This window comes from Rosa rugosa, chromosome 2, assembly GCF_958449725.1.
Source record: "Rosa rugosa chromosome 2, drRosRugo1.1, whole genome shotgun sequence".
In the NCBI taxonomy this organism is placed as follows: domain Eukaryota; kingdom Viridiplantae; phylum Streptophyta; class Magnoliopsida; order Rosales; family Rosaceae; genus Rosa; species Rosa rugosa.
Window position 1 is genome coordinate 62,601,469 of NC_084821.1, and position 62,115 is coordinate 62,663,583.

Sequence of the window (62,115 nt, forward strand, 5' to 3'; positions counted from 1 at the left end):
ATCTTCATTAGAAGCCCTTAAAGAGTTAAGGGAAACCGCTAAACACTAGAAATCCGAGTTTGAGATGAATGATTTTGGGAGAACACGATTATGTCTCGGTTTGGAACTTGAGCATCGTGTTGATAGATGCTTAGGCATTTTGACAAGGTCAAGCCTTCAAGCACCCCCATGATCGTTCGTAGTCTTGATCTTGAAAATGATCCTCTTCGTCTGAAGGATGATGATGAAGGTGTGCTAGAGGCAGAAGTGCCTTACATAAGTACAATAGGCGCATTATTGTATTTAGCTCAATGCACAAGACCGGACATCTCATTTGCCATTAACTTGTTAGCTAGATATAGCTGTGCGCCAACGCGACGCCATTGGATTGGTGTAAAAGATATCTTTCAGTACTTGAGATGTACGATTGATATGGGCTTGTTCTATCTCTACAGAAAGATGATGGATTCGGACCCATCACATACCAGAAACGCCGCCAACGCTGGCCTGCGTTCTCTATCCCCACCCCAAAATGACATAAATGTTTTGGAAGGTTTTGCTGATATTGGGTATCTCTCTGACCCACACAAAGGTCATTCTCAATCTGGTTAAGTGTTCACCATGGGAAAAGATCGTGATATCTTGGAGGTCTACAGAATAGACCCTAGTCGCTATATCTTCGAACAATGCAGAGATTATTGCTCTTCACGAAGTAGTTCGTGAATGTATATGGATTGGATCCATAATTACGCATGTTCGAACAATTGTGGTTTAAAGTCTACCACAGATGAGCCTACAAACATTTAGGATAATGCTGCTTGTTTTGAACAAATGAGGCAAGGCTACATCAAAAGCGACAACAACAAGCTTAATCAGCAACAACAGACTCTCCTCAAGATCAAAATGAACTAGGTTCAATCTGAGGACAGTATGGCAGACTTGCTCACTAAGTCGTTGCCTAAATTCCACTTTCGAGAAACATGTTGGTAACATCGTTTGCGGAAGTTATCTGAACTCCCATGACCGTTGTCATAAGGGGGAGATGCAGACATCAGGGGGAGATGTCTACATGTATGGTCTCGAAACGTGAAGGGTGTGTTATACTCTTTTTCCCCTTCGACCGAGGTTATTTTTATCCCACTGGGTTTTTGTTACTCAGCAATGTTTTTAATGAGGCAACGAGAGAAGCACCGCGTTTGGGCAACACAAGGGGGAGTGTTCAAGTAAACCCTAATTTGTGTTTAGCCCAAACTCTAGGTTACTTGACCTAGTGGTAATAGGGTTAAATTAGAAGGATCTAGATTCCTATTCAATGTACGATTACTTTCCTTGTATGATTGAGATTCTATGCATTGTAATCCTCTATATAAAGAGGCCCCTATTATCAATGAGAATACACAGCAAATTCCTCTCAATTTCAGTTTCTCTAAAACACTATTATTATTAGGGGAAATGATCGTTTACCCAATTTCAGCTTAACAATTGCCCACTTGCACAACGAAGAGTTTAAAAACCCCATTTACCCAAAACACTCTAAGGGATTATTTCCCCTTTACCCAATTAATTCTTTTTTAATTCTTTTTATTAATTTTTGAGACTTTTTTGCCCTTTCCTTCTTTCTCACTTAGAGAGAGAAGTCATCCTCCACCCTGCTAAGCTCCGGTGACCAGTGGCAGCCGCGGACTCCTGTGACCGGATTCCGATGACCGGATTTCTGGAACCGGTAACCGAAATCCGGCGACCGATGACCGGAATCCGGAATCCGGCTATTATTGCCCCCCAGTAATCATATTATTGCCCCCCAATAATCATTTTATTGCCTCCCAAAAATCATATTATTGCCGTCCAGTGAATTGTATGAACTCCCAAAACCAAAATGAATACACTACAGGCACAATTGATCAATTTATAATCATATTGTTGCCTCCCAATAACCATATTATTGCCTTCCAATAATCATATTATTGCCTCCCACTAATCATATTATTGCCCCACTAATCATATTATTACCCTCCAATAATCATATTATTGCCCTCAAATGAACCAAAATGAATACATTACAGATACAAAAAAAAAAAAAAAAAAAATCTCAGTATACCAAAAAAAAAAAAAAAGCTCTGGGCACCCATCAGAGTGTGAGGCTGGATGGTTTTTTCGCCGGTGCTTCCCCAGCGGCGGTTTGGAGGTCGTTACTGGATTGCGAGGCGGAAGATGCGACCGGGTTGGGTTGGCGAACTAGCCGGTGGTCGGGGCATGGTTGTGTCTGGGGAGCGGAGTCGAATCGGGCTGGGATCACTGTGGCTGTCTGGAGGGGGAAGATCGAGTTGGTAGTTGGTTTGGATTGCTGCCTCGCTGTACTCATCGGCGGAATGGCTTGGAGGTGCAGGTTTGAGGGTTGTCGGCGATGTCGTATCTGTGGCGGCCTGGATCTCAACGGATCGGACTGATCCGATCTGGACTGGGGTTCACAGATCCAAGTTGTGGATCGATTTGCTTGGAGGAGGCGGAGCTTTTATTTGGGCGACGGGGATGGTGGAATGACTGCGTTGCCGGATTCGGTTTCCGGTGAAGAAATCGGTGAGGGGGGAGGAGAGAGAGAATAGATCGGGGAGGGGAGAGAGAGAGAGAGAGAGTGTGTGTGTGTAATTTAATAATTAAAATAAGGGCAATACTGTCAAACACTGTTAGTTTGGGTAAATGGGGTTAAAAAACACTAGGTGGAGTAAGTGGGCAATTTGTAGATTAAAATTGGGTAAGTGGTCACGACCCCTTTTTTATCCTTGTTAAATTAACACGTATCCTCTTATTATTGGCTATGGTTAGCGAAGTATCATCTAAAATTTAATAGAAAAACTCTCATATTATTTTTTATCAATCATTCAATCTGCACTCATCTACTGCTGTACATGCACCATACTGTCGAGCACAAAATTATCTTAGGCCTTTTTTTTTTTTTTTTGAGGGCAACGGAATTTCTCAAATTGCACAAAATACTAATGTGCCAACTAGTGTTGTCCTTCTTCTTCTTTTTAAAAACATTTTTCACTAGTGCTGTCTAATTTGTTCATTAATTATTTTAGATATCCTAAAATAAAGACGCATTTAACAATGATGTAATTCAAGTAACTTGAACCCAGGCCCCGATTTATTCATAACCCATGTGACCACCCTATGCAGAAGGGGTTTTCCCCAGGAAAGTCTACAAATTTGATCTGCCCCTGCACCCTATTGCCATGAGGCCTAGAAAGCAAAAAAAAACCCCAACCAGCCGCCCACCTCCAAACCAAAAACCCACATTAGAGCCCCGTTCACTGGCCCAAACCGTAACCTAGGCCCAACAACACCGAGCATGGAACAAGAGCCATGCATGCATCGCTATCAGCAGAATCAGGCTTGCGAGTTGCGACCACCATCAATAACACCAGAAACAACATCCCTGACGATGACAGCAGCAAAGCAACCTCTACTGGTACCATCACTGGTGATGGTACCAGATGTGACACCAAAAGCAAGGCAAACGAAAAGAGGGAAGCTAAAGCCACCCAAAGCTAGGAGGAGCCAATGAGAAACGCCCTCATGAGAACCCAAGGAGGAAGCAAAGACTCTGTTCCGGATCAAGATAGCCAAGCTGCCGCGAGAAAATCCTAGGAGAGAGCTCACAGAGAGAGGAAACATATTTTGTTGTATTTTGGCGGCTTTCATTTTTCTTGTAAATTTTTACAAATTTGATGTTGTAGTTAGTGAGAAAGTTTCTAAGGATAAATTAAAATTAGGGCTAAATACTAGTTAGTACCCTGTGGTTTAGATCCAAAATCATTTCAGTCCCTGGACTTCTAATTTCATCAAAAACACCCCTGCACTTTTCAATTTTGATCTAATAGGTCAAATTCGTTAATATTATTTCAAATAGTTGGATTATTTGTTGAAAAACTATTTATTTTTAATAGTAGGACTCACTCCTAAATTGACAATGCAGACCACCTCGACACCACATCATAAAACATAGGCCATATATGATTCACATTAACAAGTTAAATAACTCAATTGTCGGAAAACTAACGAATTGGACCTATTAGATCAAAATTGAAAGTGCAGGGGTGTTTTTGATGAAATTAGAAGTTCAGGGACTGAATTGATTTTGGACCTAAACCACAGGGTAGTAATTTGTATTTAGCCCTTAAAATTAATAATAACTACTATGATTGTTGTTCTGGTGTTCTATGCAGATGCAACTCTTTTCTGCATGTTGCAATCTGGATATCATCCAGATTAGCTATACTCTAATCTATACAATACAACATCTTGAATCCATAGCCTTCTTCATTCAGAGGAAATTACTAGTATAAAGACTGGTCTTCAAAATCGTCATCTTCTAAAGGGTGGAGTCTGTTCTGAGCCAGCCTGCCCATCACGGCCAGACCTGAAACAAATAACCAATATTTGATTATAGATATAATACAAAATCTCCCCAGAGATGGATTATATGCAGGAGTAAATGAGTTTTTTACCTTCAACTATTCTGAAGAAAGCTGACCACCACCCCTCCCTTGGAATATGGTGCTGATTTAGTGATATGTCTATATCTTTATCATGCTTTCCTTCCAGAACTCCCTGCAGTGTTATAACTGCATCTTTTGTTTTCATGAGGATATTGTCCTCGTCTCCAATATCTAACCTTTGGAGATCATTCTGTGAGGATGTGAGACTAACAGCCAAGGCAAATTGGGCAGCAGCTGCCCAGCGCGAAGAGGCTAACCATCTCCTCTGACTCTGGCCAACTAGTTGCTCGGCTTCGTCTATATTCACCTTATTCTGCTTGCCTTCAAATACCAGGCTGCGTAAGTACTGAGCATTAGAAGGTCCTGTACTCCTGACCATCTTGGAGAATGCGCTCTCTTCATTTAGCAGTAGTTCTTCTGGGGAACCATGTTCTAGGACCTAAAATGGAGATAAAAAGTTATGAGTGGATAGCTTTCTCTTGAAACCAAAGTAGACATTATCCTAGGGTTTCTACTTTCCACTTACTTCCGTAAACAATATATCCTGTAATCAGAAAATGCAGGAATTGCATCAAAGTGAGGGCATACCTGACCAGCATCAAGAACAAGAATTCTATCACAGTCGATAATGGTGTTCAATCTGTGAGCAATAACGAGCATGGTGCATGATTTGAATTCTTCACGTATGGTCTTTTGGATGAGAGCATCAGTTCTAACATCCACAGCTGCAGTTGCTTCATCAAGAACAAGAATCTTTGATCTCCGTAGCAATGCTCTAGCTAGACTTATTAGCTGCCTCTGTCCAACACTGAAATTCTCACCACCCTCGGAAACCTTGACGCAATAATGAAAAGTTAGGAATGACATATCAGTTTCTCAATTTAGATATATCAAGACATCGTACAGTCAAATAGCATCGTTTGGTTGTCTGCTATTCTCTGCATTCGAGTAAAGATCTAAGTACCGCGAGTTGCAGTTCCCTAAGCATAATCAGACTACAATTAACTATAAATATTAGGATTTACCTCAGCATCGAGACCGAAGGAATTCCTCCTAATGACATCCTTTAGATGTGCCCTTTCTAGGGCCTCCCAAAGGTCAGCATCATTATGCTCACTGAAAGGATCTAGATTAAACCGCACAGTTCCTACAAAAGATAGAATGACCATTAGAATCATGCATCTCATAAAGTCTAGCATGCATATCAGCTTTTAGTTGTACGCTGCAAAATCATGTTAGATCAATCAAAGTGCATACCTGAAAAAAGAACCGGTGATTGTGGTATGATGCTAAGAACTTTTCGTAAATCTGTCAGTCCAAACTTAGAAACATCGCAATCATCAATCAAAATGCTTCCTTTTTCTATTTCTACTATCCTAAACAATGCATTAATCATGCTAGATTTGCCAGCACCAGTTCTTCCAACTATTCCTAGCTTCTCACTTGCAGAAACTGTAAACGATAATCCGTGCAGTACAGGTGGAAGTCCAGGCCTATAACGGAGGACAACATCCTCAAACTTGATTGATCCTGATGATGGCCACCCATGTGGAGGACGGTTGTTTTCAATAACAGCTGGAGCCTCAGAAGGCAATTCTATATATGATCCAACCCGCTCAACGGCATTTAAACTATTTTCAGCCCTGCTAGCTTGTCTAAGAACACCACTCAACAGACTAGTGATATTCAAAGTATAAGTGAGAAGTAGACCCATTGTAGATGCAAATTGTACTTGGTTTTCTGCTCTTCCATTTTGCATGACAGCAAAGGTTGCAATCACCCAGATCATGATACCTCCTAGTGTTTCCAACCTTATTGTAAGCCAGCGGTTTGAACTAATATTCACAAGGGTGAATCTGATGTTATTATCCATAGACCTTCCACTGATGTTTGCCATCCGATCATAAGCTTTATAGACACGAATTGATGACAAACCATTTAATGCTTCTCCAAACTGTGCATAAACTGGAGATCTGGTAATGGAATCCATGCGTTTCACTTCGCGGGATGTGCTCTGTTAAAAGAAATTCAATATCATCTTATAATTTTTACAAAATTAATGCACATTTATGTGGTGAGGTAAATAAAAGACTGATACCACAAAAACCTACCTGATAGAATAGATAGGCTGCATAGAACAAAATTAGAAGTGGCATTATGGCCCAGAGGGATATTGTGCTCACAATGCCTATGAGCACAAAAGTTGAAAGGAGCTGCCACACTTGACCCAGAAACATGTTCATAAAGTTGGCTACATTGCGATCTATATCACCAAGATCCTTTGCAAACCTATTGATTATCCTTCCAGTTGGGTTAGTGTGAAAGAATACCATTGGAGCTTTTAGTATAGCATGTAGCAGGGCATCATGCAATTTTCTGGCCGCACGAAGACTTGAAGTGATAAGCCAAAAAGAGTTCGTCAGAGTCACCGTTACCTGAATCAAGAAATGTGGATTAAGCACCTTCAAACCATGTCACAGTCACAACTCACGACTACAATAATTTTCTTCTGTAATAGAACACAGGAAAATGCATCTGCTTATGGCTAATATAAACCACAGTACACTTTTCTGTGCATGGATTGTTAGATTCTGTAACTTAAAGATAATGGTAGAACTGTAGAAAAATAATATAATAGAATAACATATTTCAAAGAATGATCCAACATGCATGTACTAACTCTCGACATACCTGACCAATAGATAGAATTGCATATATAAGAATGTAGAATCCAGGTGCATAACTCTTTGACGTGCTTTGGTCTGTCCAAAAACTTAACCATGTGCTGCTTGAAACTCGAAGAACTTCTGTTAGTGTATAACAAGTAAATAGAACCATGACCACCCATAGGCCTCCTAATGCATGCTTATACCTGCCAACAATGAACAAAGAGATATTCATCAATTCATTATGATCATATAAGTCAAGTTTCCATGTAGAAAATAGGACTCATACTGCTCAGCTAATGCCCTTCTGCTTGACCAAAAAGAACAACACTACGATTATTTACCAACTCCGACCAAAGCAATATGAACTGTTCCGAAAAGCATATATATCCTTAAATGCTCTTACCATTTAAACCCAAAATATTTCAACAATCTGTGTTTCCTATGAGTAATCTACTTCCTCTGTCTTATTTTTAAGACTGTTGAAGCTTAAATCTTTGAAGAACAATTCAGTGTCTTACCTCTGCAAAATTTTCCAACTTACAACACCTGTTTCCCGTTCCTCTTGTCTAATGAGTACAGATCTCATCCCTTTCCCTTTCTTTGTGTAGTTTGTATCTTTTGGCAAGTCATTCGCCACCCCGTTAGACACAGGAAGTGAGGTTTCCTGTTTATCAGTTTTGCTGGCTTCCTGTTCTTCTACATGTTCTTCCATTTTCCCGGCATTTTCCATTAGCTTCTGGAACAGCAAACTGTTTTCAGAGAGATCCTTAAAGGTTCCCTTCTCTTTAATCGTACCATCAGAGACTAATATAATTTCATCCACTTGAGGCAGAAAGTGTAGCTGATTCGTGACAAGCACCCTAGTTTTCCCCTGCAACTCTTCCTTGATACAGTGGTTGAAAACCTACAAAGATCTTGGTTCAGTTGAAAGTACAATGATCTCAACTCAAAAGCATAAAAATTAAAATTTTGCAACTTAAAGAAAAAAGAAATCCGGAGTTACCACTTTGATAAAAGTGGATCCCGCTCTAATAGCTCCGAATAAATTAAATACATGCATTAAGATACGAAGGCTTCTTATTTAAAATGTTTTTCTTATATATAAATATGGCAAGATTATAAGAATAACCCTGAGATGATAGTTCATCGATTTGAAATAGTACCTCTCTAGCAACATGAGCATCTAAAGCACTTAATGGGTCGTCAAATATGTAAACATCTGAATTAGAATATACGGCTCGAGCCATAGAAACCCTTTGCTTTTGACCTCCACTAATATTGACCCCTCTTTCACCTATCTCTGTAAGATCTCGACCCTGGAATTCAGGTACAGTGTTAATACACTGGAAACTTTACATGTAATGAGAAGTAATGGCAAAGATAAAACTTCATAATCCACTTACTGGAAGTAGGTCTAGGTCATGATGGAACTCAGTCACATCAATAGCCTTCCAATATCGTGCAGCTTCAAACTCAGATCCAAATAAAATGTTTTCACGTACCTGGAAGAATATATTTAACATCTCGTAAGTACATGTGGGGGTAAGAGATGACTTTGAATTGACCGGAAGGCCAAAGAAGATTGAGCGTTGTAGAAATTTAAAGAAGAGAGCTGTGACTCACAGTAGCATTGAAAATCCATGAAACTTGGGGAACATAAGCAACAGTCCCCCTGATTACAACACTGGCACCTGCAATGGGAGGCAGCTCCCCAAGCATGGCTGATATAAGTGATGTCTTTCCTTCTCCAGTGCCCCCAACAACTGCAACTAATCTGCCAACTGGTATATCTAAGTTGATGTTTGATAATGTGGGTTTCTCTGCCTGTATAAGGAAAGAGGAGAAGATAAGGTCATTAAGTCATCTTTGCATGTTTGAGAAATTGAGAGTCAACATGCTACTAGTATCATGATGTACATGAGAAATTTTCTTGGAATCTCTATGTTACTTTTTTTTCTTGTAAAATTTCCAGATAACATAGCATGGTAAGCCCTTTTCTTATACATGAGAAATTTTCTTGGAATGTCTATGGTGAAGCACTGAAGCATGATACTTGATTACTTGAACCAAGTTCCTTACAATTGATGTCTCATAGAAGTTGAGTTCCTAAACCTTTACTTTTTATTTAGCCATCTCTTTCAGAACTTCTTTAAAAAATAAAAAATAAAATATAAAATAAAAATAATAAAAAACTTAGTACAAAGAGAAATTTTTTTCCTTGGAACATTGCTGCAAAGCATGAACAATGAACAAATACTGTCATAGACACTAAATATGCATCATGGCCAACCACATATATTCAAATTAGTGCAGAGTAAATTCTCCAACTAGAATATATATATATATATATATATATATATACATACATATCTGTGTGTGTATAAAATTGTAAGCACAACACCTTTGACTCCCATGAAAAGTACCCATCCTGAATTGAGATGGCTGGAAGCCCTGGTTCCAGTGGCGGGTTGGGTACTAGAATTCTCTCCTCAGTTAAAAATAGTTCCTCCAAACGCTGCAAGGATACATTTGCATTTACAACCTGTCAAGGTAGAGTAGAGTCAACGGATGCAGACGAGGACAACTAAGCACAGAGAAATGTAAAATAAATAATCTACCAAGTGTAAATGGGATAACATAAATGTACGTGCTAAGCCAAATGCAAGATGACAAATTAATTATCAGATAAGAAACCCAGGCTACCTGACTTAACAAGTTGGGCAGCATGTTTAAAGGAAAGCGTAGCACTGCAAAAAGAGAAAGTGATGTAAACGCCCTAGCAGGTGTCAATTCACCTCCAAGAGAAGTGAATACTCCAAATGAAGTTACTGTCACAACAACTGGGATGCTGTTGAGAATAAAACTGTTCAACTGCAAAACCAAGACAATTGGTCAGAGAAACTATGAGGTGACAAATAAATAGTCCGTAGTAATGTTCTATCAGAATTAAATATTATGAATCTATCAAGGAGTAAACAGTTACTTATCCATATATAAATTCAAGTACTCAACCATCTGCACAAATTATTAATTGGAAACTGTGCCTTAACATTTTGTTTGAATTTGTAGCTGTACGTTATTACTATATCCCTAATAATGTTAATCTAGGTTGATACCTAATTCCATGCTTGAATTTGGTCACACAGAAATCAAAATTTTACCAATAGAGTATACCACTATACCACACTAGTATAAAAGCATATAACTACTATGATATGACCCTGTCAGCCTCATAAATAGCTGCATCTGCAATTAATGAGTTCGAGCTAAGTGAAAAGGCTTTAGGGGGTGTGATAGCAGTTAGTATACTATACATGCTTATTTCAAAAAAATGCAATGTCAGATCACCTATGGTTACTTCTCTGGTTAGAGCACTGATAGTCAATAATGAGGGAAATCTTGAAATTGAAATTTTCCATTCCTTGAATATATAGAAATTACATAATTGAAAAGATGAAGTGTTGTGTCTTACAGCAGATAGTAATTGTGCTTTACGGAACCTTGAGAGCTCATCATTCCGTATACTTTGAACTCGCTGCTGGAAACTTGTCTCCCAGGCATAACATCTGAAACATAATAATTCAGATTAATGGCAGAATAGTAACCATCACCGCTAGGCTATCTAAAATAATCTAATTCAGTCATACTTCACAGTGTCCATGGCAGCTAAAATTTCATTCATGAGGCCAACTCTCTTGTCAGTCTGTTGCAGTCCATCCTTTGTAAGTTTCCGCATTTTGCTGATGATAGTTGTCTGTGTACAAAAGAAATTATACAAAATCAGTCATCATACACAACAAAATTAAAGGAAGAGTACGTTTTTTTGTCGCCAAAATCAAACGGCACAAGTGACACTATCAGAGTAACTGAAATCTAAGCACATAGACTAACAAATAGAAACTGAAACTCACTAATCTTGCAAACAAAAATCAAACAGACAACCAATACTACCAGTACCTTTCAAGAGGGAAATAAGTACCAATACATGAAAGCAGACAATATTAAGGTTTTCTAAGCTTGACTTACGAGAAAAATCTATACAACTATAATACAGACTCTTGATAGCAGAAGAGCCAAAAAAAGAAGAATAATAAACATGCTGACCTGTATGGGGATCATGAGAACTAGCATCAAGGATCCAATAAGCGATGCAACACCTAATTGTTGGTAGAGAAGAGTCATAGCTACAATGATACGGAAAGGAGCAGACCATAGTCCGTGAAGTTGTTGGCATATTTGCTGCATCATGAGAAAGGCCATGTTAGTATATAAGTTTATAATTCCATAAATTGACTTAATAAACAGCAGTTCAAAGAAAAAGATAAGCATTTCCTTCTTGCTTGAAATAATTTTGTGCACTGAAATACAACAATGAGGAGTAGTGTTCTTTTAAGGTAAAATGAAAAGGAATTGAGGAGAAGCTGAGAGAGAGAGGGAGAGAGAGATGAACAAACATAAGTTTCCATAAATTGGTTCTTTACGTTCAAAGGTTTCCAGAAGAATCTGAAATCATTTACATTTTGATAGCATTTATTCATGTATGACGATACGTCTACTTGACCATACCTGGAGTGCATTAGCATCTGTAGACATCATATTCGTTATCTTCCCAGTTGGAAAATTCTTGCGGCCCTCATGTGTTATTCTTATAGATTTACGGAATATTGCAGCTACCTACAAAAAATAAAGCAATGAACTTTTAATGAATCACAGAACATGAAACTAAATTGGGCAGCTGAACTTTGGTTTATATTATATTTGCTTGTTAATACAGATAATGTAATCTACCAAAGTTGATCTCAACCGAAAGCCGACCCTCATAACATTCTGGAAATACTGAGATTCAGAGAGCACGCCAAATGACTGGACAAAGATGAATAAACTTGTCAATATAGTTCACTATCTTTTTAATTAACAGTTCATGCTTTGCAAATTGTTAACACGATGACACATGAAAAAAGTCCAAGATAGAAGCCATACCACACCAATGAAAATTAAGAAGGCATATATGTAACCCATCCAAGCTGGATCACCTCGTTGCATTGACTGCATGGAATAACAAGACGATTACAGACACTGTGGAAATACAAGTAATATTCTTCACAGAGTAGGTTCATTCAATTCCTCAATGATGATAAAATATTTGAGCTACTAGAGTAATTGACTGAATGATATAATAATGATTAGGCTAACAGTGAATCAGTGATGATATCACTCCCAAGAAATGGTTGGAGAATTGCTGTATATAACAGTTCAATACTTCAAGATGAGAAGTGTCATAGCTCAATACTTCAGACTCACATACCACCTTCATAAACAGCTTTTGATACGATGGTTTATACATGGTAAAATTAAGTCTACTAATAAGGCTTTGGCAAAGAAAGAAACTAACCTGCAAGAGATGATTTAATAGAATGGGACCCGAAAACTGGGAGAGATCATTGCCAATCTACAACATGGATAATGTTATTAGAGACTTCTTAAGAGTCCATCAACCTTTAAATCCACAATGATTCTAACAATTTGCACCCCTGCAAACTGGAATAAACTCTTTACCTTGAAAAAGCCTCCCAACCAGAACCTACATAAAACACATAAAAAAAGCAATGAATATAAGATGGAAATGCCGTTCACATTTGTTCATTTATATCTAACCAAATTGAATTGAGCACTTAAAAAAAATTTAAATAAATAAATAAGATAAAATAAATCTAGTTTTAGTTCAACTTAACCATTACCTTCGTCCAAGACTACAATTCAATGCTCTCAGAAGCCATGGCTTGGACCTTTTTGATTCTTCAACCCAACATTCCTGAAACCTGCAAAACTCAATATTATTATGCATGTGGCACAGTGGAGATAAAATAATGAAGAAACAACTGAAAAGGAGGCAATGGGAATTGGACCTCTTAATCAATGTCTCGGTCTGATCCCATGTGTCCAACTTCCAAACATCTGCTTCAGTGATGGGTTTTCTGTACCCTAGCTGCATAAGTGGAGTCATCCATCCAAAATATATTCCTACACAGATGCACATGAAAATACTGAGAAGCTGTAGCATACATGAAATATGCACCTAGCGATGAATCTTCTACTTTTGACTCTAGAAGACATCACCCTAAAGAAACTTAGAGAGAGAGAGAGAGAGAGAGAGAGTTCATTGATTGTCAACAGACAAAAGAGAAAAGTTATGGACTGGAAACTATAAAACTCTGCATCAATTATGGGAAGTTTAAGGCTCCTTACTGGAAAATATATTAACATGCCGTTCAGGGCAAATTTGATCTTCTCCTGGTAGTGCTTCATATTCAGCATTGTCAAGTGACTCGGATTGCAGAACAACATAGCCGGGATAAGGATCCAAATTGGGAACATAGAAGAGAAGTAGAATTCCAAACAAGACCTGCATGAGAACAATAACCAAAGGCCAAAACGTAAACAACTTAATATGGAATGACTTAAAATAACAAAATAGTGTGTGTATCCTTGGACATCAAACTTCAGTATAACAAGCAAAGTGTAAGAGAAAAGAAAATAGAAAACAAAAGTTGGGACAAACCTGGCAACAGACAGTGCTCATATACAGATACAGAGCAGATCTGCAAGAATTCAGTAACTCAATAAGTACAAAGATTGTAAGAATGTCCTATACAGTTTGAGAGCAATGACAAATATAGTGAATCATTTCTAGTCTAGAACTATTAATTCATTTCGTTTCTGTAAATTTTAAATCTAAATATACAACAACATTTTGGTGAATTTGTTAACTACTATTTCTAAGACGTAGGCTGTCAGGACGTGAGACAACAAACTAGCATTTTTCCTCGTGAATGGACATTGACACATCACTGAAAAGCCCACCAAATGGAATTCAATAAAAGGGAATACAGTATTGAGCAAGTGAAAGGAAGAAAAACTAACCCGCTGTAGGAATCTGTCACTCCAAGAATAAGATTTAGCAGCACAACATCTCCTACCAAGACGTAAAGGACTCCAAACCTTACGTACCATCGGAATTCCCGAATGTAAATCTTAGTTTCCAAGCCAATTAAAATTAGCATAGAGCACCAAGAAAGAGCTTCAATGATTGAAGAAGTCATCTGCAACAACACAAATAATTACATTACTCATACGCTTCATGTTGTATACAATCACACTGGGTTGCTATTCACAACTATCAGATCAAGTTTTTACTAGCTTTCGACAATGTAAAACTTTTAAATGAGCTATTCACAACTCCCTTCTGTTTTATTAACCACATACTATTTTGTATGTGCATGCTTTCACTTGAAAGACAGATATCATTAAGACATGTCAAAAGCAAATGTTCTATCCAAAAAAAAAAAAACAAGAAAAGAAAACTCACCTCAAAAGGAGCAAAGCCAGTTTTTCCAAACGGGTTAAAAAGTGATAAACCCATCACCAACCTCAGTATAGGCTCAGCAGTGGAGTAACCAGCCAACAATCCCAACAAGTAGTTATAGTAATTTGACCTCAACCTAAACCTTCGGGATTTCAAATTCTTCTTGATCATCCATATTCGATACCAGCACAAACCGAAAAGAACCAAATGAGAAATGCAGATGACCATAGAGTCCATTGCACAAGGAGTGTATGAGCCAAAAGCACTGACTGCTTTGGCCCATACCCCATTAGCTTCTGGTTGACAATACCAGTCTATTGGCTTAAAACCCATCTCTGGTATTCACTACAAACTAACACAACCACTTCCAATTTGACACAGCTCTGTTCTCACTCAATCTTAGCACTTGGTTTCCCACTGCAATAAGAAAAGGAAACACCTTTATTCAAGAAATTGCCACTCTTTTATTGGGTTTCATAAATTTTGATGCTAGTTTCACTCACATGCAGCTGCAATCCAATTTAAACAAACCCAGAAGAAGCACAAGTTTGAGACTTTTCAGTGTAAAAAGTCCAAACCCACATAAACCCAGAAGCAAAAGTTTTAAGACTTTAAGCAGTTAAAAGTGTTTTAAAGTCCAAACCCAAACACGCTGTTGCATCCAAATATAGCAAATAGATATAGTGGCAGGAAAAAGAGAAGGGTAAAGGGGTCTCCTTTGAAATGTGCTGAAAATGAAACCTGGGCAAGAGATTCTGCAAAGGTAGGACTCATTGCAGACGTCACGGCTTACGCCATTGATTGGCAAAACGACAGGGAAGAGATTGGCAAGAGACCAATGTGAACTCTTTGCAGTTTGAACAAATGTATAAAAACAAAAAATGAATATAGTGCGTGGTCACAGAGGTGAGTCACCATCTTTCTAGTTTTGGCTGCTTGCCCCCCAGACCATGATTGGTGTCTCATATCAGGAATGGCGGGTATGATTGGGCACCACATATTCATGATTTGATATCTCTCAGAGTCCTAGACCCAGTTTTAGTATATCACTTGTGACACTAGTTAATGAATCACATGAGTGCTAGAGCTGAGAATTATTGAGTTATTATTGAGTTATTATTACTTTGAGTATGTGGACCTGGCATGAGACTATTTTCCAACTATTTTTCATCACCCGGGTTTGTATCTGGCCGACACAAGAGGAAGCATTCTGATATGATCTCTCAATACGGATTAGTCTCTCGTGTGATCTCGATAAAATAATAATAATAATAATAACTACTTCTCATCTAATATATCCTAAGAATCATTCTCAAAAAAAAAAAAATTATATACTAAGAATTTGTAATTTCAAGTTCATTGTCTTCCAATAAATTTGATATATTTTAATCAGCACTAACAGACTCGTAGCGAGGCAAAAAAGTCAAGCAAACCCTAGGGTTTGAGCAGAACAGAGAGCGGCGGTGATCCTTCCGAGGATCCTCCGATCGCTTAGCAGTGGTGAGGCTATTTATCGTGGGATGGTGATGATGAGGGCATTGGCGGTTTCTTTGCTCGTGTTTCTCTTCAGCGTTGGCCGGTGTGGAGAGTACCTGAGTCGATGTTCATCTTCGACCTCAGATCGGTGCTGCATCTGGTCCAACAGACGGGAATTGATGGTTTGTTTGGCTGACCGGCTGCTATGGCGATGGGGTAGACCACCAGACGTCGGCACGGTGACGGGGACAGTCAGATTGTGTGGCCGAGGATGTCATCATCTGGATCTTTTGACGGTGACGACGCGATCTAGGATGGAGGCGCTGCAGGGCGGGCTGGTTCCAGGCGTGCGGCGATCGGAGGTGCAACACAGGACGACGGTGGTACCAATCCTCTACTTTGGCGCATGGTCCTGCCTTTATTGGGTGTCCATATCAGATTTCTGGGTGCCCAGTATAAGGCTGTGGGCTTGGGGCCAAGGCTGGCTTTGGGCCCGAGACAGAGCCCAGTGGTTGGGTTTGATTTCTTCACATATTTGGATTTGGGATCCAGGAGGTGCTTTGGGTACTTGCTTACTCAAATGTGTAGTTATTATTTCGGGTGTGTTGTGCTTACGTGCAGGCAGATTGCTTATTGCTATATTCTATAAAAGATCTCGGTATAATCACACTGTGAGTACCACAATTGCGTGCTTGGCGAGCAGTGTTCATTGTGCTGGGACGAACATAGTCTTGAGGCATCTACCGATCTCTTGCATGCCTGAGTTACAGATTCTGATGATTTGGTCTCCAAACCTCACGGTCATGGCAATGGTCTCATTGTTGGTAATTATCTTGAGGAGGCTGGGAATTTATCTTCAGTTTTCTGTTAGTTTCTCTATAAGTGATTCAGAGCAGTATTTTATTGTACATGAACTACCCGTTGGTGTAGTACACCTTCTGGTTTGTTCTAGCTTAGCTCTAACTTCAAGCTGTTTGTGGCTTGTGTCTGCTCCCAAAGTTTTTCGGGATGTCATTCTAAACGATTGTAATCGTTAAAAGTTTCAATGAATTCACTTTTCAAAAAAAAAAAAAAAATTTGATATATTTTGTTTCATATATTTTCGAACAATATTTAGAAAAGAAAAGTTGAATTTGAAACTTTTTTTTTTTTTTGCGGGTAAAGGTCATCCATTATGCAGCTCAGCAAGCAGTATAAAAACGATCCCCCCCTATGAGGGCGACAGAAAGAACCGTTCCGTAGAAACTACTACAAAGCCACCCCTAATCAGAGCAAACAAAACTAGTAATCTCCTAGCACACCCACCTTCTAGTATTAAGCCCAAACAAGGAAAAGTAGAAGCCCGAGGAATAAAAATAACGCCTCCAATATAGGGGCTCAACGGGTATCTCTTTTCTTTGTGATCTTTCCCACTCAAAGCTAGAAACAAACAAACCCATTATCTTTTTGTTCAAAAAGATAAAGGATCAGAATTAAAATAACAAATAAAAATAGGGTAGCTGCGAGGGCCCAAATTGGCACCCTAACAGTTAAATTCCAGGCCCAACCCAACCACCTAGGACAAACCCTAAGTGAGAAAGCAACCCTGCCGCCGCCGCCGCCACCAAACACCACCTGCCGGAGGACGCCAACTGCGCTTTCACCACTATGGAAAGCCTTCACCACTGTCCTCCAAATTCCGTCACCGGAGATGACAGCATCCCAATACCAATCCCAGGCAACCCATCGAGGGTAAACACAAAGTGAGGAGACAGCCCTGCCTTCGCCACCATGCACTGCTCGCCGGAGACCGACACCCGCGCTTCCACCACCACTAGTAGCACGCGGATCCGATTCTGGGCGAACTAGCTCCGATGACGAGCACAGCACCATAAACCCAATAGCACCCCAATTCTGCCAGCGATCTTCGCCGCAATCTGAGCAACCACCGATGCCGGCCCTTGCCGCCATCATCCCCAGAGCACGCTGACCTGGATTAATCATCCAATCAGCCACCCAATCACCAGCGTTGGCCTTGACAAACACCATCTGTTGAGACCCGTGAGGATGACCCCAGATCGCCTCCTTACTAACCACACCACCATTGCTGCGAACACAAGCCACGAACACAGCAAAGAAAATAAGGCCGAAGCCTACAAGATACAGGCACCATCGAACACGCCCGCCGTTACCAAGGAACAACCCAGATGAAGGTGACAAGACCTCCTTCTTGGGTGAAAGTACAGAGCCGCCACCAGCAAAACCTAGCCGCCGCCAAGCTACCTCTCTTGCGAGAGTTAGAGAGAGAACCATAAAACCCGCTAAGTGAGAGCACTTAGAGGGGAAATTAACTTAGCAACCGAATTTGAAACTTTTTTTTTTTTTTTGGTTACAAGCGGGGCCTAAAAGACCCAAACAAAACAACAAAAGAAACTAAGAACTGGAACAAAACCCAGTCCTCCTAGCTCTAGTTACAGCAGATAGATCATCTAAGAAAGCTTGGGCAGCATGAATAGGGGGATCATCAAAGGTGATCAGTCCAAGCTACAAGTAATAACTCCTCTTAAAATTTGAAACTTTGTCATACTGATAAGTAATAACTCCTCTTAAAATTTTATTACTAAAGCTACAAGTCTCCTTTTATTTTTTTATTTTTTTATTTTTGACATGGACCTTCATTACGAGTCTCAAGCTCTCTCCGTCATCGAATCCGTCACCATCGACCAAGGACGGCCAACTTTAGTAACTTGCGCTACAAACAAGGTAGTGATATTAGAGATTAAAAGAATTGATTCTACACAAGTTACCAACTTTTTATTCTTGGTCAAACAACAAGATACCATCTTATTCACTAATTTTGAATACCAAGTTACTTATAAAAGTGTCACCTTTTTATGTGTTTGTTCATTCTATAACACTATTTTGCTTTCAACTTTCCAAGACTGCACAAAAAGTTAAAGCAGAAGTAAACAGCCTAATTCACTTGAAGATAGCTTTTGGGAACAAATCAAATTTCAGTTTCAGTCTGCAGGTCTGCACAATTTGTCTAAGGTTTTTCATCATATAAGATCACAAAATAGGATACGGTGATCTGGAATCACAAGGTCAACCTTTAAGTTTTGCAAGGGGCCCATTTATTCCCAGAATCTAGCACCAATTAGGCATTTACAAAAGTGGACACCTTAGAGTGTCCTGTGTCTATCACCCTCATCATATAAAGCCACTAAGAAAATTTGTCGAATCTAAATTACAAAAAATTAGACAACATTTGAAGATTGGTGTAAATGGTAAGTTATCAGAAGCTGTTTAAAACTTCATCACTATACCACAATGACCATTTTACTACATGTCAGCATGGTCCCAGTTGATCGATCTGTCTTCGAAACCAATTTCTGACTGGTGAAGCCTACTCCTCGACAGCCTGCTCATTACAGCAAGACCTGTAGATAAAAAAATAAATGAAAAATGAACATGAGATAATTATTGATTGAGTTCTTCAAAAATGAGGGTGAAGTAATGCAACTGGAGTCACAACTGTACCTTCAACCATTCGGTAGAGAGATGACCACCACCCATCTCTAGAGATCTGGTATTGATCAAGTGACTCTTCAATAAGTTTGTCATGCTTCCCTTCCAAGACTCCCCGGAGAGTTATCACCGCATCCTTCGTCTTATAGAGGATACTGTCCTGGTCTTCAAACTCCAATCTTTGAAGGTCATTCTGGGATGAAGTAAGGCTAACAGCAACGGCAAACTGGGCAGCTGCAGCCCAGCGAGAAGAGGCCAGCCATCTCCTCTGTCCATCTAGTTGGCTGTTGTCCTCTCTTCTGTTTTCTCCTCCCTCCCCAAGGACCAAGCTTCGTAAATATTGGGCATTTGCTGCGCCTGTGCTCTGCACCATTTTAGAGAAAGCGCTTCTTTCATTTGACAGCAGGTGCTCTGGAGTATCATATTCTCGAACCTGGAGGCACAAAAATTTTGCTATCAACAAAAGAATGAATTAAAACCAGCTATTAGGCGCTGAACTTCAAAAGCTGCCAAGAGTTTTTAGTATAAATGATTCAAATTTGCAGGAATCCCCACAAAAATGCACAAATTCACCTCAGGAAAAAAAAAATTAAAATATAGTAAGAGTGAGCTTAAAGAACTCTAAATTAAAGCATACCCGGCCATTATCAAGCAGAAGGATTCGGTCACAGTCAATAATGGTATTTAGACGATGAGCAATAATGAGCATCGTACATGATCTAAATTCTTCACGAATAGTTTTCTGAATAAGAGCATCAGTTCTGACATCAACAGCTGCAGTTGCTTCGTCAAGAACAAGTATTTTTGATCTTCGCAAGAGTGCTCGAGCAAGACTCAATAGTTGCCGCTGTCCAACACTGAAATTCTCTCCTGACTCCGAGACCTTGACATATCAGAAGGAAGGGTACTTTAGGGATGAAGGTACTATTGTAAAATTGTAATTAGGGTATCAATAAGAAAGAACATGTTGCAAATATACACAAATCAACACACATCAAGTAAGCAAAGATGAGCATGTACCTCGGCATCTAAACCCAAAGAATTCCTCCTGATGGCATCCTTCAAATGTGCCCTCTCTAAAGCCTCCCATAGGTCAGCATCATTATGTTCTTGAAATGGATCGAGATTAAATCTCACAGTTCCTAGGAAAAACGGAACAACAGAATGATTAGAATATGGATTTTACATGAACATATATGTAATTCTACCTACTAAAACAATGACTAGAATGGTATACCTGAAAAAAGAACGGGTGCCTGTGGAATAATACCAAGAACTTTCCGAAGATCTTCGAGTCCAAACTTACCAATATCACAACCATCAATCAAAATTCTTCCTCTCTCCAATTCAACAATTCGAAATAAAGCATTTAGCATGCTGGACTTCCCTGCCCCAGTCCTTCCAACTATTCCGACCTTGTCGGTTGGAGAAATTGTGAAAGACAACTCATGCAAAACTGGAGGAAGTTCAGGTCTATAACGCAGAACAACATCTTCAAATTTAATGGATCCAGATGAAGGCCATCCTGGAGGGGGGCGGTTGCTCTCAATTACAGCAGGAGCTTCTGAAGGCAACTCTATATATGTGCCAACCCGCTCAACAGCATTTAAGCTATTCTCAGCCAGACTTGCAAGTCTCAGTACACCAGTCATTAGACTTGTAATATTAAGAGCATAACTAAGAAGGAGACCCATAGTGGATGCAAACTCCTGCTGGTTCTCTGCCCTTCCATTCTGCATAACAGCAAAGGTAGCTGTAAACCATATCATGATACCTCCCAATGCTTCCAAACGGATTGCAAGCCAACGATTTGCACTTATATTCACCAGCGTGAATCTGATACTGTTGTCCACAGACTTTCCATTAATCTCTGCCATCCGATCATAAGCCTTATATGCACGAATCGATGATAGACCATTCAATGCTTCTCCAAATTGGGCATAAACAGGGGATCTGCTGATGGAGTCCAAGCGCTTCACCTCACGGGCCATGCTCTGCCCAAGAGCAAAAAGAAAACAGTTCATTAGAAAAGTGTTAGACAAAACGATGAAACAGGAACAGACATAATAAGTCCTCAATGGTCACAGTCCAAGAAATTGAAGCCTAATCACACTCTGCAGAAACTTTTTGCAAATTTTTATTTAAAAAAAGTTAAATTATATTGAACTAACGATAAAGATAAACTGATCTATTGCATGACAGATTAAGGAAAAAGGATTCTGTAAGTGCCAAACACGCCAAACATGAAACCATTGGATGATTTCACATACCTGATAGTATAGATAGGCTGCATAAAACAAAACCAAAAGAGGCAGAATGGCCCACAAGGACATAGTGCTCACGATCCCTATTAAGATGAAAGTAGAAAAGAGCTGAGAAACTTGACCAAGAAACATGTTTACAAATAGAGCCACACCCCGATCAATATCTCCAAGATCCTTTGCAAATCTGTTAATGATCCTGCCAAGGGGATTGGTCTGGAAAAAGACCATAGGAGCTCTTAATATGGACCCAAGCATGGCATCATGCAACCTCCTCGCAGCATAAAGACTAGAAAGAATCAACCAATAAGAGTTTGCCAGTGTCACCATAACCTGAAACCAACATATGTATAAGGATTATCATTACAACATGTTACTACAAAATTTTGAAATTCTACACCAAAGACTTATGTCTAACTGTAAACTCACCTGACCAAAAGATAGAAGTGCGTATATCAGATTGTAGAAACCAGGGTCATATTTCCCTGTTATGCCTTGATTAGTCCAATGGCTCAACCACGTGCTACTTGAAACTCGTAGAACCTCAGTTGAAATATAGCATGTAAAGAGTATGAGAACCACCCACAAGCCTCCTAACGCATTCTTATACCTGGACACACAGAATAAAATAACTAATTAATTCATTCATTCATGTTTTAAGCTACGCAAGACAGTACGAAATGAAATCATTCTACAAGTAGGAATTTCTAAGTCTGCTATTGTAGCATAATCTATCTGCTTATAAAACAAAAGCAAAGACACATAAATAAATCAAATCCTGAACGCCCATCAGGAAAGACATTCACCCGCTCAAGAATTGTTGGGGTCACACCCCCAGTGGCCATACCAATAAACTTCAGACCTTATAGTATATTATTACGCTAAATCTAAGGTCAAAATTTGCCAAAGAAGGAAAAGAGCTCGGGGAAAGGCGAAAAGAAAAGGGAATGCAAGGAGAGATGAATACAATCAGCAGGCACAAGTCTTTAAGTAGAATTCTAAACACTGTATACCTAGATAATGTGCTTATGTGAATTCATATGGAAGCCTAAACCCATACTGAGTATAACGAGACTGATTCTCCAATCACCTCCTGAACCTAGATTTCTTTAGGAGAGACTTTTGGGATATCTTAAATCAGGAAAAAACTGAGGGAATACTGAAGTTACTATTGAAAATCTGATTACCTCGCCAACACCTTCAAGCTGACAACTCCTGTTTCCCTTTCTTCTTGTTTAATAAGAACAGATTTTCCTTCTTTTTGTTTACTTGCATGGCTTGCAGTTTTTGACATATCATGGACAACCCCGTTGACAATAGGTTTCAAAGAGGCATTATGATCAATTGTTTCGCCATTCTGATCAACAGTTTCATCATCTTCTTTCTCTTCCCCATACTCTTCCATCTTTCCCGCATTTTCCATTAGCCTTTGGAACATCACGCCATTGTTGGAAAGCTCCTCAAATGTTCCCTCCTCTTTCACCATTCCATCATGAACTAGAATGATTCTATCAACTTGTGAAAGAAAATGTAGCTGATTGGTAACAAGGACTCTGGTTTTCCCTCTTAACTCTCCCTTGATGCATTTATCAAAAACCTAAAGACATAAATTGTATAAGATAAGTGTACAACATGACAATTTATTATAACTTTTTTGTCCCGAAAGAAAAGAGTAAGCAACTTTCAGTAACCATAGATAGTGCACACAAGTAAATTGTAGAAAGGAATAAATGGCGTGCATTTAGACATTTGTGGTCCCTTCCAAGGAAGTTTCCACAAGCTTTATCATGGCATATGACAGAGAATATTCAACCATATACACACACCAAAAGAAAAAAAAAATGATGCTCTGAATCTTGAAGTGAAAATTATTTGCAAAAGTCACAAGAGGCCATGCTGAGTAACAAGACCACAGGTTATACGTAGTATTTAGAAGTAGAATGTAGAAGCAACACCTAATTGGAAGAAGAAAAAAAAACAATCAAAGTATGTAGAAGCAACAAGGATGACAAAGGTCCTTGGGTGAAACTTAAAGTTAGAAGTGAGAAAGTAACCTGTCGAGCCACATGAGCATCAAGGGCACTCAAGGGATCATCAAAAACATATACATCAGAATTGGAGTAGACAGCCCTAGCCATAGAGACTCTTTGCTTCTGTCCACCACTAATATTCACTCCTCTTTCACCAATCTCAGTCAGATCACCACCCTAATGATTCAATATGTGACACAAATGAGGGACTCAGACCATAAAAACTAACAGCAAGATAGAACTTTCTGACAGCACTTACAGGCAATAAATCAAGGTCATGCTGCAATGCAGTCACATCAATTGCCTTCTGATATCTTGAAGACTCAAAGAACGATCCAAATAAAATGTTGTCACGTACCTGCAAACATATATATGAAAGTTAACAATTTGCAGGAGCAAGTAGATTGCACTATAATTGACTTAATACTCAAGGTTTAACTAATTCCAAGACTACCGTATTCAACTAACTTATCTTGAGAATCAGAACATCTCTATCATTATTGATGTCAAGTTTTCAAGGTTGACAGAAACAGCTGGCCTTGTTAAATCCACACAAATACTTATCTGAAAGGCATATATAGACCCACAATATAGGCATCAAAACTTACGGTTGCGTTAAAAATCCATGAAACTTGTGGAACATAAGCAACCATTCCTCTCATTACAACACTCGTGTTTGCTACAGAAGGAAGCTCCCCTAGCATTGCAGATATAAGTGATGTCTTCCCTTCACCAGTACTGCCAACAACTGCGACCAAGCTCCCAACAGGAATATCCAAATTGATATTTGTCAACGTGGGCTTCTCTGCCTGAAGGACAACATAAATTTTCAAGGTCTGTTAGCAAACAAATGCAAAACTAACCACCACAATTTTAAGTATAAGCAAGCCATGTAATTACAAAAGAATCCATTATAAATGAGACCTTTGAATCCCAAGAAAAGAATCCATTCTTAATTGAGATGGCCGGTAGTCCTGGATCAAGAGGAGGATTTGGCAGAAGAACTCGCTCTTCAGCTAAAAGTAATTCCTCCAGGCGCTTTACGGATACGTTAGCATTAACCGCCTGTCAATTTGAAGGAAATTTAGAGGAAAAACACAAGGCAAGTAGTTTGACAAAAATGTAAACAGTGTCGAACTCTGAAAAGGTTCATGACTGAGGAAAGAAATCATAACCTGAGTTATTATATTAGGAAGCATGAATAGGGGAAATCGAAGCACAGCAAATAGAGACAGTGATGTAAATGCCCTTGCAGGTGTGAGATTTCCCCCAAGCAAAGTGAACAATCCAAAGGAAATCACAGTGACCACAACTGGGACGCTATTTAGTAGAAATCCATTACACTGCAAAACAAGGGAAAAGAATAAGCGAAAGTAGAAGGAAAAGGTAAAAAAAAATGTAAAGCACTTCAACACTAAAACTAATTCGGATATGCATTTTAACAGGAAAAATATTGTAAGTCCAGATTAATATGTCATTGTGCAAAATACTTACTTCAGTTAATGGGAAGAGGTCCATATTTTTAGATGAGTAGAGTACAAATATAATATAACATAAAAAGCCTCATGAATTTTTGCATTGTTCATATCATAAGAAAGAAATAAAGCCATACCGCTCCCAGTAGTGATGCTTTCCGAAACCAGTACAATTCTTCAGTTCGGACACTTTGTACCTTGGATTGAAAACTACTCTCCCATGCATAACATCTGAGCCATTTGAAAATCAAAGGGAACTGTCAGTTTTAATCCCCTAAATAATGTATAAAAATCAACAATATTGAGATATACTTCACAGTGTCCATTGCAGCCAAAATTTCATTCATTAGGCCAATTCTCTTGTCTGTACGTTGCAACCCCTCCTTAGACAATTTCTGCATTTTGCTTATAACTAAAGTCTGTTCCAAGTGAATCACAAACACCAAGAAACAAATTAGTAGAGTTGGTCAGGACAGCTGAACAGATCATATTAGGTGATACCTTTTTTTGGTGAGAAAAGAAGGTGATATTCATGTAGTTACCAGTAGTAACTTTTTTGAAGTATGACTACATGTTAAAGTAGCTTTTATGGGAAAAACAAGCAAAATCAATGAACCAACTCATTTACCTGTAGGGGGAACATAAGAACTAACATGAGTGCACCAAGTAGTGAAGCAACACCCAATTCTTGGTAAAGGAGAACCATGCAGATTGTGATACGAAATGGTGCTGACCACAAAGTGTGAAGAGACTGGGTTACTTGCTGTTCAAGGAAAGAAGAAAAATTAATCAAGGCATAACATAAATCTAAACCTATTTGTATTTCATAATTTGAGCAACTATTGAATGATCTAAATTCTGAAAGCACAGAAATCTAAACTTTGTTTGACAGCATATAGGCATATCTACAGATAGTTACCAAACATAATTAGAAATAGTTACAGTATGTTGACTATTGAAATGGGAATGCATACCTGAAGTGCTTCAGCATCAGTTGTCATCAGGTTGGTTATCTTTCCGGATGGAAACTTCTTTCGAGCTTCATGAGTAAGCCTTAAAGATTTCCGAAATACAGCAGCAACCTAAGAGGAAAAGAATCACATACAGATCTGTCAAGATTATTAACACATTTTGCATACCATATATTTTTGAGTTGCATACTTTCCTGGATTAATACATTTCCCAGATATATCAAGATTATTAATACTCTTTGTCAGCAAGAAGACCATCCTACTAGCTGAACCCTGACCATTAAACACTAAAACCAATCCCACTCTAAGCAAATTAAAAACCTACATGCTCTCACAATTCATTCTAAACCTGCTAAATATACCCTACTCACCCAAGAAATAAACTACTAAAGATTGAATTTATTTTGGTACCGAGAGACATCAGTAAGCATAAGAATGTCTAGAAAACTATAACCCTCACTCACCCAGGACAATGTAAAGGACATGTAAACCAATTTACTTATGTTTGCTATTAGACATGCCATTAATGGAAATTAAAAACATGTGAAAATAATAACTTTAATAAGCCTTAACAAAAATGAAGATGGAAAGTGATGGTAACATACCAATGTTGACCGTAGTCGGTAACCAACACGCATAACATTTTGAAAATACTGAGCTTCACATAGCACACCAGCGCTCTGGAAGCAATTTAAACCAATTAGATATCTAATTCTGCTTGATTTTCCAATTCCATATTGCAAAGAAAATATTGCAGAATGAAGACTGCAAACAAATTAGCATAAATAATCTAAGGATATCATACCACTCCAAGAAATATTGAGAAGGCATAGATGTAACCAATCCATGCTGGATCCCCTCGTTGCATAGACTGCAGACAATTTAAAGAATATTTAAAGTAGTTAGAAAAAGAAGTATAACAGCAATTACAACTAGAAATCTGTTACGAGACTCTGATTCAATTCTTCGGAGTTCAAACATGTCAAATATGCAGGAATTAGGCAGCATACTTGAAAAAAGAAAGTAACTTTGGTTAAAAGCTAATGTGGCATTATAAGTGAATGTTGTTTTCCTTTGTTTGAGATGACAATGGTGTTTCAGTTACCTTTATTTCTTATATGGAAATTTCAAGTGGCTACAGATAATTCAGGATCATTATGACAAATACACAGAGTCAGGCAGGTGTGACAGCCATAGTTGAACTCATAATAACAGTTACATAGCCACAATCACCAATATCATTATGCCGACTAAATTTCTTGTAATAATGAGTACTGTAAATATAGATGTTACAAGACAAACAATTAAAACTATAGGAATAAACACAAACCTGTAAGAGCTGATTCAAAATAAGCGGCCCCGTAAACTGGGAAAGATCATTGCCAATCTACAATTTTCCAACAAAACAATAAAATAAGTTATGTGACTAACAACATCCAAACTGCTGTATGTTAATATCTGACATACTGAAACTGTTACTGTTCTTTTCTACAATAGGAACATTACCTCGAACTAAATTGTGCCATGAAGAGTTTGTGGTAAAAAACTATAAATGAAATCACGGAACTCACTGAACCGTGTGAGCTACATGTATACTAGACTAAGAAGTAAGAAGCGAACAACACTATCCTACTAAAAATAAAGAACAGTATTTTGGTTTACCAAACATAAAGTATTCTTATTGATAAAATATATCTGTAATGAACTTTGTGCACTATTACATGTATCATGTGGTTTGATATTCTGCTATATCTTACTGGGATATAAAACAGAGTTAAAACAAGAAAACCAACAATGATATTGTGTATTCGTGTATGATTACCTTCCAAAAGCCTCCCCACCAAAACCTATAAGGAAATATAAAACATGAATAAGATTCATATGCAGAAGATTGCACAGGAAGCACAAGACCATAAGTAAAGAATGTGGCATTCAGACTTTTAGCTGTGGGTCTCAAAAAATTACCTTCCCCCAAGGCTAGAGTTCAATGCTCTTAAAAGCCATGGTTTAGGCTTTCGTATTTCCTCAGCCCAACATTTTAGAAACCTAGAAGGTGATTGAGAAGATTATGATCTAAACTGTGATGTATATAAGTTTAAATGAAACCAATATTTAAAAGTAACAAGCACACACTTATTGTTCAGTGTTTCAGTTCGTTCCCAAGTATCCAATTTCCAAATATCTTTCTCCGTGAGGGGTCTTTGATAGCCTAGCTTCATAAGGGGATTCATCCATGAAAATATTACTCCTGGCAAACACACAAATTGAAAATATGAGAATATGAACGCTGGTCCAAAAAACAGCTGAAATCACCTATAACAAGCGCATTCAGCAGATAGTACTAAAGTTGAAATGGCTGAAATGGATTACATTTGGTCACATGTCTGAAAAATTTTGGTTTTACTAATAGTATCTCTAAAATCTCTGCAAAATTACTAGATGCTGAGCATTAAGTTCAGATAAATAATTTTAAACATACTTGACAATATGTTGGCCTGCCTCTCAGGACATATATGCTCTCCTCCAGGAAGTTCTTCATATGCAGCATCATCAATTGATTCAGTTTGGATTGGAGTGTAACCAGGATATGCAACCAAATTTGGAACATACACAGCCAAAAGAATTCCAAACAAAACCTACATCCGAATAGAAGTAAATATCAAAAACCAATTGGCATTTGATTTATAGTCTGATTAAAGAAAATACAAGAAGCTTTTATTATCGACCAATAGTTTCACTCCACTTTTATCTTAAACATAGTTACATCTGCTCAGAAATGGATACATATCACTACACCAAGGCATACACCATGTATGCGCCCCATATCTTCTGCTGCCTCCCTTTTCTCAGAGATTGGTAGAGTAGATTTCTACAGGAAGTGCTAGATGACTAATTTGACTTTAATATAATTAGATTAAAGCCAGAAGGTTACTGCAATATAATTAAAAATGCGGGACACAAAGAAGCAAACGAAAGCTAACCAGTGACAACTAAGATTATAACAGAGAAGACCAAGCATACCTGAGCAACAACTTCACTGATGTACAAATAAAATACAGATCTGCAAGAATTACAAAGGATTGTGAGCCCATCTTGCACAACTATAAATCTCTGATATGTACTATCAAAGATAAAATATGAAAACTTTAACAACATAAGTGGCCATATCAATTTTTGAACAGAAAAGAACCAATCCTGGTAAAACAGAGAGAAAGAAACCTGCTGTAGAAGTCCTTCACTGTAAGAATGAGATTGAACACCACAGCATCCCCTACTATAGTATAAATTACTCCAAATCTTACAAACCATCGAAACTCACAGATATAGATCTTGGTTTCCACACCAATCATGACCAGCATAGAGCACCAAGAAAGAGACTGTAAGATCAGAGAAACCACCTGGCAAGAAGGGATCACACTAAATATTGAGCATATGCAAGTAAGCTCACTACAAGAAGTTAATGATGCTAACATGTGAAAATGAAAATATTGGATTTTGCAAGAAAGTTTCAGTTAGTATGCCTTGAAAAACTCTTTTTGCAGTTATTCAGCTCAATTGCCCATATTTAAGTTTAAGCTACTGGAATGGCAAGTTCAAAAGGATAAATTCACAACAGATAAAAAAAAAATGATAGATCAACAAACTAACCTCAAATGGCGCAAGGCCAAACTGACCATCTAAATTCATCACTGAAATTCCCATGATCAATCTATACAGAGGCTCGGCAGTACAGTAACCAGCCAATAAGGCCAGCATATAGTTGTACAGTTTGGACTTCAAACAGAACCTTTTGGCTTTGAAGTCGTTCTTGGTCCTCCATATCCGATAGATGCACAGAGCTAGAAGTGCCAACTGAGAAACGGTGACAACTATAGACTCAACCGCGCACGGAGTGTATGCACCAAACGCATTCAGCACAGCTTTTGCCCAGACCCCATTGGCCACCGGGCGACAATACCAATCCAGGGCTTTAAAACCCATTGTTGATTGCTTTCTTCACAAGAACAGTTCACTTAAAGTGCATACTCCATCAGTCCTGCAGTATAACACTGAATTTAGCTGAGAATCAACCACTCCCATAGTCAACAGAACCCAATAAATTTCAAATCTTTAGCTCTCTCCTCCAGCACATAGTATGAGAATATGGAGCATCCGAGCATCAAGAAAGAGAATCGGGATATACGAAAATCGAATTTTCTCTCCTTTAGGTGAAAATTATACACCAACATCTTCAAAAACTCAAGGAAAACAAAAAAAGTTCAACCCACACAGAAAATTCAACAGATATTGACTTCAAAACTCTCAAAAGTTCAAAACCCAGTTTTCATTTTCTCCAGCCACAACTTACAAACAGTCACAGTCAACATATCTATCTAAACTCCTTCTGTTGTAGTACATTTTCCCAGTAAACCATACATACCACTAAACTCATACTAAAAAATACAACACCAACTATAATCCACACCTTAATAACAACACCATGATAAAGAGTTCATCAAAAACCCAGAAAACAAAAACAAAAAAATTACCACACTGAAACAGCCAAAAACAGAAGCAACAAAACCCAATAAATTTCACATTCCAAACGGCAACAAAAACCTCAAAGACTCTGCCTTTACAGCAAAAGCTTCACACAACTTTGGAAAGTTTACACCTTTCTCGGATCAAACTACAAACAAACAAAAAAACCAAACCCAAATTTCCATGAAGAAAACGCTGACCTTTTTTTCTTTCTCTGTATCTTAGTTCTGAAGAGCTGTTGTGTCTCTGTGAGAAAGGGAATGAAATGGAATTTGTTCTCTTATATGGGACGGTACCTAGTTCTTGTGGAGGAACCAAAGACCAAGCTTTTATTATTTAAATTCTCAACGACCCACAAAAAAAAAACTATACAAAAAGATTTGAGCTTTTTGGCACTGTGCGTCACCGATTACGATCAGATTTCTTTCCCTATTATTATTTTACAGAGAAATAAAAATGATGGTAAACACAGATATTTATGGGGATAATGTGGAAATTTGGTGTTTTGTTGGTGTGTGTATAATGGGGGAGAATGGTTGGAGGAGGGTGTGATTGTCTTTTTCTTTTGGCTTGTGAAAAATTTGGGGTTTATCCACTTTTTTGGACCTGTGGATATAAAACAAAAGTATTTTTGGGGCTGTGGACTTTTATTATTATTCCTTTTTGGTCACGGTTCTTCTTCTTTTTCTTTTTGTCCAATAGGTCACAGTTTCTTTTTATATTTTGGTCTATTAAGGAATACTTTTACAAAAGGGGAAAAAAGATCAAAACTTGGCCACTTTCTTGTCTCTAATTTCTCAATAATAGTTTAATGTACATAATTGAGACCCTCTATTTCTAGATTGTTCATTAATGGTGATTCCTATAAAGTAAGTAAACACTATATTTGTTTGCAATGCTTCAATTAAACTTAAAATGAATAAAAATCTAAGATGCTAATCAAATCGTTATATTGATTAATAACCTATTTTAAGTTGTTTTGAGAGAAGTAGACATTTAGACGAATGTAGTAATTCTATTGGCCATCAAATGATCAAAATGATATACTGTTTATGAATAAATAGACATTGTAAATAGATATAGTAATTTAATTGAATCATTAAAACGACAAAGAATCTATAATAATAATAATCAAATCGTTCAATCGATTAATTTCCTGTGTTATGACTATTATGAATATAGATAAATATAGTAATTTGATTCAACATTAAAATGTCTGAGAACTAAATACCAATATAGTACTTGTTAAAAAAATAATACTATAATAATGTATTTGTACACAACGACTTGATTTGTCAAAATCTTATTCTGACTTCATAAAATAAAAGTATGAATCATAAACGTATGCATTCAACACCGATATGACTAAGTTGGTAATCTCATCATTAAACCATTTTGAGCGTACTCGTTCAAAAAAATAATACTATAGTAATGTATTTGTACACAATGACTTGATTTGTCAAAATCTTATTCTGACTTTATAAAATCTAACTTTTATATGAATCATAAACGTATGCATTCAACAACAATAATCTCATCATTAAACGGTTAAACCATTTTGAGCTTAATTGATTTTGAGCTTTTGAAAATGAATGTTTGTAATTATGACATCATACTTTTGAGAGCTTTTAGTGTAAAAACTAGTTTTACCTTTTGCCATTGAAATTATTGCTGAATGACTGGGGGAATGGGACCCTCTAATAAATGCGGTTGTACTTTTTGGATCCTTGGTAGTTGGTTGGTACAGGCTTTTAGTTCACAGTTTCACGCCTGCGCATTTATGCTTTTCATCCGCGGTTGCGGGAGCAAATCACAAGCCCCAATTTCATTTACTTACTTATTTGATCAAATAAAAAACAAAAATAATAACAGTGAAATCCTAAGATCCTATTTAAAAAATAATAATAATAACAGTACATTTTCTATACTTTCATTGAGCTCTCATTTGTTTTATAGATTGGAATCTCGAAAAAGGAAAAAGGTTATATATAGTCCATGTTTAATAGTGTGTAGTTGGAAAAATGTTACCTTTTTTTTTTTGCTAGTACAATCCTTTTTTTTTAGGAAAATCAAACAATAATTCTATTGATAAAAGTCATACGATTGTACAATGTCAAGTTAGAAGGATCCGAAGACCTCTCAATTTACTCTACTACTCAATTATATTGCCAGTGCAATCCTGGTTACATTATTTGGTCGATTAAGCTCTTACAGTAGCAGTTTTTTTACTTGACTATTTATATTATAAAATAAATCGAAACTTGCAAATCAGCTTGTGTAGTTGTGTCGATCTGTAACCAAGTGCAATCAAAGGTTGCGTTGCAAAGAAATAGATGTTGTAAGAGTTGGGAGCCTTAAAAATGATTTTTTTTACATGGTTGTTTTGGAGATACTTAGGTCACAAGCAATTCAATTGGATAAAGCCATCTAAATTCTCTTAGTTTAGAAAACTTATTCATGTGAAGATGAGAAAAGAGGTTCCGTCTCGTGATGGCATCTATGTCAGCCTTGGTCGCGTGATGTCAGGGCTACAGTCAGACTGGCCTCAAAGGCTTGCTGATAGTTGTTCTCAGTTTGTCTCTTTGCTTGGAGTTTGACGGCATCGCTGCCGGATCTTGGTTTGTTGGGCGCTGTGGCATGTGGGATCGATGACGACACGGTGGGTCAAGGGGCAACGCATAGGTGATGGCTTTCATTGAGGCGTAGGCAGCGGAGTTGTTTGGTGGTGACTTGGTGCGGTGGAGATCAATCCTGGTAGGTTGGGTCTTTCCTATTGGGTTTCGCTGATGGCTCCGATTGACCGCATCGGGTGATGATGGTGGTGGTGTTCCTCGTAGCGGCGGCGGGGATGTTATGTTAGACTGTTGGCGGCTCAGCATAGTGTGACAGAGATTAGATTGGTTGCTTGCTGTTAGGCTTGGGCTAGAGCAAACTGTGGGCTAGCTATTGGGCTGTGACCTCTATTTTTAGTCTTTGTTTTAGCTAAATAATTCCCAATTTTTTTAGGGCCCTATGCTTGTTAGGTTAGATTACTTAATGAGCCCTAACGAATGTAGTTTTGCTTGTCTATTTGCTATGTTTTTTTTCTCGTAGCTTATAGGCTCGTTTTTAAGTGAGTGATAAGTTCGAATATAGTTGGTCTATCCTATATATCACTGTGGTTTCACCACGAAGCCTTGCTCTGTCCATTGTGAGGCAACGGGTAGATATGTAATGGCATATTTAGCATGAGTTTTATCAATGGAATTACCATTAATTAAAAAAAAATCTCTTAGTTTAGACAACTACCATTTCACTTAATTCATATTTCTTTTATTCATACAATTAACGCGTAATATTAGTTTGTGGTACGGTGTGGCTCATTCAATTTTCAAATGAAAAAAAAAAAAAAAAAAACCTAGGTGATCAATAATAACAATCTCAAATTCGCAAACCAAACTAAACATACCGCGCACGTGTTGCTTGAGATTCGAGAGACCTATTTGACAGTGTGAAAACTACTGAAATATTTCAAGGCTTGAATTTTATCTTACTCCCAAGAGTTAATTTATCAGAAAAATATATGATGTTATTAAACCAAGGCTTGAATTTTATCTTACTTCGAAGAGTTAATTTATCAGAAAAATATATGATGTTATTAAACCAAGTTTGAACAAGGGTAGTAGCCAAGACAAAGTTTGAATCGTCTACGACCTTCTTCTATTGAGTCTTGTTCAAGTTACTGAACGTTAGGTTAGACTGCTAGGAATGACTTGCAGGAATATTTCTTATTCAATCCACATTCAAAATCGTACTAAATTAAATCAATATATTAATGTCATTGATTGGACTTTACTTCAATCAGTGAATAAAAGTGGATCAATTGCCTTGACTTTACTTCAATCAGTGAAAGACACCAACCATTTATCCATGTTTTTGGAGATGAAGACATCGAGTACAGTTGAATATTGAGCAATTTCTATGAGGAAGATTCCCGAATTTTCACGAAGCACAGTAAGTTTCTACATAGATCATCGCAATATTGAAAGAAATGAAGAGGTCAAGAAAGCTAAGCTAGCTTGATGCACATGCCAAGTTCTCGTTTGAACATTATTTTCTGAATTTTATGATTTGAATTTTGAAGAGAACGTTTACCTACTTCGTTTCCATTGCTGTCACATCCATACTATTTATATTTATATCAAAACTATTGGCGAATTTAAACCATAATATATACGAGTTTTTAATAGACTAATTTGACTTACGGATGTTTAGAGACTTTTAAAACCTTGTTACATAAAGTCTACTAGGATCAAACCTCAGAGGAAGGAAAGATTTGCTTATCAACAAACTAATACAGCTATATCGATGAAGAGGACAATTGTGGACAAGACTATCGAGATCAAATACCCTTCTTCATTAAGCCCATTCAGAGGAATCCCTACTTGATGAGACGTGCCACATTCCAAAATACCATAACAGAGTAATACGCCTACGAGCGATAATACTGCACTTGCACTAATGAAAAGTTAGGGAGGATAAATTTGTTGTTAAAAACACAACTACCACCTCAAAACCACACCGTCAGTTTCTGGTTTGATTATTCCTCTCCCAATTCAGAGTTGAAATACGTCAACTAACCTCAAAATGTATGCATGGCTAGATATATATATATATATATATATATATGACAAGAATCACGGTTGTGTGAGATTAGTTACAATGTTATAAAGCGCGAAATGAAAATGAAATGGTATTAATGTGCAAAAGAATTGGAGAGTACTTGACTTCAGAAGATCTATGCTAGTGTCTAGGACGAGGAGGATGGTTTTGTATCTATGCTAGTTTTTGAGCGGTTCTGGCTGTGGCATGGCATGCATATGACCACCAAAATGTGCTCTGCTCCTCAATTTGATTCTCTGAAAATGAGGGAGAGAGAGAGAGAGATGATTGTCATTGTCTTGGTTAAAATTCACAGTGAAGAGACAAAACTAGTGTCCCTTGTTTTGGCTCAAATGAATGGACATTTCGGACTATAGGAACAGTACTCAACACGACATCACTGATCTTTCTGCGGCTCTAGTTACTTTTCACAAAGATAGCCAGAGTGTATTGACAGATAGCACACAAAGATTCAAACTAGGGTTTTTGGTTCGTCCTTGGGGCCTTAGGCTTATGGCCTTATGTGAACTCCTGTTTATCACATTGTATGACTTTCATCTCATGTATTTTTTATTCTTTTAGATAAAGTAGGTTAGTATATTCGAAAATTGTGACCTTAAAATTCGGTGTGAGAATCTTAAATTACAACACCAAAAAGACTTGAAAATTCATAAACAACACTAATTTAACCAAATGCTGATAAATTATTAAAATCATCCCGAACCAATGCATTGTGGTGCAGTTCTCAATTAATTATTAATATAGATATAGATACACAAACACCGAACCGCTACGATCAATATTAATCAAAATTCATATATTTATTACAAGTGACTATTTTCTATTGGTTATCGTAAATTCTATCCATTTTCAGTTTTTAAACCGAGTCCATCCCTACACTTTCTGTTGTACATCACATTAAAAAAAGACCAAAAAAAAAAAAAGAAAGGAAAAATCTTATTTTGCAGAAAATAAAAATCAAACAAATCAGGTAGGAACACATTACCGGGCCTAGTTTGAGCCCATCCCCTTGAGCCCAACTCTAGCCATAGCCCTAATCTCCCAACTCTTTCTTTACTCTCCAGCAGCCCACGTATTCTTCATTTTCTTCTTCTTCAATCTTCACCTGCTCACACTGCACAGACCCATCAGCATCACCGATTATCTCAGGTAACTTGTCTCCGCTCTCTGGTGATGATAATTGCTGCGCTAAAACCTATAATCATCTTTCCCCTTTTGATTGATTTGGCTCTGTGAAGTATATGTCACTTTTTTTTTTTTTTTTTTTTTGCTTTCCTCTTTGTAAAGTTTTGAACTTTCAGATTTGAAAATGAAATTTGGGGAGGTATATGTGAAGTAGATAGCTAAAGAACAATGCTTTATCAAGAATTAAAAACATATGAATCGGTTACTTTGCTATCCCTCAATCTTATTTCCTTTTTCCTCTAGTATCTTCCAGCCTACCCATTATCTGCATATAAAATGTACCAAGAATGATGTATCAAGTAATGAGGCAAGTTCAAAATGTAAGAGGAAGCACAGACCCAAGATGTAGGTGCTGCTATTAAGCGTAAGCTCTGGACTGGATTCACACACAGTAATTTTTTTTTTTTTTCCTGATTGCTGTGGACAATGCGATGTTTTTTTAGGCCTTTAGATAAAAATAGGTTGGAGAAAATTGATAAAGGTGGATTCTTTTTTTCTGGAGGGAGGATTTCCCCACATAGAAAGGTTCTTGTTTGAACTAGGGAGAGGTACAGAGTTGATTTGCTCTTGAAAACAAGTTTCAGAGCAAACTCATCTCTTCCGGTTAGAAATGCAACTATTTGAGCTATAATTTAGTTAACATAGGCAATATGCTGCAACAGAGAAGTTCCTATATAACAGTGGAGTTCTGTAATTTTCGGGTTTGTTGTACATTTTGGAAGTTCTATATCGCGAGATATTTAGGGAGTGGATTGTCATTTTTTATAAGATTTGAGGGGAGTGATTGTGTTGCTCTTTCATTGGAATGCCATTTTGGTTAGTGTTTTGAAGGAATTCGAGTACACTAACCCGAGCTAATAATCTTTCTCATCAAAACAGGTGTTTGATTTTTCCCTTAGAGTTGGAGTGTGCAATGAGAAAGAATATTTTCCATGAACCACGTGTACAAGTTCCACGCTTGGCTTATCAAAACTGGCCAACAGAATCACCCTCCCTCCCTTCGACGCATCCTACTATGGTGTGCTGCCACACCATCCCCGAAAAGCTTATCCTACTTCCGCGCTCTCTTTGCCTACATTCCCTCTCCGGACACCTTTGCTTATAACACCATCATCAGAGCTCATGTAGCAGACTCTTCTCCTTCCCATGCAGTCTCCTTCTTTACCCAATGCGTCAGCGAGGTGTTCTACCCGATAACTTCACCTTCCCATTTCTTCTCAAGGCTTGTGCTCACCTCCAACTGGGTCAAGATGTTAGATGTCCATGCTCTTATTCTTAAGCTTGGCTTCCATTCAGACATATATGTTCAGAATGCATTAGTTAGTTTTTACGGGGGTTGTGGGTCGGTTGAGCTTGCATTGAATGTGTTCCATGCAATGCATCAGAAAGACTTGGTTTCTTGGTCATCCATGACAACGGCTTTTCCAATGAGGCCCTTGCATTATTTCGGCAAATGCAGCTTGCCAAGAATGTAATGCCAGATGAGGTCACTATGCTTAGTGCGATATCCGCTGTTTCGAGCTTAGGGGCACTGGAATTGGGTCAGTGGGTTCATGACTTTATAAACAAAAGTCGACTAAAACTTACCGTATCATTGGGTACTGCATTGATCGACATGTATTCGCGTTGTGGATCTGTTGATAAATCTACTGAAATTTTTGATGAAATGTCATTGAAGAATGTACAGACATGGACAGCATTGAGTACTGGCCTTGCTGTGCATGGCTGCAGTAGAGAAGACTAAGGGTCTTTTATGAGATGAAAAAAGCTGGCTTGCAGCCAGATCATATGTCTATAACTGGGATTTTAGTGGCATGTAGTCATGGTGGACTTGTGGAAGATGGTTGGAGAGTTTTCAAAAGCATGAAGAATGAGTATGGCCTGGAGCCAAGGCTTGAGCATTATGGTTGTATGGTTGACCTCCTTGGCCGGGCCGGTTTGCTTTCCGAAGCCTATGAATTTGTAGAGAAAATGCCAATAAGGCCAAATTCTGTGATTTGGAGGACCCTTCTCGAAGCATGTGTAAATCATAACAATCTTGTGTTGGCTAAGAAAGTGAAGAAGAGGTTGAACAAGCTAGATCGTTATCATGATGGTGATTATGTGCTTTTATCTAATGTTAGGAATTCAATGAGGGCAAGGAGAGTTAACAAGAAAGCTGGTGCTAGTTCAATTAGTGTAGACCAAATCATTCATGAGTTCATTTCAGGGGATAACTCTCATCCCCAATCACAGGATATTAGAGATTTCTTAGACAGAATATTTGAAAGTATAAAAGACACGGGATATACTCCCCTTACATCGAATGTATTGCATGACATTGAAGAGGAGGAGAAGGAGCATACTCTTGGTTATCATAGTGAGAAATTGGCTGTGGCTTTTGCACTTCTGAGTGTCAAGGATACTAGGACCATTAGGGTCATGAAGAATATTCGAATCTGTTGTGACTGCCATTCTTTCATGAAGCATGTTTCAGCCAAATTTGGTAGAGAAATTATTGTTCGCGATCGAAATCGGTTCCATCATTTTATCAATGGATCATGTTCTTGTCAAGATTATTGGTGACAGATGGTCCATAGTTGCTCTTCTCGTCTATTGCCTTGTAATAAAATCTATCATCACTCCATCATTTCTTCACCTTTATGAGGAAATTTCTATAATTTGCATTTTATGGAACTGAGATTACAAGAGGGCCTTTACCTTCAGATACATTATTGGAAGCTTTAGTCAAACTAATTGTCACTGTATGATCAAATATTGTCAGGCAAAGCAAGGTCCTTCAGTTAATTGTGAATCACTCAAAAGTCATGGAGTTGATGGTCATTGGATTTCTAGCAGAATTAATGTTCATTATTATGTGTTTTAGTCAAAAATAGTCTCGAAGTTTCATACTTTTTGCTTATTCATGGTTCAGTGGCTCACTATTCTGAATATTACTTAAAGTTTTGAAAGAATTTCACTATTGCATGAGAAAACCTTTTTACTTTTTAATTCATACTAATTATCCATTTCTGATGGTTTCATTTATGTCAATTTGTGATACATTATACTGATCATACCTTTTGGTTTAGCAGATAGCAAACAATAACATATAGCAAACAGCCTTTGATCCATATACACTGAGCCAAGAAATGAAGGAAGAAGAAGTGAATCGATGCCAGATACAGGAATGGTACCCTAAGTTTAAATCCGTGTCTATCAAAACACGGATTCATGAACTTCCAGAATCCTTTGTCCAGTATCTTCTTGATGATTCAGGGCCCTTCCTTCTTCCAGTTTCCATCTCAAATGAAGATGCGTTACCTAACAGAATTCATAATCCAGAGGAGGAAGATGACTATCAAGTAGTAGAAGGATCTGATGATGAGTCAGAGCAGCCTTCGTTGCCCCCTTCTTTTCCTGAACTTGAGTTGGAGATTAAGGAATCCATTGCATCGCTTGGAGGTGCTGTGTTCCCGAAGCTAAACTGGAGTGCACCAAAAGATTCTGCTTGGATTAGCACAACAGGGACTCTCAGGTGCTCTTCCTTCAGTGAGATTGCACTGTTGCTACGATCATCTGACTCACTGGTGCATGATTTGTGTCATGCATATGATTCCTGCAATGACAAGACCTCCTCACGGCCCAAGAGCTTCTTCCTTGCTCTCCGTAAATGGTACCCATCCCTTCAGCCAGAGATGGAATTCCGCTGCTTTGTAAGGAATCAGAATTTAGTTGGAATTTCCCAACGCGAGGCCACAACCTTCTACCCTTCTCTGCTTGAAAGCAAAGAGCATCTTGGAGTGTTGATTGAAGACTTCTTTATGGAAAATTTAAGGTCAAGATTTGAGTCAGAAAATTACACCTTTGATGTGTATGTGGTGAAGGACGAGCGAGTTAAGGTTATGGATTTCAACCCTTGGGGAGCATTTACACTGCCTCTGATGTTTACATGGGAGGAACTGGAACAGAATGATAATGAACAAGGAGATGGTGTGGACTTCAGAATTGTGGAGAGCCAGTGTGGTGTTAGGCCAGGTTTGAAGACAGCAGTGCCCTACGATTATGTGGACACTAGCTCCGGGAGTGGCTGGGACCAGTTTTTCAGGAACGCCAATGAAGAGTTACAGCGTCAAAGTAGGTCTCCTGAAGCAGGTGCTTAAGGTCCTTCATTGCTTGGACAAGAATGAAAAAATGCATTTACATTGTTAGATGATACTCCTCGAGTCTAGGTGTTGTTGCCATTTTACGTATTTGATACTCGGGCAGGAGTAGGACTGGGTTGAACTACCTTGGGTGTAGAAACCAACATATGAAATTTTTAAAGTTCTTTCATTTCACTTGGTACTTTAAGGCTTTCCTATGGTGTATTAGAGGTGCTTCTCTGCATCAAGAATCAAGTGTTTTGTTGCTTTTCTATAGGTTTTTTGTTTTTCTTGTTTAAATTTGTTTATTGAGTGAAGAGTGGAAATGCTTAGTGTATAGTAACTGGAGTCGATTCAATTTTAGAGAAGCTCAACCAAAACCCTAATTGAACGGAGAGCAAGTCCATGAAGTTTGAGTTCTGAACCAGTTTGCTTTGATTCTCTCTAGGCCTCGTTGGGTTCGCGAAAGATAAAGAATTCTTGCTTTGATTCCCATGAAGTTTGTAACTTATGCAACAAAAAGAGTGAGGAGAAATGAATCTCTTGGAGGCACGGGAAGATTCACTCTCTCTTTTTCACTTCCACGGTGAAATTTTTTTCTTTTCTTGCGCTTATCAAGTACGGAAAATGAATGAGTTTTTTTTTCCATATCTTCCGTAAACCAAATGACACCCTATTATAAACAAAAAAATTGGTTATCAAAGTATTAACTGTATACGCACTTCCACACCAGTTGGCTAATTGGAAAGGGGCTTTACTATAATCGAATTGACTGTGGGCCTAGGAAGCCTTTGAGGACACCGTGTGATTGAACAATAAAAATAAAAAAAAAAAATCAAATTGATTTGTTTTTTTAAACATTAATCAAAATAAGACTTCCTAAATAATTAAGCATGAACTTGTTTTATTGGGTCTGAATAAGAACACATCAAATGTCAATGCACCGATGCAACACAGCCACCATTACGTATTTCTATATTTCTCGGTCAAATATACGTAATTATTTTTCTTTTACTCGAATACATGACTTTCCAAATAGGAAGTCATTGTCTTACCACCCCACGTTCCCATCCAACCAAACACACACATTCAGACTCACGTAATTACTTATTTACGAGCCTTTTATTTTTATTTCGTTAAGTTTATTTTGTTTTGAAGGGGAAATACGACAAACTTATTTCCTTAAAGTTTTATTGATACATAAATGGTAATAAAGTGTGCCACCACTTCGAGCCAATACTTAATTTGGATATAGCTCTCTTCAAGAGGTGTTTTTCACAAACAGATGATCGAACGCCGCACCTCTTTTAAATATCTAACTCATATTCGTCCAACTTGCGGGCTTAGCCAAGTTTTCGCTAGACCAAACTGCTCGGGTACCTTATTTCCTTAAAAGTTGATAAAATGAGGTTCGCTGTATTACTTGAAAAAGGAAAAAGAAAGAAATAAATACGTGTATGTATTCTTCATATATGTAATTCCAGAAGAAGCGCGAGGCGGTGAGAGAGAGAGTGAGACTAGTGTGTGATAGTAGAGAAGAGAATAGAAGAGGGTTTTTGCTAGGGCTACCCAACTCCGCCATTGAAGATGAGCGTCTGGAACTACGTCGTCACGGCCCACAAGCCCACCAACGTCACCCATTCCTGCGTCGGCAATTTCACCGGCCCTCAGGAGCTCAATCTCATCATTGCGTAAACCTCTCTCTCTTTGATTTGCTTTGAATTCTTTGATTCCGCTAGGGTTTCGATAACGCATCTTTTCATTTTCTCATCGTCTATCAAATTTTTGGAGGCTTTGTTTGCTTTTTAGGGTCTGTGTGCTTGGTGGAGTAAGGGTTTTGAGGCTTCTGTGTATTCTGGTTCTTCAATTAGCTATGTGTGTTGATTTGATTTAGTGTCTATGTGGTGGTTTATATTTGTTTTTGGTTATGTTAGGTTTAGAAAATTGGTGGAGGAAGTTACTGAGAGTCATGAAATGTGTAGAGGCTCGGATTTCGTGGATAATGTAGCAATTGAGTCTCAACTTATTTTGTTTTTCTCTGCATAATTTTTTGCAATTTTGTATAAGCCTAAATTTTCCTGGCAAGTGATGAAATATTTAGGCATGGAACTTCGAATTCGTTTTTCTTTCCTTTGCTTTTTTTTTCCCCAGAAAACTATGCGTAGATACCTTTGATGACTGTTGAAACACAAAGAGGTGTAAAAGAAATGAGTTTATGGTCTTGCAAGTGCGTATAGCTTCAGCGAAAATCATTGTATTATTATGTTTGTATTTGACTAAGTTGTTTAGATGTACTTAATGATATAATTCATTTTCTTCGCAAGATTTCATATGAGAGTGCTTTCTTATCCATCCATTTTGTTTAATTTTGTGGCCAGGAAATGCACACGGATTGAAATTCTTCTACTTACTCCTCTGGGTTTGCAGGTACATTTAATTATTATGCTGAAAAGGAAGTTATAGATTACATTTATTAGCTTGCTTTCTTTGGTTTTTGGGTTGGGGAAGGGCTCTAAGCGGTTAACTTAAAATTATCAAATGTATAAGTTAAGACAAAAACTTTCCTAGTTAGGACTAGGCTCTAGTAGCAGGAATTAAGCTAAATTTTCTTTTGCAGCCTGTCTTGGATGTGCCGATATATGGACGAATTGCAACCCTTAAACTTTTTCGGCCACATGTAAGTGTTATTTAATACTTTTTCTCTATACTGGTATTTGTTTTATTCATCTTTCTGATACGCTAGTTTTCATCAGGGTGAAGCCCAGGATTTTCTGTTTATTGCAACAGAAAGATACAAGTTTTGTGTCCTTCAGTGGGATGTTGAGACGCAGGAGCTTATTACCAAGTAATATATGGATTTTAGTCGACTGTAATCTAGCAATGATACCTTTTCCTCTTCACATTTCTTTAACAAATGTATGCCACTATCTTGTAGGGCAATGGGTGATGTCTCAGATCGTATAGGTCGTCCTACAGACAGCGGTCAGGTGGGTCTATTATATGGTCATGAATTCTGTAGTAGTTAGTATGTGTAAAGCGTGTCTCTTCTTTTCTGTTTTTTTCTTTTTTTTTCTTTTTCTTTTTCACAGTAAAACCATATTTTATTTTTAATTGGGCAGTTCACAAAAATTTATACATTTGCTTTACCTATGAATCTGCAGATTGGTATAATAGATCCAGATTGCAGATTAATTGGACTTCATTTGTATGATGGCTTGTTTAAGGTACGTGGTTTTGGACTAATTTTTTCTTACTATCAAAAGGAGCCTTATACTGTTCTTCATTTTTCTAGTACATTCAGTAGTTTAGACAGGAACCTCACAACTTGTTTGTTTTGGCAGGTTATTCCTTTCGACAATAAAGGGCAGCTGAAGGAAGCATTTAACATTAGGTATTTTTTGTCTGTCATCTAGTAATATACTAGTTGATTATTTTTCTGTGATTGAATTAGTCATGACGTGTATTTAAAATGTACTAAAGTTGGCAGGTGATAGTACAACTGTGCATCGTACATCATGTTCTATATTCTTCATTCTATCCTTTTGAATTGGTGCTTCTACATAATTGTATAACTATATATTTTGATGGTAACTTTTCAGGCTTGAGGAACTTCAAGTTTTAGATATCAAGTTTCTTTATGGTTGTTCAAAACCCACAATTGTAGTTCTTTACCAGGTAGGTCTCTACATTGTTATGTTTGTTATGTTGCTGTATTGACTTAAAGATTGTGTATGAAGTCTGTGGGCAATATTATGCAGGCATGTATTAGTGTACATGCAGTCATAGATCAGAATTTTGGTAGAAAGTAGAAACAAGACATGGCTAGGTCAAGGAGATGGAGTTTCTACATGTATATATAAACCATCTTTATTTCTTATAATTCTAAGTTAACAAAACTTTGGGCCTGAGTTTTGATTCCATCTTAGTGTTACTAGATTTCCTGGATATCCTGGGTCTATAATAAAAGTTGTGGAAGTCTTTAGGGGTATATTGGAAAACTCTTGCAGTATCAACTTAGTGTATACCATGTAATTCTATGACTCTGCTCAGGGCTTGTAAATGGTCAGAGATGCATTCTTGTGTGATTAATGTTCTTTTTGCTGTTATCGGTTCTGTGTGCTATCTGTGGATATCTGTCGTGCACAGTTTGTTATGTCAAACAGTATAGGAGTGCTTGGGACAGAGGTTTCATTTGTTTTAATATGGTTCACTAATTGCAGGATAACAAGGATGCCCGCCATGTCAAAACATATGAGGTTGCTCTGAAGGATAAAGATTTTGTCGAGGGTCCTTGGTCACAGAACAACCTTGACAATGGGGCTGAGTTGTTAATACCAGTTCCTCCACCACTATGCGGTGTTCTAATTATTGGAGAGGAAACAATTGTTTACTGCAGCGCCAATGCATTTAAAGCAATCCCCATAAGACCGGTAGGTTATAGTTATTATCTGAGTTTTAAGTGTCTGATTACAAGTTTCTAAAAAAGTTGCATATTGGAATGGTTATAGATGTATCATTACTTCATTAGTCTTTTTTTTTTTTTGGTCATTTTCTAGTCCATCACAAGAGCCTATGGAAGAGTGGATGCAGATGGTTCTAGGTATCTACTTGGTGATCACGCTGGGCTACTTCACCTACTTGTTATAACTCATGAGAAAGAAAAGTGAGTTCAAATTCATTTCTTAAATCTTCTAGTTTGTGATTGTAATGTTTTGTAGTTTAGAGTTGTGGACTTTATTTGTTGGTTCAAGGTTTGATCTCCTCATATGTTGTAGGGTGACTGGACTCAAGATCGAGCTCTTGGGTGAAACATCGATTGCATCTACAATCTCTTATCTTGATAATGCATTCGTCTATATTGGATCAAGCTATGGGGACTCACAGGTGACCAACTCAGCTACTTAGAAATGTGTAAAGAGTCAGCAATGTTTTGTTGGAACAATAACTATTTGTTTAGGAAAGAATAAGAGTCATGGGTAATTTAAAATTGGCATCATACATACAGATCATTATGATATTTCACGGAAAAGTACTGTTTTTTTTTTTTAAATTTTTTTTTAATTTATATTTAAATTGTTAGTGTTTACCTTGTATCAGGCATTTCCAAGTTTTGCTCTTAAAGTCCAGGCTTGAGGATTAGAGTATTATATCTGTCTTATTCACACATACTGCGCAAAAGAAAGTGTACTCATCTCTGTTCATATTAAAAAGAGAGAGAAAGAGACTAACCTCAATTTATTAGGTCAACTAAGAGATGATGCAGTAAAGTTAAAATAATTGGAGGTATTTGATTGATTGCAAACAGGAGATTGTAAGAGAATTAGGTTGATATCGTCGAAGAGGGAACGTTAGTGGTTTCTCAGTTTCTCCTCCTAGATTGCTGAGTTCAAGCATGGAAAATGTTTGATTCTAGTGATGCTTTCTATGGTTTATTCATTAAATCCAACCCTATTTAAAGTTTTTTTTTTCCCCAATTGAAAACAGTCTCAATGATTTTCTGTCTTGGTGGTATGGTCACGTGTACCTGTTGTGGTTCATGAAGTTTTAAGTGCACTAAGTACATCACTGTGATTTTGATTTGCTCTACATTTTCAATAATGATTTGCATTGTACAATAATTAACACTTCAATGTGAATGCAAACATACAGCTTGTAAAGCTGAATGTACAGCAGGATGCAAAAGGTTCATATGTCGAAGTTTTGGAAAGGTATGTCAACTTGGGGCCAATAGTTGACTTCTGTGTGGTTGATCTTGAGAGACAAGGCCAAGGCCAAGTGGTAACTTGCTCTGGTGCTTACAAAGATGGTTCTCTTCGTGTTGTTCGAAATGGAATTGGAATCAATGAACAGGTTTGACTCTTTCAATCATTTCCTGTTTATCCAAAGTTCCATTTAAGCATTTTCATGTCATTCTTGCATGCTGATACAAGTCATTTTGCTTTATTAATGACTTGGAACAGGCATCAGTTGAGCTTCAAGGTATCAAGGGAATGTGGTCATTAAGATCGTCCACTGATGATCCACATGACTTCTTCCTGGTTGTTAGCTTTATCAGTGAGACGCGTATTTTGGCAATGAATATGGAGGATGAGCTGGAAGAAACCGAGATACAGGGCTTCTCTTCTCAAGTGCAAACTTTATTTTGTCATGATGCTGTCTTCAATCAACTTGTGCAGGTAGGTTATCAAATTCTTCTCATCACTTGGCCTTTCCTAGTTACAGGCAAAGTCTGTATGTGGATTAATATATGGAAATATTCCATGTCTGAAGCCTTAGTTATAATCATGACTCAAACCGGTTGTTGAAAAAGTAAAACTGGTTGTTTAGATATAGGTTTATTCTTAAAGTTCAGTATGCATTGACCTTATGAGGTTGCCACCAGGTGCACCACTAATGTAGTGGATTAACCATCACTTGTATGCGAGAATGAAAAATCGTTTGGGAATAGTTGCAGGCTTTTTCAATGCTTACTGCTCAATGCAGTTAATGATTATTGCATTACTGGTTCAAAGTGGTTTTAGTGTTTGACTTAACCATCCATTGACTTTTGGAATAGTTATATTGTTCTATTTTTTTTATGGAATTGTTCTCTTTCCTATAAAAAAAATTTGATGCTTAGTTTTTCTTTTCTGAAATATTGCATTTTGTGGATAATCTGGACTGTGATGATTTTATTAAAGATCGAAAAGTACAGTATCTAATGCATGCTGGCTGATGAATTGACATCACAGGTCACTTCAAGCTCGGTGAGGCTAGTCAGTTCTACATCTAGGGATCTGAAGAATGAGTGGCATGCTCCAGCAGGCTATTCGATTAATGTTGCAACAGCTAATGCCACCCAGGTTTGGTTTCTGTTTCTATACATTTGTGCATGAGCCGCATATCTGCTGTTTTCTAGCATGGTGCTATCCCTGTTTGGGAGACGTCTGCATTTACATGTAGTTTGGCCCATTGTTGATCATTCAACCGTTTGATTCTTTATGGTCTTGTATGGCAGGTTTTATTGGCAACTGGAGGAAAGCATTTAGTTTATTTAGAAATTGGTGATGGGGTCTTGATAGAGAAGAAGTATGTACAGTTGGACTTTGAGATCTCATGCCTTGACATAAACCCCATAGGTGAAAATCCTAATTATAGCCAGCTAGCAGCTGTTGGAATGTGGACAGATATAAGTGTGCAAATATACTCTCTTCCTGATCTAAACCGCATCACAAAGGAGCATTTGGGAGGAGAGATCATACCTCGTTCTGTTCTTCTCTGTACTTTTGAAGGGGTATGTCTGGTCTCGTGGTTTCTTTGCTAAATCTTTCTCACTTATACACATTCTTGTTATCATTGATCATAAATACTATTGAGGAGCGACTCTATAGCAAGTTTGATCGGTTATAACTAATATTATTACCTTGTGCAATCCATCTAGTTTATGGCACATATTGGCGTTTTAATCATTTGGGAGTTTGCTGTATAGATGGTGAATTTGTATACATGTTTGTCTTTCTTTTATTTCTATGCAAAGTGTTTTAAGTAAATTATTGTTTTTTTTTTTTTTCAGATATCCTATCTGCTATGTGCTCTTGGTGATGGACACCTCTTAAACTTTACACTGAACACAACTACTGGCGAATTAACAGACAGGAAGAAAGTCTCTCTTGGGACGCAGCCCATTACACTCCGTACTTTCTCATCTAAGAATACTACTCATGTGTTTGCTGCATCGGATAGACCAACTGTCATCTACAGTAGTAACAAGAAACTGCTTTACAGCAATGTAAATTTGAAAGAAGTCAGCCATATGTGCCCATTCAACTCTGCTGCTTTCCCAGACAGGTACCTTACTCCCTCTACCCTTCACTCTTATTTATTTTTCTTTGTTTTCTGCATCCTACCAACTTGGTATATATCCAAGTATTTTATCCTTTTTCCTATTTCAGTTTATGATCCAATGTAACGTCCTAATGATATATCTACATAACAATTGGGGAGAGTTAGGTTCTGGGAATTTTAATGGGCCTCTGTTTCTGGAGACTTTAATGAGTACTCTTTTCTCTTTTCTTTCTTGGAAAACGGTTATAGTTTATGGTTCTTTGTCTAGGCTGGTTTGGTGGCAGTCGAGCCTACTTCTCTGCTGCTCGAATCAACTTCTTTAGTTTTTTTTTTTTTTTTTTTTCTGTGGACTCCTTGTCCACTTTTTGTATCATGCTTTTTATGATTGGAGAGCGTAATAATCAGTAGAAAATTCTAATTTCATTTTCTTCTTTTCTGTGAACAACAGCCTTGCGATTGCTAAAGAAGGTGAACTTACCATTGGCACAATTGATGACATCCAGAAGCTTCATATCCGTTCTATTCCTCTAGGGGAGCATGCTCGCCGCATCTGCCATCAGGAGCAGTCGAGGACCTTTGCAATATGTAGTGTAAAAAATAATCAGACTGGTGCAGAAGATTCTGAAACACACTTCATCCGTTTGTTAGATGACCAAAGTTTTGACCTCGTGACGTATTATCAACTCGATGCTTTCGAGTATGCTTGTTCCATACTTAGCTGTTCCTTCTCAGATGATAGTAATGTATATTACTGTGTTGGGACTGCATATGTTCTGCCAGAAGAAAATGAGCCGACCAAGGTAGGATGGCAAATAAATCATTTTATTGATTTGTGCCGCATTGGTGACTTGCTGACTTCATTCTAACACAAAAACTGACTTTCATGATACGTTCATAAAAAAATTATTGCAGGGTCGCATTCTGGTTTTCCTGGTCGAAGATGGGAAGCTGCAGCTCATTGCTGAGAAGGAAACTAAGGGATCTGTTTATTCTTTGAATGCTTTCAATGGAAAATTACTTGCTGCCATCAATCAAAAGATACAATTATACAAGTGGACACTCCGGGATGATGGTACTCGTGAGCTGCAGTCTGAATGTGGACATCATGGTCACATACTTGCCCTCTACGTACAAACTCGTGGAGACTTCATTGTTGTTGGTGATTTAATGAAGTCGATTTCGTTACTAATCTATAAGGTATAGCCATCCCCCTCATATGACAAACTACTAATTCATCAAGAATTCTCATCTTTTTACTTATTGAAAGCATGGTTAGTCCCAGATCTGGAAATATAACATTTTATCTTTTGCACTAAAAAACAATTTGTTCTTGTCTTACAGCACGAGGAAGGTGCCATCGAGGAGCGAGCCCGAGACTACAATGCAAATTGGATGTCCGCTGTAGAGATCCTTGATGATGATGTTTACCTTGGCGCTGAAAATTTTTACAACCTCTTTACTGTTAGGAAAAATAGTGAAGGTGCGACTGATGAGGAACGGGGCCGTCTTGAGGTTGTTGGAGAGTATCACCTTGGGGAATTTGTCAATCGGTTTCGGCATGGTTCTCTTGTCATGCGCTTGCCAGATTCTGATGTGGGCCAGATTCCTACTGTGATATTTGGCACTGTTAATGGCGTAATTGGAGTTATTGCTTCACTTCCTCAAGAACATTACTCCTTTCTAGAGAAGCTTCAGACAAACTTGAGGAAGGTGATAAAGGGTGTTGGAGGATTGAGCCATGAGCAGTGGAGATCATTCTGCAATGAGAAGAAGACCTCAGACACCAAAAATTTCTTGGATGGCGATCTTATTGAGTCATTCCTTGATCTCAGCCGTGGGAAGATGGATGAAATTTCAAAACAAATGAGTGTTCCCGTGGAGGAGCTCTGCAAGAGAGTAGAAGAGCTGACAAGGTTGCACTGATGGTGTTTTGAATTGTTCTTTTATCTCTCCCAGTTATGCAACGCTGAGTGACTGTTTTATGTTTCACATTTTCTTTTAGTTTCGGTACATATGTGTTGTCTTTGATGCGCTATTTGTAAAATACTTCTGCCTGGAAATTTACTTCGAAGATGCATCTTTTGCGTTATGTAGTAAATTTCAAGAAGAGAAGAAAAAATGAATATGCTCTATCGTGAGTCTCGTAACTTGTGAGATAGCCTGCAGCATTTAACAGTTGTCACGCCCCCACATGACGTTCATGTTTGAGAAGGAGAGTGATTTATCAAGTTGATAAGCTCTGTTAATGTTGCATGAGGAAGAAGAATGTCGAAGGGGTACTGATTGCGGTTGAGACAATTCACATTTGCTTCTTATTCCTACGTTTTCTTTTGTTAACTCCTTCAGTGGCCTTTGAATGTGAATCGTAGTTAGAATACTCATACAAACGTTTTGATATCTAACATTCTAACTCATGTTATATTAGTGGCACACTTAACGTCCGCTCCACTTGTTATACGTTGTTACCTCATTTGAGGATCCAGTTTAAGCTTTTGAATCTTGTGATTATTGAGCAGAGGAAGAAAGCAAAGAACCTTGAAATGAAATACTCGCAAATTTGGTGAATTATTACTTTTTACAGAGCACCAATGTTCTTAAGGCCAAGAACAACCCCAACCCCAATGATGTGACCTACAGTCCCACAAGCCAAGGTATCAGCAAGGGTGAACCCAGCTGGGTCACCGGTCTGAAGCCCTGAGTCCCTAATTTCAAGCTTCAATCCTGCTGTTGCCTTCCTGTTTGCAGATGGCGCCAACCCGAATCTCCCAGCAAACAACATTAGGCTTGTAGTAGTCACCATTATCTGAATCAAAAAGAAAGAAGATACATTAGTTTTGATCGCCTTCTAACTTTCTAAGCTTCATAGTTCAAATTCTTACAGAAAAGAGAAATATATGCTTTACCAAATTGGTGGGTGAACCGATGAAATCACAGCGAGCTCCCAAGGCACCTTGGCTCTTGCGCCTCATTGGTTGAACAGCAGCCTGAATGATGCGGTATACTTTAGTCAGTTAACTAGTGCAAGAATTAACAAAACCATATAGTAGTTGGGGGTCAAGTGTCTGACTATATAATTCCCATATGAGCATGACCATCATCTTCACCCAACTAGCTTAAAACTTTCTAAGATTTTGGATTTTTACTACAGAAAATGTTTAATTCACAGAATTTGTTTATCAAATAAGATCTTAATCGTGCATGGACTCAAAATAAGATAAATAAAACAATATCAGATTATTTGGTAAACAAAATTTGATGAGTATTGCATTACTTATGTCGATCACTTAAACAATAACCACCCATATAAGAACTTCCGATCACTTAAAGAACGGACCACTATAAACGGATCCATTACTTATGGAGGGAGAGTAATCACTGGTCTTACAAATTAAACTTGTAACCCAAATACAAAAGCTCCTACTATACCTTTAACTTGTACCTAATTGGTTAAATTTCCTATCATAAACTTCTAAATTTGATCCATGCATAAATCATCAAAATAGGCCATATTGTGACATTGTCCTAGATCCAACTTCGACTATATCTTTAACACTCCCATTGAACATATATTTCAATAAACATGAAGCAGAACCAACTGCATTACACACATTCAGAAGCAAAATAGTCTAGAAATGAATGAGAGAAAAACAAGCACTTACCAAGCTCTGTACATTGGATGAGATCTTGGGTCTCAACCCATTGAACTGGGGGAGAGAAGTAGTCACAGTAGCTGCTGCCATTTTCTAATCACAACTGATGTTAGGAGTCTACAAAAGTCTCTCTTTGTTTTTTTGATAATTTTCTGAACTATGGTAGCCTGTAATGCAAAGATTATAAGCTTTTTGAATAACAGAGTCTTCACCTCAACCACATGAGCAACTTGTGGCTTCAGAAACACACATTTGGATACACCAAGATACTTGTTGCTGACTTGGCTTTACCTCATTGGATTTTCTCAGTTGGATAAGGTTTTTGTGAGCTTCAGAAATGTCCATTTGGATTATTGATGATGGAATTTCAGGTATTGAGCTGAGAATGGACAATGACCCTGATATAGAAATGGGCTGGGTTGGGTTAACCTGGACAAGTCAGCCCATAAGTTTGGGTTGGGCTACAAAATGAAATTTTAATCTAACGGGCTTATGGACCTTGACCTATATTTGGCTAAAGTCCAATTACCTGAGAAGCCGTCAATGGCAAGAAAATGGAAACAATGCCCGAGGGCAAATTTGTCTTGCGAGTTGCAGCATTATTGCGAGTCTTGCGAGTTGCGACCAACATTTGAGCGGGAAACAATGCCCGAGGGCAAATTTGTCTTTTAGCTGTGTTGTTTATTCATTGCATAACATATGTAATGATGAATGTGAGAAGGACAGAAGATACAATATGTAATGGAACAGAGATACTAACCAGGGTTTCGTGGGCCCCCACATTTAAACCCCCCCAGTTTCCCCTTTCGATATTCAAAACCTCAAGATCTCTGTTCCTTGACCCCAAAATCTCATCTCACTATCTCAATATATCGCCATAAATTGACATGGCTAATATCGTCATTTCCTCAAAATGAACACAATCTATGCAAAAACCATGTGCAGGGTGGTGTTTAGGGAAAGGAGCTCCAAGAGTGAAGAGCCCAAAGAGGAAAGAAGAAGAAAAAAAAAAAAAGTTGAATGGGAACATAAATTTGCTCCATTTTAAAGAGACATGAGACGGATCAAACAAGAGACAGATTAAAAAAGATAAGAGGGGCGGGGTTTGCTTAATTAGCTATAGATTCCTAAACCAGAAGCAAAGACAGGAATAAGCATATTACAATTACATGATCATAGGCTAATCGTGTTCTGATCTCCTGCCTTTTCCTTTCCATGACATTAAAATAGTCTTGTACAAGACAGTCGAATTCGACTTTTTGGGCAGTTTAATCAGTTTAACTAATGATCATGAGCAATGATCAGCTCCTTAGATACAAAAGCAGTAAACAAAGGAGAGCAAGTTTCCACCACCAAATAAAGCTCAACAATGGAGGTGCTGCAGAGCCTACAGATCTGAAAAACGAGAAATATATATTAAAAATCAATCCACGAGTACAATTTAATAAATAAGACGGGATGCATTAGGCAAACTAAAAGATGTAGGTGAGAACAAGTATACCCAGGAGCAGCATAGACACATTTTCCATAACCTGCAATATAGTAACAAAACTCATCACTATCTGTTCTTGGCTGAATGATGTTATAAGTATAGTACTTCACATTCTGGTCGAACTAACATCGAGTAGTAAGCTTCATAATCAGCTTATAAATCCAATAAAATTAGGCAGCATTAATAAAATGTCACTGCATCTTATATTAGTGGTGAAGCAAGCTATATTTTACTCTGTTTGATACTAATCTTAAGGAAGGAATAGATCCTTGTGGTTACAACTTTAAATGGCATTAGATGACCTTAAGTACATAAACCCATATGTGTCATAAAGTTAAATGTCTAAGAAGAATAAGTAGTTCTAAAAGGACCCTAAAGCTAATTGTCACTTTCTCCGAATCAATAAAGTAATAGGAAAATTGAAGCTTCTAGTTTAGTGCCTAATCTCATTACATTGACTATTACTTATTTTTCCACCCTAGAGTAAAACTTGTGTACTTCATAGAAAGCAAGTTCCATGACTCGTGAGTAATCTGGAAATCAGAATTTAGCACCAAATGTACCATGGGATTCCACTTCCAAATTGATGTCTAAGGTGTTCTAAATCATTCGTTTATCTAAAATACTATTGTAGATAGTCATTCTCTTTGTCGTAAGTCCTAGTGTTAGCCTTTACAATAGTAATCGGGGAGAAATTAAAGAGATGCAGAACTTACTTGGGTTATGTTTAGTGACAGCAGCAGTGCCCCCAAAATTGCAAGCAATATCAGAATTCCCATTCTGTTGATAGTAACTATTGAAAGCGAAGGAAGCATGAGATAAGAGAGTGTCTGGATCGTAACAGGGCCCGCCTTCTTGGATGGCCTTGCAGTCTGCCATTCCAAGCCCACAGGCCCAATCTAATGCATTCTGCAGATCATCTTGGGAGACACCAGCAAGAGCCACACACCATGTTGTGCCATCAAGGAATGTTGTGTTCCCTTCTGGTGGTGACAATGTGGTCACTGGCATTGCACCATCTACTTTCTCTTCCACACCAACTCCCATTGTCAAAGCTAAAGAATTTGAAAAACGTGGAGAATGGATATGGACCAAATCAGAAATGGATGAGGTGATCAGTTTTCATTAACGATCAATTATTGACAATTGAAATTGTACCGAATATGGGCTACTCTACAATATCCCCATATCGGTTCCGAGTACACTAACCTACTATAGCCAACAATTCAAGTTTGTGAAATTATCGATACCTACAGAACTAAAGCTTAAACATGTGCTTTCAATCCATCACCTATGATGCTGTTCGCTGCTTTGGTTAAGTATAAGTAGCAAACAGGAAAGACAAAACTGAAGTAGCAAATTCCATGAAAACAGTATAGAATTCCGTTTTAGAACAAGCCTAAGTAAATAAACGCAACACAACAATAAAGAACAATGACAATAGATCATGAGCCTAGTAGATTAATAAATACCATGGGATTAACCAAGGGCCTAGACAGGCACATGGTGCCTAATAGTACATGTGAGCAATTAAAAGTCATAATGACTATTAGTACAATTCTACCAACTGGTCTAAGACTAATTAAGTGGGCTTGGACTTTGCCATGTATCAGTATGTTCCTATATTGGGGACTCAGTTACCATGAAATCTGGGTTTCCCATACCACATTTCTTAAAAATTAAAAAAAAAATTAAAAAAGAGAAGAGGAAAATTCATTTACATAATTTTTTTTTTCCTCAGAGAGAGTACCCTTGATGTTCTTGCTTATGAAATGTAAATAATCATAATAAAACAGCAAAATTAAGACAAAGCCTAGCACATTAGCATTAGATTAGCAGTCCCAGAAAATAAAATATGCAAATCACAGATTGCACCTTTCCAACAAAGAACAAAAAGAGAGCATTTTCATATTTTGTTTGATATGAAGCACACAAAACAAAAATGTAAACTTTGACCAGCAACTTCCAACTTCTGAACAAGAAGATCTCAGCTAAAACAAATACAGAGACACAACTAATACTCCAAATCCAGCTTTAAAAGAAAGAAGAAGCAAACTAAGGAACAGAACATACCAAGATAGCATCCTATGAACAACAGGCAGCACTGCAAAACCCAAGTGTTCTTTCTCATGGTGGATTTTACTCACTGATCTTCTCCTTCAAACGAAAACTAAATAAATAAATAAAAGGCTCAGAATTTCAACGCCCTCTTCACCTTCAGAAACTAAACCAAACTACTTTGAAACCAAAAATGTACTTCCTACTCTCTATCTCTCTCTACAAGCTCCTCTCTCTTAAAATACCAAGAATGTGATGTGAAGCACATGAGTTGGAACAATGGGTGGTATAAAATGCAAGAGCAATGGTGTATTAGAGGAATCTCAAGTTTCCTTGAAGAGAAATTATCTCTCCCCTTTTTCACTTTATTTGTTTGAGTTTTCAAGAGAGTGAAACTGATGCTTCAGAAGGCTATGTGTACTACTTGCTCACTTTGGCAGTGGTCTAGACCTTCACACTTCACAGAGAAATGTGTCTTAAAATATGAAAGCTTTATTCACAAGACAAGAGGAGTCCAGCCATAAAGCAATAACCAATTCTGGCTCTCTGTTTCTCATTTTCTCTTTTAATTTATCGCGATATATTCGACCTCTTATATTCTCTCGCCAATGTGCTTCTCTTGTTGGGGTTAGTTTCGTCCATAGACTGCAAAATTACCTGCTATTGTGGCCTGCAAAGTGGCCCAGCCCAGTTCTTGGACAGTTCTAATGATGTTAAAGTTGGGCCTATTTCTGACCCAATAACAGGTGACTCTCCTGTCTCCTCAGTCCTCACACTTGCCTAGTTGCCCCTATGGGATTGTTTTAAAATTTGAATTTCTTTGATCAACGTGCGTGCCATCAAATTCATTCAAATGGAAGGAAGTGTATGAGTAGGATTACGATACAAACAAGAGGCATAGAATGTGTACTTATAACAAAAATGCAAATCTACATTATTTCTCTCGGATAGAAAGATATTGCAATCAGTTGCAGGAGAGGTGGATTTATAGAAGCAATTAAGGTAGATACAAGGTGTTGACACTTGACAAACATCTAACCTGATGAAGAATAACAACTAGCATGATGGAAAAGTACGAGTGCACTTGAACAACAAGAAAATATTTTTTGTTTTTTTATTTTCGGTTCTTAATATCTGATTGTAAAACAAATATGGAGGGGTGCTTTATATGTCTTAATACATAAATGAATAACAAAATTCCCTTTCAAAAATAAAAATGAATAGCAATACTAAGAAAGCAATTGTAACAACTAAATTGGGGAAAATGAACATCTTTTGCTCCAACAGATCCCCTATAAAGCAACTCCAACAGCTTCCCCATATTTTGATTTTTCTCTACTTTAGGGAAAAATGAACATCTTTTGCTCCAACAGATCCCCTATAACTATCCCTATTTTAGGGAAAGTGAGGAAAGAGAAAACCAAATTCCCTATATTTACAGCAATCTCTAAAATTTAAGGAAGAATATAGAGATTTTAGAGATTGCTGTAAAATAGAGAATTTGTTGGAGTTGGAGAATAAAAAGATGCTAAAGCTTTGACTTTTGCTTCCCTATTATACAGAAATTATAGGGAAGCTGTTGGAGTTGCTCAAGTGATCCATAATCAGACAAATTTTGTACATATTTAGCATTTCCACCGGTTGCTTCTTGACCAGCCTCCACCTAGATTTGGTGAGGTGGTGACCATGGAGAAGCAAAATGGAGCTTCCACCGGTTGGTTCTTAACCAGCCAAAGTATGAATTTTCTTGACTGGGTCGAAGAAAAAGGGCAAGCCCATGACTAAAAATTTGACCCAGCTTGGCCGGTTGCCACGTTGACCCAGACTCGCCCGTGGCTGACTTCTGCGTCGTGTAGCGCCGACAGCAGCTAGTGATGAGCTGATGATCCCTCGTGCTACAACCCAGAAAGCTTCACAATTTCTCGCCTAGAGCTGCAATCGAGTAAGAAGCGAAGCCCAGAAAGCCGGAGAAGTCACCGGCAGCGAGGAACCGTAACGGAGACAGAAAGAACCCAGAAACACATTCGTCAAAACTCTATCGAATTGAAAAACTAATTATACAGATGTGTAGAGCATGACGAGGGGATGAATTTCCATACCACATGCAAGCAAATCGGTGACCGGAGTCGCCGGAAAACACCACAGAACCGCCAGAGCAGTCGTTGCTTCTCGCCGTCGATTCTCCGTTTCCGTTCAGTGCATGGATGATCCAAGGGCAAGGGGTTGCTGGCGACGGTGAGACGAAGACGATGGTGTCCGTGCGCCGCCGTGGAGTGGCCGGAGGAGCGATTTCCGGTCGGGTTTCCTGCCGGGTCGCGCTGCGTCTCGGGTCAGAGATGACCGAGCTCTCTCTCTCGAATTTTCCTGTTTCTTCCCACAGCTCACCACTTTAAATAGATGTGTCCCATTAATGAATGACGGCTAGGATCAATCGGTGGGAAAAGGTGGATGGCTAGGATCGCTCCACCTGTTTCTCTTTCTTAAATTAATTTCCCAAAATTCCAAAAGTTCGGACAACCACGAAAAATAGTCCGGTGATCCGAATAATTCTCCGAAAATTTTCATGAACTCGTCGTGACGTGTACTTTATTATCCAACTCTTACATTGAGGATCTCACCTTGTGAAAATTTCTGAAAATATTCTCGGGTACTTTGACATTTGTCGAGATCGTTAAATAATTTCTCGTACGATCTCCAATAAAATGTATTCCGGGGCTCACATCAATGAGTAAAATAAACATTTTAAAATGATGAACAGTGAAAATGAACAGTAAATAAACAGTACTGACTGGTCAAGAAATAGAACGGGTGGAAACTCATGTCCAATGACAGTGAACAGTTACTTGACTGATCGACGCCTTGACTTTTCGACCTTGACATTTATTGACTACGGGTGGACTTGCTCTTATGAGAATATAACAACCGCCTAGCAACCGAAACACTAACAAAGTAAGAAGCTACTTGGAATATTTGGATAGATTTACTGAACTGACAGAACTGTACGAACTACGTAGTGTCCTGGCATATAAATAAACGTCACGTACGTCGATTGGAAGACCTTCATCTTCATCACTCGAGTCATCCTCACAGTCGGAGAAATAGATGCCATTACTGGGGTTGTTAGAGATATCAAAACAAGAATCAGTACCGTGGAGAGGCTTTGATTCTTCTGCCTTGGTGCCAGGAACCTCATGGAGTCATGGGGTGCCAGGAACCTCATGGACCTTGCTATCAAGAGACTTGTCGTCCACATCGGAAACTGCCGATGGTTTCAGGCCCTGGAATGATCCTCCTGATGATGGTTTCACGGCTGCTCTTTCCTGATGATGGTTTCGGGCTCTGGAATGATCCACCCATATCTGCAGTCATCATCCTCAAATGTGTCTTGGGAATGATAAATTTAGAATAAAAAAAGTAAAGTATTCAATGAATTATTTCAAAAACATAAAAGAAAGTAAATTAATTGAAAGAACACGTTGGAGATGAGTCAGATGACATTACAAGCAAGACTGCTGATGATGCAGCATACAATACAAACAGTACTCATAAACTCATTTGTAATAGCTACAGAGCTGTGATTGATACATGGTCCCCAGCTAAAAAGGGCATATGCAGTGATCTTTGCCCTCGGCCCCAGGCTTAATAATGTTGTTTCCATTTTTTGTTGTTTCCATTTCATGTCTAGCTAGCACTACACATGGTGATCAAGTATTGGCCGGCTGCTTATTAAGCTGCCTCCTGGATTTGACATAGCTCCATCGATCTCCTCTCACAGTGGGGATTATTATCTTTTTAGTCTTATGATTTAGTCATCAAAGTGTAATAGTTTTGGTCCATGTATTCTTAACTAGAAAAGTTTAGTCTTAAGCGAGGCAATTCTACCAACGATTATTTCGTCAACAAAAGTTACAAGCGAGGCTAACAATACCACTGGCCATGCAAGCAAAATTAAGCTAACGATCCCATGCAATCGGTACCAAGTACATTGAAAAATGTCATATACCCTTTCAACCCCGTGGGAACCAACCTTAAAACTTCTTCCCATAAAAAATAATGTCTAAGAACCATAGTTTCGCACCCAATAGCACCATGATTTTTTTTTTCCCCAAATTTCATGTTCTTATTTTCTCGCCAAAATTTTCTTACATATAAATCATGATTTTTTTTAGCAATTCTCAAACTAATAGAACTCAAAGATCTAGACCTGCCTAAAATTGAAGGAGGTTCAACTACTGATTTTTGGAGGTATAAATAGAACCTAAAGAAAAATGGCTTTTATTGATTTTATTGGACGATGGACATTGCGGGAAAATTAGAGAGGTGTAGATAGCAAGTTGGTTATTTGTAAAAGTAAGTTGAAGGTCTATTAAGTTGGAAGGTCCAAATGCTAATTTTAGAGGTAAGAATAGAAGCTCCATTTCCAAAATCGAAAAGCCGAGAAAATCGTAAAAATAAAATGTAATGAAAATTGGGTCAACATTCTATAGCTAGCTAGTGCTTTTACTCAAAACATGTCTTAAAAATCATGTTTTACCAATAGGGACATTCTGACACGAGAATTTAAAAAAAGAAAAATAAGTGTTGGCAAAGTTTGAAATGTTTTACAAACCATGACACCTCCAAAGTGGCAAGCCATGTCATACTGTGTCAATACTAAGCGAAACTCAATATTATTTGCACAAACATTAAGAATGATGTCAAGAAGAATGAGAAAAAAAAAGTAAAAAATTTTTTGAGTCCCAACATTATTTTTTATATTTTTCAAAGTTAGAAAATTGAGAAAATCATAAAGCAAAAAACCATTCAATATTTTTTACAAACCATCACTTGAAAAAATCATGTTTTCACAATGATGAGATTATGGCATGAAAAATTTTAATAAAAAAAATTAACAAGATTTGGCGTGAATGACATAAAATTGATCATGTAATGGTTGGTAGTTATTTCTTGGATCAACTTCAACATTTATCTCACCTTCTGGCCGGTTGTGACTTGCTTGCGAGAAACGTCTTTGTTGATTACTTATCAAAACAGACGTCTTTGTTAATTAACATGAAAAATTCAAGTTGATAAAGGTTGAAAAAATTGCAAATTATTGAATAAGAGGCCCATGTTAAGAATAGTGTGTGTAAAGAAGGCAATGTAACTAAAGCTAAGAAATGAAAAGTGCATTTGTGCTCCCAACGAATTTCTAAAGATGATAGTGGGGACCTTACAAGTAAACTTTATGTAAATAATTGAGTACGACTACGCACTAAAGTTCATTATTCTCGCAGGTTGTCCGATCTAATGAGCTTGTAAATCATTAACGGATTGCTCAGTTAATTGCCCATAGAATCATACAGCAGTACTCTTTGACATGCAGTTCAGGATTAAGTGGGAGTTCAAATCTGGTTTGAGGCTCCGAAACATCAATAAAAGTCAATTATTTCCACTAATTAGGATTACGTTGAAAACTAAGCATATATATCGGGGAAAGCTACTACTCCCAGAAAACCATGGGATTACAAGTTTAGAGTTCAAGACTTTTGTGCCATGATACCAGCTTTAACCCCTTTTCTTGGTAACCAACATATAATACGTACAGAATTTCATGAACTCGCTGAAAAGATAAGTATTTTAACTGATTGGCTCTCCAATGAAGAGCTTGGAACCATCCTTATCGGACATAGACCATTCTCTTAACTGAAACAGAAAGGAAAAATACAGCCTATAAATTAAGGCTAGGAGCCACAAATATAGAACTTTATACCCTGCAGAGATTTGGGTGTTGCAGGTAAATCTGGTTTCTGCATGATTCTTTCTAGCTAGTAATGTTGATCAAGATGGAAACCCTTTCTTATATTTTAGCAAGGAGACATAATAACTTGCAGGATTTGGGTTGGCAAGAATATCTCGCTTCTGCATGATCTAGACCTCTCGAGAAATTTTGTACGAGCCCCAATACATACATGACTATTTGCCCCAATACATACATGACTACTTCAGTTGTTACTAACCAGGATAAATTTTTTTCCTATAGTCAGGAAATAAACTTGTATATCACTATAGGAACATACGTGGTTAGTAACAACTTTATTCATATAATTAGAAAATACAAAATAAGTTTGCTATAATATTAAGACAAGATGTTCGACAAATGTACTCAATAATAGTAGTATTAGAGTAAATAAAGCAATCCGGGCTGTAAGTTTCTTCGATCACCCTGCTCTCGAAAAGAAAATCTTTTTCAAGAACAAGCTATACAGAATAAGTGTACGTTGTGAATATATATAGAAGGTTGACCGCTGAGCCAGTTCTGTCTATCTGGGTTCGTCAACATGCAATATATGAAATCATACCTGAAGCAAATCGCTTAACTGCAAATTG

General features: G+C 37.8%; 8 protein-coding genes across 9 annotated transcripts; 4 read left to right on the forward strand and 4 right to left on the reverse strand.

The window, feature by feature from the left end:
• Positions 1 to 3,736: 3,736 nt before the first annotated feature.
• LOC133729177 (ABC transporter C family member 12) lies at positions 3,737 to 15,172 on the reverse strand. Its single transcript, XM_062156660.1, has 27 exons — positions 14,514 to 15,172; positions 14,069 to 14,247; positions 13,707 to 13,746; positions 13,394 to 13,550; positions 13,054 to 13,168; positions 12,886 to 12,966; positions 12,704 to 12,728; positions 12,540 to 12,596; positions 12,128 to 12,193; positions 11,936 to 12,010; positions 11,714 to 11,821; positions 11,252 to 11,386; positions 10,795 to 10,901; positions 10,620 to 10,713; positions 9,851 to 10,018; positions 9,549 to 9,689; positions 8,771 to 8,971; positions 8,551 to 8,649; positions 8,311 to 8,463; positions 7,666 to 8,051; positions 7,170 to 7,350; positions 6,590 to 6,913; positions 5,736 to 6,492; positions 5,504 to 5,625; positions 5,067 to 5,312; positions 4,488 to 4,917; positions 3,737 to 4,399 (listed from the first exon to the last, which is right to left on the reverse strand). Exons 1-27 carry the CDS (start codon positions 14,841 to 14,843, stop codon positions 4,317 to 4,319), a joined length of 4,860 nt encoding a protein of 1,619 aa, XP_062012644.1. The 5' UTR covers positions 14,844 to 15,172; the 3' UTR covers positions 3,737 to 4,316.
• Positions 15,173 to 18,997: 3,825 nt separating this feature from the next.
• LOC133729178 (ABC transporter C family member 2-like) lies at positions 18,998 to 31,110 on the reverse strand. Its single transcript, XM_062156662.1, has 28 exons — positions 30,952 to 31,110; positions 29,879 to 30,266; positions 29,450 to 29,628; positions 29,252 to 29,291; positions 28,710 to 28,866; positions 28,364 to 28,478; positions 28,196 to 28,276; positions 28,053 to 28,077; positions 27,561 to 27,617; positions 27,036 to 27,101; positions 26,836 to 26,910; positions 26,234 to 26,341; positions 25,888 to 26,022; positions 25,572 to 25,678; positions 25,397 to 25,490; positions 24,960 to 25,127; positions 24,709 to 24,849; positions 24,393 to 24,593; positions 24,044 to 24,142; positions 23,809 to 23,961; positions 22,942 to 23,351; positions 22,184 to 22,364; positions 21,764 to 22,087; positions 20,731 to 21,487; positions 20,514 to 20,635; positions 20,131 to 20,376; positions 19,506 to 19,926; positions 18,998 to 19,405 (listed from the first exon to the last, which is right to left on the reverse strand). Exons 2-28 carry the CDS (start codon positions 30,209 to 30,211, stop codon positions 19,308 to 19,310), a joined length of 4,893 nt encoding a protein of 1,630 aa, XP_062012646.1. The 5' UTR covers positions 30,212 to 30,266; positions 30,952 to 31,110; the 3' UTR covers positions 18,998 to 19,307.
• A 5,319-nt stretch (positions 31,111 to 36,429) lies between these two features.
• LOC133729179 (uncharacterized) lies at positions 36,430 to 41,002 on the forward strand. 2 transcript variants are annotated; one of them, XM_062156663.1, is made up of 2 exons: positions 36,430 to 36,562; positions 39,673 to 41,002. In XM_062156663.1, exon 2 carries the CDS (start codon positions 39,730 to 39,732, stop codon positions 40,738 to 40,740), a length of 1,011 nt encoding a protein of 336 aa, XP_062012647.1. In that variant the 5' UTR covers positions 36,430 to 36,562; positions 39,673 to 39,729; the 3' UTR covers positions 40,741 to 41,002. The 2 variants fall into 2 exon arrangements, with proteins under 2 accessions (XP_062012647.1, XP_062012648.1); XM_062156664.1 differs by lacking the exon at positions 36,430 to 36,562 and adding an exon at positions 36,842 to 36,962.
• LOC133731244 (pentatricopeptide repeat-containing protein At2g29760, chloroplastic-like) lies at positions 37,531 to 38,342 on the forward strand. Its single transcript, XM_062158663.1, has 2 exons — positions 37,531 to 37,992; positions 38,058 to 38,342. Exons 1-2 carry the CDS (start codon positions 37,531 to 37,533, stop codon positions 38,340 to 38,342), a joined length of 747 nt encoding a protein of 248 aa, XP_062014647.1.
• LOC133731245 (pentatricopeptide repeat-containing protein At4g21065-like) lies at positions 38,357 to 39,163 on the forward strand. The gene has a single exon (XM_062158664.1). The coding sequence runs from the start codon at positions 38,357 to 38,359 to the stop codon at positions 39,161 to 39,163; it is 807 nt and encodes a 268-aa protein (XP_062014648.1).
• A 1,141-nt stretch (positions 41,003 to 42,143) lies between the features above and the next one.
• Positions 42,144 to 50,687, forward strand: LOC133729180 (DNA damage-binding protein 1). Its single transcript, XM_062156665.1, has 19 exons — positions 42,144 to 42,413; positions 43,101 to 43,149; positions 43,340 to 43,399; positions 43,476 to 43,567; positions 43,658 to 43,709; positions 43,884 to 43,946; positions 44,064 to 44,113; positions 44,322 to 44,397; positions 44,943 to 45,152; positions 45,279 to 45,385; positions 45,498 to 45,606; positions 46,372 to 46,572; positions 46,683 to 46,898; positions 47,454 to 47,564; positions 47,720 to 47,995; positions 48,275 to 48,549; positions 48,995 to 49,346; positions 49,459 to 49,743; positions 49,888 to 50,687. Exons 1-19 carry the CDS (start codon positions 42,310 to 42,312, stop codon positions 50,467 to 50,469), a joined length of 3,270 nt encoding a protein of 1,089 aa, XP_062012649.1. The 5' UTR covers positions 42,144 to 42,309; the 3' UTR covers positions 50,470 to 50,687.
• Positions 50,688 to 51,081: 394 nt separating this feature from the next.
• LOC133729181 (photosystem I reaction center subunit psaK, chloroplastic) lies at positions 51,082 to 52,386 on the reverse strand. The gene is made up of 3 exons (XM_062156666.1): positions 52,206 to 52,386; positions 51,450 to 51,530; positions 51,082 to 51,349 (listed from the first exon to the last, which is right to left on the reverse strand). The coding sequence occupies exons 1-3, from the start codon at positions 52,284 to 52,286 to the stop codon at positions 51,122 to 51,124; spliced, it is 390 nt and encodes a 129-aa protein (XP_062012650.1). The 5' UTR covers positions 52,287 to 52,386; the 3' UTR covers positions 51,082 to 51,121.
• An 895-nt stretch (positions 52,387 to 53,281) lies between these two features.
• LOC133733607 (glucan endo-1,3-beta-glucosidase 13) lies at positions 53,282 to 56,196 on the reverse strand. Its single transcript, XM_062161248.1, has 4 exons — positions 55,762 to 56,196; positions 54,405 to 54,743; positions 53,698 to 53,728; positions 53,282 to 53,591 (listed from the first exon to the last, which is right to left on the reverse strand). The coding sequence occupies exons 1-4, from the start codon at positions 55,817 to 55,819 to the stop codon at positions 53,498 to 53,500; spliced, it is 522 nt and encodes a 173-aa protein (XP_062017232.1). The 5' UTR covers positions 55,820 to 56,196; the 3' UTR covers positions 53,282 to 53,497.
• Positions 56,197 to 62,115: the final 5,919 nt, after the last annotated feature.

What these genes read in the sequence shown, in the direction of transcription:
- LOC133731245 (XM_062158664.1), top strand. Translation starts at nt 38,357, where the DNA reads ATGAAAAAAGCTGGCTTGCAGCCAGATCATATGTCTATAACTGGGATT.
- LOC133729177 (XM_062156660.1), bottom strand. Translation starts at nt 14,843, where the DNA reads ATGGGTTTTAAGCCAATAGACTGGTATTGTCAACCAGAAGCTAATGGG. An exon ending in TCTTAATTTTCATTGGTGTG is followed by an intron (nt 12,011 to 12,127) that starts GTATGGCTTCTA and finishes ATCTTTGTCCAG; the next exon opens with TCATTTGGCGTGCTCTCTGA. An exon ending in AGTTGGAAAATTTTGCAGAG is followed by an intron (nt 7,351 to 7,665) that starts GTAAGACACTGA and finishes CATTGTTGGCAG; the next exon opens with GTATAAGCATGCATTAGGAG.
- LOC133729179 (XM_062156663.1), top strand. Translation starts at nt 39,730, where the DNA reads ATGAAGGAAGAAGAAGTGAATCGATGCCAGATACAGGAATGGTACCCT.
- LOC133729180 (XM_062156665.1), top strand. Translation starts at nt 42,310, where the DNA reads ATGAGCGTCTGGAACTACGTCGTCACGGCCCACAAGCCCACCAACGTC. An exon ending in GTCCTACAGACAGCGGTCAG is followed by an intron (nt 43,710 to 43,883) that starts GTGGGTCTATTA and finishes ATGAATCTGCAG; the next exon opens with ATTGGTATAATAGATCCAGA. An exon ending in CAATTGTAGTTCTTTACCAG is followed by an intron (nt 44,398 to 44,942) that starts GTAGGTCTCTAC and finishes CACTAATTGCAG; the next exon opens with GATAACAAGGATGCCCGCCA.
- LOC133731244 (XM_062158663.1), top strand. Translation starts at nt 37,531, where the DNA reads ATGAACCACGTGTACAAGTTCCACGCTTGGCTTATCAAAACTGGCCAA. An exon ending in CAATGCATCAGAAAGACTTG is followed by an intron (nt 37,993 to 38,057) that starts GTTTCTTGGTCA and finishes CGGCAAATGCAG; the next exon opens with CTTGCCAAGAATGTAATGCC.
- LOC133729178 (XM_062156662.1), bottom strand. Translation starts at nt 30,211, where the DNA reads ATGGGTTTTAAAGCCCTGGATTGGTATTGTCGCCCGGTGGCCAATGGG. An exon ending in ATGCTCATGTGGCTCGACAG is followed by an intron (nt 23,352 to 23,808) that starts GTTACTTTCTCA and finishes TTATGTCTTTAG; the next exon opens with GTTTTTGATAAATGCATCAA. An exon ending in AGCTTGAAGGTGTTGGCGAG is followed by an intron (nt 22,365 to 22,941) that starts GTAATCAGATTT and finishes CTGTGTGTCCAG; the next exon opens with GTATAAGAATGCGTTAGGAG.
- LOC133729181 (XM_062156666.1), bottom strand. Translation starts at nt 52,286, where the DNA reads ATGGCAGCAGCTACTGTGACTACTTCTCTCCCCCAGTTCAATGGGTTG. An exon ending in CATCCAATGTACAGAGCTTG is followed by an intron (nt 51,531 to 52,205) that starts GTAAGTGCTTGT and finishes CGCATCATTCAG; the next exon opens with GCTGCTGTTCAACCAATGAG. An exon ending in TCGGTTCACCCACCAATTTG is followed by an intron (nt 51,350 to 51,449) that starts GTAAAGCATATA and finishes TTTTTGATTCAG; the next exon opens with ATAATGGTGACTACTACAAG.
- LOC133733607 (XM_062161248.1), bottom strand. Translation starts at nt 55,819, where the DNA reads ATGAGAAAGAACACTTGGGTTTTGCAGTGCTGCCTGTTGTTCATAGGA. An exon ending in TGTCACTAAACATAACCCAA is followed by an intron (nt 53,729 to 54,404) that starts GTAAGTTCTGCA and finishes ACTATATTGCAG; the next exon opens with GTTATGGAAAATGTGTCTAT. An exon ending in TGTGTCTATGCTGCTCCTGG is followed by an intron (nt 53,592 to 53,697) that starts GTATACTTGTTC and finishes CTCGTTTTTCAG; the next exon opens with ATCTGTAGGCTCTGCAGCAC.